Source organism: Eupeodes corollae, chromosome 1, assembly GCF_945859685.1.
Source record: "Eupeodes corollae chromosome 1, idEupCoro1.1, whole genome shotgun sequence".
In the NCBI taxonomy this organism is placed as follows: Eukaryota; Metazoa; Arthropoda; class Insecta; order Diptera; family Syrphidae; genus Eupeodes; species Eupeodes corollae.
The window spans coordinates 41016640-41080403 of record NC_079147.1 but is presented as its reverse complement, the minus strand read 5'-3'; the positions used below and the strand labels follow the sequence as shown (position 1 = coordinate 41080403).

Below are 63764 nucleotides of genomic sequence, written 5' to 3'. Positions count from 1 at the left end.
TAGGTCCCTTCCATTCCTGACAACAGTACTCGCACACAGGAATGGTTGAGAGTTGTAAGTCACTAGGCCCTGGTTCACAACGGACTGTTGCGCCACCCCATTTGATTTTTTTTTAACTTCAATATGTGCATAAATATTTTCTTAAAAAATCCATCAAGTCGTTTTTGTATAACAGTACTAAAAGAAGGTGTGACCATGTTTTGTAAATGCCAAATATCTCACGAACCAGTAATAATGAATGTATGAAGAATTTATCCGTTATGGAGTGACCCACTCAATCCCCCTACCTTAACCCCATCGAAAATTTGTGGAAGGATGTTAAGAACGCAATTCATAAAGCAAAACGCAAGAATTCAAAAGAATTGTGGGAAGAAGTGCGTGATTGGTGGAACGCAATACCAGTCGAGAGGTGTCAGGTTTTAGTGGACTCGTTGCCACGTAGATGCGAAGCAGTCATAAAAAACAATGGTTATGCAACAAAGTACTAGTTGTAAGCTAACATTATTTGTATTATTTCATATAACTTATTACAATTTTTCTTAATTCTTACGTAATAGATCCAGTACTTTGCCATGCACTGCTATTTTTATGAACAGCCATATATTAAAAAAAGTATTTAACTGTGACAAAGCTAACGGTAAAAAATCAATAATACTTATTTTCTGTTTTTATGAATAAAATATTTTAGTTTGTTTTAAGAAATTTAATGAAATATATTATACCGTTGATATTGAAGGCTTTTTTGTTTTATTTGGAGAGCACTGCTATTTTGATGAACACAACTGTATATGCATGTTTATTAAATTCGATAAGTTCTATGGGTTTACGTTAAACAAAATAAAAAGCGCGAAAAAGATATTACGGATTCGATTCCCTAAATTTTTGTAGGAGATAGTCGTAAGGAGACGTGATAAGATTGTGTAAAGAACTACTTTACTCCTTTATTTCCAACATTTGACAGAGCCTTGGCTTGTTGGCTTGGGCTTGTTGATTTTTTGCTTGATAAAACCTCAAATCGATCAACAGAACCAAACCGAGCCACCTCAGTTTCCCCACACATGGTCGATTTAGGCTCGGCTTGGATCAATTTGGCTCTTTGATCGAACGTGTATGTCCAGCTTTACGTGTGACTTTATAGCAAATTAAAGAAACTCAAAAGGAGGAGTCTATTACGTTTTTTTCTATCTAAAGGCCCAACTATAATAGGCATAAGCTAGCATATGCGCGCATAAGTAATCGGGCGAATACAAAGAATCTCAATACTAGTGAACATAATGGAGTCTAGCTCCGTTTCGTTCAATTTTTCTCAGTTTCGTTAACTTAAGCACACTTAAGCAAGAGCGATCCCAGTCGCTCGCCGCATAAGTAAAATCTGACATATAGATACGTGAGCAAAATTGCATTATGGCTATGCAGTAATTTCGCAAACTTAAGTGAATTTTCGGTGGGTTTTTGACATAAGCTTATGTTTGCTTATGCCTATTATAGTTGGGCCTTAAGCAAACATAAGCTTATGTCAAAAACCCAACGAAAAATCACTTAAGTTTGCCAAATTACTGCATAGCTATAATGTAATTTTGCTTATCAGCCATAATGCAATTTTGCCAGAATGGCGATGGGATGGACCGGACAAACGCAAACTAAAAGACTGTGACAAATATTACGGCGACTGCTACTCAGGCAAAAAGTCTTTAGTTTCAACACTGTGAGCGAGCGCATCACGACAATCCGCATCAAGGCTAAATTCGCCAACATAAGCCTAATATGCACACAAGCCAAAACAAAGGAGAAGATGAAGACACCAAATACATATTCTTCGAGCTCTTGGACAAGACTTATGAGCAGTGCCCTGGTTATGACATTAAAATTGTCTTAGGAAATTTTAATGCCAAGCTAGGAAGAGAAGACATCTTTGGTGGCATAATCGGGAGATACAGCCTTCATGGCACCACCTCCGACAACGGATTCAGGCTGGTCGATTTCGCAGCAGGGCGAGACGTTCTGGTAGCTAGTACGCAGTTCACACATCTTAATATCCACAAGGGGACATGGAAATCTCCTGATCAATCAACCGTCAACCAAATTGACCACATTGCGATCGGCGCACGACACTTCTCCAGTATACAGGATATCCGAACATTCCGAGAGGCCAACATTGACTCGGACCACTGCCTCGTTGAAGCCAAGGTACGGCTAAGGATATCCCGATCCAAGCCAAAACAAGGAAGTACTGTGAGAAGATTCGACGTTCGACGACTACAATCACAAGAGACTGCCATGTCCTTTTCCGATCGAGTCTCTAATAACCTCTTAAAGAGTCCTATGCTGCCTGCATTAATCATTGAAAACCAGTGGCAACATTGCCTTCCAGCCTCAGAGATGTCACCTCTGAGGTACTAGGTTTCACACGGCCACCACAGCGAAACCCCTGGTTTGACTACGAATGCCGGCAAGAGCTAGCAGCGAAACAAGACGGCGCTGCATAAAAGGACTAGAGCTGCTCGCAAGCTCTACGAGCAGAAGAGGAGAGAGGAACACCGGCTTCTTAGATGGCAAAAAGAGAGTATGAGAAGCGCGCTATCGAGGAGATAGAGGGATGTCACATCAGGAATGAGGTACATCGTTGTAGAACAGTCGCTGCTTTGAATATGGAAATATCACTTCTCCAAATTATATACCAGCGATGACGAACGGAATCCCGCTGAGAGAGAGATAGAACCACTCATCCTCGGCGACGCAGATCAACAATTCCGCCTACCCGACCTTGACGAAGTGAAGATAGCTATATCTAAACTTAAGTCAAACAAAGCTGCTGGAGCTGACGGCATCGCTGCCGAACTATTCAAAGCAGCAGGCAATTACTTGGTAGGGAGCATGCACCAACTTATCTGCTAAATATGTTCGAAAGAGAGCATACCCAATGAGTGGAATCCCAGCATATTGTGCCTGATACATAAGAAAGGAGACCCTCTACATTGCGCCAACTACAGTGGCATCAGTCTCCTTAACATTACATATATAAGATCACCTCTGCCGTATTATGTGAACGGCTGAAGTCGTTCATCAACAACCTGATTGGTCCTTATCAGTGTGGCTTCAGACCAGAAAAGTCCACTATCGACCAAATATTCACACTACGGCAGATCTTGCAAAAAACCCAAGACCTTCAAATCGATACCCACCATCTCTTTATAGATTTTAAAGCTCCGTATGACAACATCTATGGGGAAGAGCTCTACAGAGCTGTCTAGTTTTGGCAATTCTGTCAAACTTATCTGTTTGTGCAGAATGCCGATATAGAATACACGCTGCTCTATCAAGGTCGGAAAAGATCTTACCGATGCATTTGATCTCAAAAAAGGTTTTAGACAAGGCGATGCACTGTCAGGCGACTTCTTCAACATCGTTCCGGAAAGAATTGTTCAAAACTCAACTGTCAACACTAGACGCACAATCCTCCAAAGGACCATCCAATTACTCGGATATGCAGATGATATTGACATAATTGGAAGATCAAAGCGTGATGTCAGTGGAGCGTTTTTGAGCATTGCGACGGAAGCGAAGAAGATGGGTTTAGTGGTCAATGAGGGCAAGACCAAGTATATGCTGTCATCAAAAAAGGACAGTGAACAACGACGACTTGGACAAAACGTCACCATGCACAGCTATAACTTTGAGGTAGTTAAGGACTTTGTCTACCTAGGCACCGCTATCAACACAGACAACGACACCAGCGCTGAAATCAAACGAAGAATAACTCTTGCAAATCGCTGCTTCTTTGGACTTAGAAGGCAATTGAGAAGTAAAGTCCTCTCTCGAGCATCTAAAATCACCATCTATAAGACACTCATCATCCCGGTTCTCATTTTGGCGCTGAGGCCTGGACCCTGTCAAAGAAAGATGAGATGCTTCGATAGAAAAATTCTTCGGGTGATATGGACCCATACGCATAGATGGAGAATGGAGGAGAAGATATAACGACGAACTGTACGGGCTGTACAGCGACACTGACTTAGTTAGCAGAATTAAAGTCCAACGGCTCAGGTGGCTAGGTCATGTAGAGCGGATGGACATCAACGCTCCAGCCCGGAAGGTCTTCGAATCCAATCCCGAGGGACGGCGCAGTAGAAGAAGACCGCGACTCAGGTGGCGCACTCAGGTGGAAGAGGACCCCAACCAACTTGGCGTGCGAAACTGGAGACAGCTAGCTAGGGACCGAGCTGGCTGGAGACGCATGTTGGTTGAGGCCCAGGTCCGCCCCGGACTGCAGCGCCACCTTAAGTAAGTAAGTTAATAAACCACTTTGACTGACTTGTCTTGTATATAAAGCCTAGCCTAGGGTATTTCTAAGACGTTTGTTTTTTAATCCCACAAAACTTTTTTGGGAGTATGTCTTTTCGACAGCTGTCACTTGAATTATTCTCAGTTTTGTTTGTCATTTTATAATGAATAAACTTACTCCAAAATAAATACTCTTGTGCTAATTTATTACCAAAATAATGGCTCAGTTCTAGCAACGCTTACATTTTTTGAAGGAAACATTTGATGAGCGCACTATATGTCTATATCACATCATGGGATTGTGTCTTAGCTACCAAGACCGTACACTTTGACGTCGTTGGCCTATTTTCGTGGGTTTTTGTGAAGTCGCTGGTCTATTTTAATAAGGCATTGGAATCGAGAATATTCCGAATGTTTTTGCTGACATGTGGACCCTAACTTGTATCACATAGAACTTTTTAAACATAATGGCAAGCTCTTATCTTTATAATAAAGCTAAATTCTTATCCATAGAATTGAATAATATGCGTCTCATTTCTTTTTGAAAACCATCACACTTTAAAAACGCCCCATACTATCGGATAGACTTTAAGGGGGCGACATCTAGTTAACTCGCGCAAACTTTTTTGACTTAATTTTGTTTATAAAACTTTGAATGCTTCAAAAAAATTAAAAGTTGTATCATTGGCATGCTAGATATGGGGAAAGATAGATTTAAAAATAATAAACGAATTTCAAAACCTTTCTTTCTTGTCATCAACAAGCTTTTTCAAAAGTTCAAGTAAGCCATGAAAAATCTACCTTCACAATTCGATAACTTACTTAAATAGTGCACAATTTTATTCAAAGTTTTTTGTAAAAGTTTTCATTGTCATACTGGAAAGGAATAAGGATTTTTTTTCTTAACATTACAAAACACAACTTATCATGGACTTATAAAGGTTTAAGGATTTTTTTAGATGATAATGTTATGGTTGTCACTTCCTCCAAGTGAAAAATAGTAAAACAATGCTAATTAAATCTCTTACGCTTGTTCCACACTATACGACTTTGACCGTACGGCAAAAAAACCGGACGGTGACATTTTGTTAGAGGTGCGAAGAAGAGCTTATTTACGGATGGTCTCTAGCAAAATGTCGCCTGAACCTGCCCACTGAGCCTGTTCGCTCATACTAATTAGTTTATACTGGATGGAAAAAAATAATATTCTGACTGACAGTAATTTTTACTTCATAACACAGAAATTCATAGAGATTAAATAAAATGGCTGGTGCAACAGTACGTTTGAGAACTAGGGCCTAGTGACTGACAACTCTAAACCATTCATGTGTGCAAGTACTGTTGCCAGGGATGGAAGGGACCTACAGTTTTAAGCCGAATCCGAACGGCAAATTTGGGAAAGCACTTTTCATGACAAGAATTACTCTTGGAGAATTTGTCAATTCCCCGCAAGAGGCAGTACCCATAAAAACAAAGTTTAGATGGCATAGGCAGGGATCGAACCCAAGACCTCTCGCATGACAGTCCAGCGCAGTAACCATCATGCCACGGGGACTACTACTATAGAGATTAAGTAAATAAAAAAGTCATTACTTTTAAATCTCATTCGTATAACATCACCGGTAGCCTAAATTTCAGATAAGGAAATCCTTCTAAATGGCTTTCCCATGGTTTCCAGTGTCATTTAGCACAATATCAAATCTTTCATTCCCAACAAAACAAAACAGAACATATAACTTTATTGTTTATTTTAATTATATGTGAATCATATTCCCGTATTATGTCTCTTGCGAAATTCCTCAAAAAATCCATCGAACAAACTCAAAGCCTCAATCGAGTTTGTATGTTAAAACCTAAGCTACCCGAACTCCAAACAATTCATCTAAACAAAGGCAAGAATGAAATTGGTCGAAGTAAGGAAACCGGTATTCGTGATGTACGTTGCTCCAAACGACAGTTGCTCCTCGACGTCGATTTGGACAAATGCCAGGTGACACTTGAAGTCCTCGGGGTAAATCCATGCGCACTCAATGGTTTTATGGCCGACCAAGGTACCAAAGTAGTCGCATTGCACGGTGATGTGCTCGAAATAGTCTACGGTCGACATCCTTTTGAAATTGTCTTCAAACCACCACCGCCAACATTGTCGAGTGAGGAGAAACCAATGGCAATCGATGATGACGAATCTGTCCCATCATCGGATGATTCGAAGGATCCTTGGCAAAGTATCGACAATGGAAAACTTGTGATTTACACACCCAAAGGGGTAAAAAGCTCGAAAAAAGTCGCCGGCTACGATATGGATGGAACCATTATCACCACAAAATCAGGCAATGTCTTCCCTAAGAACATTGACGACTGGCAAATTATATACCCAGAAGTTCCTTCAAAGTTGAAGAAGCTGTCGGAAGATGGCTACAAAATATGTTTCTTCACAAATCAAGGAGGAATCGCCAAAGGGAAAACCAAACTCGAAGACTTCAAGCAGAAGATCAAAGGAATTTGTGGCAAACTGAACCTCCCCATTCAAGTGTTCATAGCCGTTGGTGATGGCTTTTATAGGAAACCTGTGACAGGCATGTGGAAGCATTTGTGTGAAAAGGAAAATGACGGCATCCAAATCGACCTCAAGGAGAGTATTTATGTTGGCGACGCTGCTGGACGAGGTACTGAGGGAAAAAAGAAACCTGACCATTCGTGCTGTGATCGATTATTTGCCTTGAATATCGGACTACCCTTCTTCACGCCAGAAGAGCACTTCCTTGGCAAAAAACCCTTGCCGTTCAGTTTGCCCCAATTTAATCCTACAAAACTGCCATCAACTTTGCTACACCTGGAGCCAGCGAGTACAAAGATCCCATCAGATTCTCCATCAGAATTGATTGTTATGGTCGGTCTGCCGGGGTCTGGGAAAAGTGAGTTCAGCAGGAGCACATTGGAACCCTTGGGATACACCGTCCTAAATGCAGACACTTTAGGCAGTTCTGCAGCATGTATTTCGCGCTGTCAAAAGGCCCTCCAGGCCACGCAGAGATGTGTCATAGACAACACCAATGTCGACGTGGAAACTAGGAAGAAATACGTAGAAATCGCAAAGAAGTTCAATGTTCCTTGTCGCTGTTTTGTTATGAATTCCAGTCTCAGTCAGATTCAACACAATATCGCTTTTCGTCAACTCACAGACTCCAAGCACACGAAAATCAATCAAATGGTCATGAACACCATGAAGAAGAAGTTCAAAGAGCCCTCGCTGGATGAGGGCTTCACGGAGATAGCCAAAGTCAATTTAAAGTATGCGTTCAGGTCTTCAGAGGAAGAGAAATTGTACAAAATGTATTTAGTCGAGAAATAAAATGGTTTTGTTTGTTTTTAAAACGGGTTTTTAATGTTTATATTTCAAGAGTTTCCTATCCAATCTATTCTTTATTTATTCTAATCTAAAGTGAAGATTCTTTTAGCGATGTCAGCAATGAGCCAATCGACTGCAGTGAGGAGTTTCTCCCCGGTCACAGCGCTGACTCCCAGCACAAGCCAATGATGGGTTGTGATGTTTTCCAACTCCAGAATCTACAAGCCATTAGATCATTAAATAAGTTAAGGAAAAAACAATGGTCATCATTATAACATCTTACTTCTTTTATTTCCTGTGACGATAGTGCTCCTGGGAGATCCTGTTTGTTGGCCAAGACGAGTAGAGTAGCACCTGCAAGTCTTTCCTCCTGCAACAGAACTTCTAGCTCTGATTTGCAAGTTTGGAGACGCATTCGATCGGCACTATCGACAACCCACACTAATCCATCGGTACATTCGAAGTAGTTCCTCCAATAAGACCGCAGGGACTTCTGACCACCCACATCCCACATATTCAAGGTGTAACCATTGTGTTCTAAGCTCTTGATGTTGAAACCCAGAGTTGGGGAAATGGTATCGATTGGTTCGCCATTGAAACGCTTGAGAATTGTTGTTTTTCCAGCATTATCCAATCCACTTGAGTTTGGAGGAACACAAATTATGAGAGAGGATCCTTTTAAAGGATTTTGATTTTTTATACTTACAGCAAAAGGATGCGCATTTCTTTTTCCTTTTGACGCATTTTTTTGAGAACAGTTAGGAAACCCATTTTGATTATTTGTGACTTTTGGATAAATTAATTAAAATGTGGAAAAACAAATCATATGCCGGGCGAAAATTGACGAACTGACATGCTTTGTTTACGATTTTGTTGTTTTTTGATGGAGGAGTGACCGTGACGTCATCTAGTGCACCGTTGTTTTTTAATTCTGTCATTTTTATTGCAGCTCGAATAGATCTGTTTCATTTTAAATTTATTTCTGAATAACATTGGACCCATGTTCTGTAACTCTGACGATAACTTTTCGCATCGTTAAAAAATTAAACGATTCGTTCCCCACTTATCGCCACTGGAAAAAATTAGTTTTGTAGTTTTGAAATGACAGTGGTTTGTGTGTACCATTTACAAGAATTTCGTATGAAATTAGAGAGAAATTCTTGTAAGTGATACATACAAACTACTGTCATTTCAAAACTACGTGCTCCATTGGGATGATTGAAACTGCTCTGAGTTATTATTTGTGTCTTCTAACTAGTTCCGGAAAGCGTTTTTAATTTAAAAAACTATTTCAAAAAAACTCCATCTAAAAAACGTTTCAACATTTATTTTTGAAATTTAAAAAATAAAAAAATACTTTTACATGGGAATTTTTTGAAATCATTCCTTAAATTCAAAATGATTGTAAAAAACACTTAAGTGACATAAGTTGAAACTTAGCACCATTTCAATAATATTTGAAATAAAGGTGGTTTGTATGTAACACAAGAATTTAGCTCGAAATTCGTTTAAGTGTTACATGCAAACCACCGTCATTATTGGCTTGTATTTAGGAAATTAAATTTAAGTAAAAAAACAAACGAAATTTTTTAATGATACATTTTTAAAATTATTTATATCTCCATACAAGTAGGAGATAGATAACATTCTTAAACTAGTAAGATTCTTAGAATTTCATTATCTATCCACTATGCATTGTGTTGACTTTTTGTCCGAAATGGAAATCGAATGAGTTTTTGTCCTCCGAAGGATGCACGTGATTACATTTGTATTTTGTATATCAGTGTTTTTTAATTCAGCTTCCTCAGCTTTAGTAACTTCCATTGAATTCGGTTGATTTAACTTTTCTTCTTGGGTCACACACATTTGATAGAAGTGCCTTAAGTGATGCTCTTATTTCTTTGCGGATGGGTGATGGTACACCGAGAACAAATTCATCAATTTGAATAATTTATCTGCCACACCGAGATATTGTGTCTTGTATGAGAATTCCTGTGAAAAAAAAAAAACAAAATAATATATGAATAAGGGCAAGGGTATTGAAGGGTTATTTGTTTAATAAATATGCACAGTTGACAAAAAATGACGGCTACTTATTTTTTTTCTCAACTTAGTATATTGTCTTTTTAACCTTTCCACCAGCTATCGCATTGTAGTATAATATTGGTAGAGATTTAGTAAAATTGGGAGAAAAACCACTCTTATCATACAAACAAAAATTAGAGTTATAAAATCACAATAATAAAACTAAAACAAATGGAACTTCAAAAATAACAGTTGCAAAGTAAACCACAATCGAATTTATTGTCTTTTTTTCAAAAGCATTATAAAAACATAAATAAAATAAAAAGCATAAATTAATTTAAAGGAACAATTCACAAATCACATTCACTGAGAAAATAAATAAAGTAAGGTAAACTAAATAAGAAAAATTATAGGAAAAAAGGAAACACAAATAAACACATAATATATACAATACTAAACACTTTTAAAAACATTAAGAATATCCTCATTCTGAGTGAAAATAGTATTGAGTTTAGCCGCAAAATGCTCATTTTGAGCTCTAATTTCTTCGTTTTGGCGTTTCAAATCTTCATTTTGTTGAATAAGTTTTTCATTTTGTTTGAAAATTTTATCATTGGATTCTTCGAGCTTTTCGAATCTGAGCTCAAATGCTTCTTGCATCATTTTAGCCTCCTCTAATGCGCTTTTGTAGCCCGAATTTTCTGGCTTTCTTACCTTTTTTGGTTGGCTTTCAGGACACTCATCGGATTCCATTTCAATGATAGGCTAAAATTATCAACAAAAATAAAAAAACAATTTCATTTCATTTCAATATTTTTTCTTTATAAATAAGGGGGATATGTTTTATTTACGGTGTTTAAAGCTACCCCGGATTCGGGAGTCAACCCATCTCCATCCACAGCATGTGTTGAGATTATTGCGAGTATTTTTTCCTCAAATTCGTTTAAATCTCGGGGTGCGTTCCCGATGCTGCCACCTCCCGTTCTGTTAAAAAATGCTTTCCGGGAGTTGCATTGCTTCCGCACCCCGGACTTTAAGTCAGTCCAACACTGAAAAGAAATAAATGTTTAAATTACATGCAATACATGAGCCTAATGTTTTGGATACCTTTTTCCACTGGTCAATTGATTTTGTTATGGGTCCCATAGCGTTTAAATTTAGCGCCAATATTTCCCACATATTCAATGCGCTTTGGTGGGAGTTTGGGCAATTGAATTGCCCCCTGGCAAACTCTTTGTGGTCCTCCATAAATTGCACCAAGCATTCTTTTTGGGCCCTTGTAACCCGGGAACATCTCTGAAAATACAGTTTATTTATTTATTTATTATTATTCTATCAATAATAAGCAATTTATGTACATTTATTTATGTACCTTAATACTTTGTACTTACCTTTGCGACTTCGCTCATTTTTAAGTTTTATGTTGTTTTTCCTTCCTTATCGCCGCTTTTAATAAAGTGATATATTTTGAAGTTTAATGTGAAAAAGTTATCGACTTTTAGAGATACAGAAACCCATTTTATCGCATTTTTCCAGTATTTCTATTCCGTTTGTTCCAGTCGATAAAGTTATCGCCTGTCAAAGTTACAGAAACCCGATTATGCGATAAAATGAGTTTTGTTTCAATTCTCACCGTTTCTCGACAAGTTTTATCGCTTCGCAAATTACAGAACATGGGTCCTGGTAATTGAGTAGGCATTAAAGTCTGATCGCACTAGTCAATTCCAAGTTGCTTATTAAAGAAAATTTGTGTTGTTCCCGATATGAGTTCATTCTTTTTTGGTCATTATTTAATTTTAATGTTTAAAAACCTCAGTAGCACTAAAGTTTAGTACATATGACTGAAAGATTTTCCAATAATGGCCGAACTGTCAAAAGTCTAATAAAAGCTTCCAATTAATATGCACTGCTAATTTTTTTATCCAGTGAAAATTGTCCGTTTATACAGTTTGTAGATATTTTACCCAAATATCAGACACTTTTTTGGTAGAAAATCGATTGAAAAATGCTAAAAACTTTTTGTCTTTCAATTTAAAATTGTCTGTTTATACGATTGAAAGACTTAATACAAAAAAAAAATTCAAAATGATTGTAAAAAACACTTAAGTGACATAAGTTGAAACTTAGCACCATTTCAATAATATTTGAAATAAAGGTGGTTTGTATGTAACACAAGAATTTAGCTCGAAATTCGTTTAAGTGTTACATGCAAACCACCGTCATTATTGGCTTGTATTTAGGAAATTAAATTTAAGTAAAAAAACAAACGAAATTTTTTAATGATACATTTTTAAAATTATTTATATCTCCATACAAGTAGGAGATAGATAACATTCTTAAACTAGTAAGATTCTTAGAATTTCATTATCTATCCACTATGCATTGTGTTGACTTTTTGTCCGAAATGGAAATCGAATGAGTTTTTGTCCTCCGAAGGATGCACGTGATTACATTTGTATTTTGTATATCAGTGTTTTTTAATTCAGCTTCCTCAGCTTTAGTAACTTCCATTGAATTCGGTTGATTTAACTTTTCTTCTTGGGTCACACACATTTGATAGAAGTGCCTTAAGTGATGCTCTTATTTCTTTGCGGATGGGTGATGGTACACCGAGAACAAATTCATCAATTTGAATAATTTATCTGCCACACCGAGATATTGTGTCTTGTATGAGAATTCCTGTGAAAAAAAAAAAACAAAATAATATATGAATAAGGGCAAGGGTATTGAAGGGTTATTTGTTTAATAAATATGCACAGTTGACAAAAAATGACGGCTACTTATTTTTTTTCTCAACTTAGTATATTGTCTTTTTAACCTTTCCACCAGCTATCGCATTGTAGTATAATATTGGTAGAGATTTAGTAAAATTGGGAGAAAAACCACTCTTATCATACAAACAAAAATTAGAGTTATAAAATCACAATAATAAAACTAAAACAAATGGAACTTCAAAAATAACAGTTGCAAAGTAAACCACAATCGAATTTATTGTCTTTTTTTCAAAAGCATTATAAAAACATAAATAAAATAAAAAGCATAAATTAATTTAAAGGAACAATTCACAAATCACATTCACTGAGAAAATAAATAAAGTAAGGTAAACTAAATAAGAAAAATTATAGGAAAAAAGGAAACACAAATAAACACATAATATATACAATACTAAACACTTTTAAAAACATTAAGAATATCCTCATTCTGAGTGAAAATAGTATTGAGTTTAGCCGCAAAATGCTCATTTTGAGCTCTAATTTCTTCGTTTTGGCGTTTCAAATCTTCATTTTGTTGAATAAGTTTTTCATTTTGTTTGAAAATTTTATCATTGGATTCTTCGAGCTTTTCGAATCTGAGCTCAAATGCTTCTTGCATCATTTTAGCCTCCTCTAATGCGCTTTTGTAGCCCGAATTTTCTGGCTTTCTTACCTTTTTTGGTTGGCTTTCAGGACACTCATCGGATTCCATTTCAATGATAGGCTAAAATTATCAACAAAAATAAAAAAACAATTTCATTTCATTTCAATATTTTTTCTTTATAAATAAGGGGGATATGTTTTATTTACGGTGTTTAAAGCTACCCCGGATTCGGGAGTCAACCCATCTCCATCCACAGCATGTGTTGAGATTATTGCGAGTATTTTTTCCTCAAATTCGTTTAAATCTCGGGGTGCGTTCCCGATGCTGCCACCTCCCGTTCTGTTAAAAAATGCTTTCCGGGAGTTGCATTGCTTCCGCACCCCGGACTTCAAGTCAGTCCAACACTGAAAAGAAATAAATGTTTAAATTACATGCAATACATGAGCCTAATGTTTTGGATACCTTTTTCCACTGGTCAATTGATTTTGTTATGGGTCCCATAGCGTTTAAATTTAGCGCCAATATTTCCCACATATTCAATGCTTTGGTGGGAGTTTGGGCAATTGAATTGCCCCCTGGCAAACTCTTTGTGGTCCTCCATAAATTGCACCAAGCATTCTTTTTGGGCCCTTGTAACCCGGGAACATCTCTGAAAATACAGTTTATTTATTTATTTATTATTATTCTATCAATAATAAGCAATTTATGTACATTTATTTATGTACCTTAATACTTTGTACTTACCTTTGCGACTTCGCTCATTTTTAAGTTTTATGTTGTTTTTCCTTCCTTATCGCCGCTTTTAATAAAGTGATATATTTTGAAGTTTAATGTGAAAAAGTTATCGACTTTTAGAGATACAGAAACCCATTTTATCGCATTTTTCCAGTATTTCTATTCCGTTTGTTCCAGTCGATAAAGTTATCGCCTGTCAAAGTTACAGAAACCCGATTATGCGATAAAATGAGTTTTGTTTCAATTCTCACCGTTTCTCGACAAGTTTTATCGCTTCGCAAATTACAGAACATGGGTCCTGGTAATTGAGTAGGCATTAAAGTCTGATCGCACTAGTCAATTCCAAGTTGCTTATTAAAGAAAATTTGTGTTGTTCCCGATATGAGTTCATTCTTTTTTGGTCATTATTTAATTTTAATGTTTAAAAACCTCAGTAGCACTAAAGTTTAGTACATATGACTGAAAGATTTTCCAATAATGGCCGAACTGTCAAAAGTCTAATAAAAGCTTCCAATTAATATGCACTGCTAATTTTTTTATCCAGTGAAAATTGTCCGTTTATACAGTTTGTAGATATTTTACCCAAATATCAGACACTTTTTTGGTAGAAAATCGATTGAAAAATGCTAAAAACTTTTTGTCTTTCAATTTAAAATTGTCTGTTTATACGATTGAAAGACTTAATACAAAAAAAAAATGATAGATTCATTTTAACACAATTTTCTTGAAAGATAATGAGAGTCTATGTAAAAAATTAATTAAGAAGTAGCATAAAAGCATTTAAGATATTATAAAATCTAAAGATCTAGAAGATTAACACATTGTCGCTCTCCCCTGCCCAGATTGTTTCGGTCGCATATTCCCAAGGTTATAATTGGAAATTGTTTTGACCATTTGACATTACATTCGTTGACGGCCATTTCAACTGCGTTTCCAACACCTTGATAAATCATATCCATAGATAGTTTATACTCCACACCAGCACCACCTGCATCCCAGAGAAAGAACCTGGTCTTAATATTCTGCATAAATTAAAACAATTTTATATTCGTCCAATACTTCCACCTTTATTTGTATGACATCATTTTTGATATTTTGACAGACTTTTTTTTCTGTTTTCGTAGTTTTCAAATTCTTTCGAAATCGTCCAATTATTTGAAAATACGAAAAAGTGGTGTTTAGACGATTTTAAACGATTACAGGAAGTTGAATGGCTGGCAATTTTTTCTTTCACTTTTGAAAGATAAATTCATTGTTACATGGTTGAAAGATTATTTGTTAACATTTTGGGTGAAATTTGTTACGATGTTAATAAATAAAATTTAAAATTCCTCCTATACAGGTTTTATGAGCACTCGTACTAATAACTTACTACACCCCTCACCCCCCAACCTCTACAGCACCCAATGTCTACATTTTTAAGATTTGGTTATAATTGATTCTTAGAAATATATACCTTTTTTTACAGCTTTTGAGCTGTCAGACAAAGCAAATGTTCAGATAATTGAACTAGAGTTTCCTTTTGGAGCCACATTACGTTCTTTTCCTTACGGTTGTCAAACGAAACGTGAGGTCGAAGCTCCATTGTGATAGCATGCATTGAATTCATATGGATGAACTCGTAAACGTCAGGCGAAGCCAAAGGGGTTGAATTCTTCCACGTAAAAAACGTAGATCATTGTGGATGCCATAATTTGCCAGGTCCTCCAGAGCAATTTCTCTATGGATCTGTATACTTGTGAGAGGCCCATACAACAATAAAACAAGTTCGCTCTAATGACGTTCAAGACAGGTCTAAGACGGGTTATATTGAATAAGGTTATATTGAATAAGCATGCACAGGTAGTATTTGCGATAGACAATATCGTCCTACTGAATTGGTCAAATCTTTCATATTTCCTGAATCTCGTCTTCGCTTTCATTAGCACTCCAAGTACATACCTTATGTAACTTTCATTTGCAGTTCCATACTCCTTCGAAATGGCTAAACCAATTTCAATGAAATTTTGCATATATATTTGGTTGATATGAGAATAGGTTTTTATCTATTTTTTATATTCCTAAGTGCTATTGTTTAATTGCATCAACATTGTACACTGTGCAACGATCTTACCTTAATATTCTGTGACGATATGTACAATCATTGCCAACTTACCACTTAGTCATTCGGTATGCATTCACCAAATCGAAATGCATCTGATTTAATAGACACTGAATTGAATTGTGGCGTTAAACGTACGATCATCGCGTGCTTAAAATCATCGCCACTGTGGCATAATATTGAAAAAGTACAAAAGTAAATATGCGTGTTTAAATGCTTCAATATCCATCAGCTGAAACATTGTAAAAACAACTGAAACTGGATTTATAAAATTACCGGTCGATTTCTGCACGATTATTTATTTACAAGATGCTCTTATTGACCAGATATTTCCCGGTATACACAGAAAATACACTAAACGTGAGTGACCGTCATAAAGCATAGTATACATACTTGTGAACCATCTCGTGAACCCATACAAATTTCAGTTTTTGGTTCACCCGTGAACTTGCTCGTGAAGCTGAGTGGAGAACAAAGTGGAGAGTTTTCGTTCACGGGCAATTCACGTGCAAAATGTACGGGAACTGTTGGTGAAGCTTCACAACGTGTACTCACAAGTGTGTACCAGTGAGCAATGTCAAAAGTTCACTTTCTCCACTGGCGAACGTTCACTTCACGAGGAAGTATGTACTAGGCTTAAAGATAAATTTTAGCAGCAAAAAATGTGGATGTCAACGAATTAAAACTCAAGATACAACATTTGTTACCAGGAGCATTGGTGTCAAACAAATCTATTGATACAGTTTGTGATGCAAGCGAAGCTTTAAATTATCCAAATGAGTTCTTTGACTAATTGGATATACAAGGCATGCCACCGCAAATTTACAACTGTCCGGTGATTTTGCTTCGTAATTTGAATCCCCCATGGTTGTGCAACGGCACGTGATTAGTAATTAAAAAATTAATGAAAAATGTTATCGAAGCCATAATTGTAAATGGCAAATTTCGAGGTAAAAATATGTTATTACCGTGAATCTTTATTATACTCACAGATGTGCCAATTCAATTCAAACACCTTAAATTTCCAATTAGATTGGCATTTGCAATGATTATCAATAAGTCTCAAGGTCAAACGATACCTGCCAGCATCCTAGATTTGTGCTTTGTGCACTTCATGTTTGTCACACCGAAAATTATACGTGGCATTCTCTCGAGTCCAAACAATTTTATTAATATAATTGCTTCTTATATTATTATTTCATTTTCTCAACATGGGTTTGTAGCAGGGAAATCAACCGCAACAAACTTAGCATTAATAAGCAATAACATTATTACAAATATGGAAAAAGGGTGGCAAACAGATGTTATTTTTACAGATTTTGCAAAGGCAGTTGACAGAGTTAACCATAAAATCTCAATAAACAAACTAACTTCTCTATGTATTTACTCTTCCCCACTAAAGTGGCTTGAATCATATATAGCTAGTAGAATTCAAATAGTAAAAATTGATAGCTCACTCTCGAAATATATCTCGGTCCCATCTGGTGTTCCACAAGGAAACCATTTGGGTCCATTATTATTCTTGTTGTTTGTAAATGATATACCTGATATTTTTCATAATTCAAATTGCCTTCTTTTCGCGGATGATCTTAAACTTTACCGTAAGATTTCTTGTCAAACTGACTGTGCTTTTCTTTTAGAAGATCTGTTAAGGCTCGACAACTGGTGCAAGCTGTTAAATGCTTCTAAATGTCAAATCTTGTCGCGTTTCCGAAATTCGAAATTCGAATCCCATAGTGTTTGATTATACTATCAACCATGCAAATTAAGAGCGTGTAAAAAGAAACACAGAGGAATTCTTAAATTCATAAACCTTAAAATTTCTGTACAATTCACTGGTAAGGTCAGTTCTTGTATACTGTAGCATTATTTGGAACCCTTATTACAATAATTTAATAGACAGAATTGAAAAAGTTCAGAAACTTTTTACAAGGTATGCATTTTATAAGCTGAACTGGAGGATTGTAAGGCCTTCTTATTATTCTCGATGTTTATTATTTGGTATGCAATCTTTTTATGATAGTAGGGGTTATTTTCAGTAATGTTTATATGAGACATCGTAACATTTCCTATCATTTGTCCTCCTTTACGAAGACTAGTTAATTGTGTAAATGCACCCTCTAGAAATACACGCTACCGGTTTCCTTTTTTGAGCAGTTTCATCGTACAAATTATGGCAGGAATGAACCCATTACGCGTTACACAAGAGAAGTGAATTTAATTTGCAATAGGATTGATTTTAATCTTGATGTTTTAAGAGAATCATTTAAAAAATATGTTCTAAATGATATTTAAACTATAACCTCCTAAAAAATTTTAAAACTAATCGTCATTTTTTATCATTAACTTGTATTTATTAATGGTAAATTATAAATGAAAAATGTAACTTATAGTAATATTTATTTATTTATATTAGTATTTTTCCAACAACAATTGTACTATATTTTGTATTAGCATCTAGTCTACAAGATTGTAATCTGATTGAGGAAATAAAACTAAAAAATTCTTATCTCTTAGAAACAATCTTCAAATGTTAAATTTAAAATCATAAAGCCTAGTACATACTTCCTCGTGAAGTGAACGTTCGCCAGTGGAGAAAGTGAACTTTTGACGTACATTTGACGTTTCAAAAACACTCTAATGAAGACATAAATCCTTCGTACGTATCACCCTCCAAAACCCATTTGTTTAAATTGTTGTATTTGTAATTTTGACATTATGTCCATCCTCGTCTTTGATGAAGCCGGAGAGCTTGATTTTGTCCCCATCTGATGTCGGCTTTCGTCTCTTATTTGATGTTTTACACATTTTTTTGTTGCTGTTTTTGAGAGGCCAACATCGTCAACTTCAACAGCTGAATCTTCAAATAGGTATTCTATTTCATATGACACCATTTTAACTTTTTTTTTTAGAACAACGCGCAAGCAGCCACAAACTTTAAAATGCGGAAACCAAATGTCAAAGCTTCACCAACAGTTCCCGTACATTTTGCATGTGAATTGCCCGTGAACGAAAACTCTCCACTTTGTTCTCCACTCAGCTTCACGAGCAAGTTCACGGGTGAACCAAAAACTGAAATTTGTATGGGTTCACGAGATGGTTCACAAGTATGTACTAGGCTTAAGTCTTTACTTACAATTGCATGTAACCCCTTGGTTTTTATAATCAGCCTTAAACAAATGAATTCCATTATTTCTGCTCTTTAGAGAATTCAAGGTATTACTTTCGGATGTATTCGTAGTGATTTTTGACATTTTTATCATTATAACAATGTGAACGCTAACATTTGATTCCATCTACTGATAGCTCATCAGATTCGGTAATTGATATATTTACTTTTCCTTTAAATCTCTCCAATATTTTAGAAATATCACATTTTCCCGACTCTTATGAAAAAGATTCCAAACGAACCTAGTAAATTAGAAGAAAACAAACAGTTCCTCCATCATACTTGACACATGACAGTAGGCAGAAAACAGCTGTTTACCTTTAAGTTTATAAACTAAAAAAACTACCAATCACTCAATAGTGCGGTTAAAAACAAAATCAAAATTATTTTAAATTTAAAAACAATTTAAAATATGTCGGGTCTTGGTTTTGAAGAGTTTGTTATGCGTGCCAAGCGCTATGTTGAAAATTTCATACGAACCCCGAACAAAAAAACCCTGGAAGCTGCCGAAAATGAACTCCAAAAATATGACGGAATTCAAATGCAAATGTTTCAAGTTCGTCTTTTGATGCCTTTAATGTTGAAATTAGATAAATTAAATGGGTAAGAAAATACAACAAACTCTCCATATAATTTCTATTTACAATTTGAGTATAATCACTTAGGGAAAACATCGAATTACAAGCCGGTATCATCAGACTCATGAAAACCGTCATATCGCGAACCTATTTGAAAGATGTTAAAGCCATCAAAACTATGTTATTGATTCTCATCAAACAAGTGAGGGAATGTGACAAGTCTTCTATAAAATCAAACCTTTCTGAAGAAATTAAATTAGCTACAATCGAATGCATTACTGAGATATTCCAACGTTCAACTTCGGATGTTTTGGAGCAATATTACACCAAAGAATCAGCTTTATTCATGGGTCAGATACTCTTAACGTCTGTAGAATTTGTGGCCTTCGAAAAATATCGAAAATTAGTGTAAGTTCTAAAGGTTTGAGTTTTTTGGTTTTATAAATATATTGACTAAAAGTAAGGATTAAAATTTTTCAGAATTTCTTCAATTCACTGCCTTATGGCTGTGTTCTTTGTCCATGACAGAGCCGATTCTTGTGATATAGTTCTGCGGAACCAAGTTGCCGATACCTTGTTTGTCTTTGTCCCAAAAGTAATAACGCAGCTCTTTAAAACTGCGTTATCAGATGAGAAACTGGGAGAAACATTGATTTCAGTAAGACAAGAAATGGTCTGTTCTCATAAAGAACCCATCAAATACCTTTTCTATCTTTCCAGACTGCCATCAAAGCCCTCGGACGTATTCTCCTCATAATGTTTGACAAGGGCGACAGTGGATCATTGCCCAAATACGATAAGAAATCCTTCATTGACCTTGTAACCAAATCCCTAGATTCCCAAACTATCGACGATAACAAAGATCGCTTCATAAAAAGTCCCAAATATTCAAAGCCAGACCTCGAAGAACAACTCAATCGACTGCAGTCAGAGGGCAGGACCGCTCCATGGTTCGATGAGACAGCCTCAAAGTTGAAAAATCTACTCCCAAAGTTGTCAATTCTTAGGGCGAACCAATCGAGAAGAATTCGTTTCGAATACGCGAAGCTGTGTTGCCAATTATTGGAGAAATGTTCCTCACGGTTGGGTGACAACAACATCGAGCTATTGGAATCCATCATGGCCATGTCTCAAGATGAGGATGTGGCAATCCAGAAACTGTGCTCGAACTGCATAAACTCACTTCAACGTTCCGAATGTAGCTTGATTTTCGATGACTTGGTTGATGTTTTGTTCGATAAGCATCTCACAAAGCTGCCGCGTGTCATCAATCGCTGCGAAGAAGAAGAACAATATTCAGAATTCTTGTTCTTTAAGGGATTTTTTCAGAGCATTTGCGATCGTAGATTGAAGCTACTGTTTACATTTTCCAAGAATCTCGAGGAATTTTGTCTCTGCTTGATTTCTGCCTTTGAATTGCGAATGCATCCAAGTTTGCTCGCCGAGGAGTATGCTCTTCGAGATATTTGCGAAGATGAACATGTCTTGCATACAAACACTTGGCGAAAGTTTAAGAATGTTGATTCAATGAGAGTTTTTAAGTTGTTGTGTGATATTTGCCAGAATTTGGCACGTCCTGAGATCTGTAACGTTGTCTATGACTATTTAATGGAATTGCTTCATTCGAGCTGCGAAATTGTCAATGAAATTATTCTCATAACGGGGATCTTACTGAGCAGTAAATCAGGCAGCAAGAGAGATGAAATTGTCAAGACGTTTTTGAATGAACTTCTAGACGAAAGTCATTGGCATTTGGCACTGCATCCGGATGAAATGCAAAGACTTAAGGTCAAAAAGGTAAAATTGAGAAGGTTTGAGATGTTGTATGTATTTTTGCAACTGAATTCGTTTTGCTTTTGTTTTTAAAATTGCAGAAATCAGATTGGTATGTTGACCGCACGCCTGGTTTGTATGAATCTGCAATTGAGATAAGAGTACAAGACTGTAATTCAGATGATTCCGATGATGAAGGTTAGGAATGAAATACAACACTTAACCTTCTTAAACACGTTTACTTTAATTGAATATTTCAGATAGTAGACTTAATACAGTCAATGTTGCGGATGCACAACTAAATGTACTTCATACTTGCATTGTCTTGGATGCTCTTGGGAATGTAGCTGTGGCGATGGGAGAACGGTTTAAACCTTTTGTTTTTCAGGCACTCCATAAAGTGCTACTCAAAGCAGGTTAGTTCCATTTTAAAAAAAAATACAAAATTTGTTACAGACCGATGGCCAATGGCACCCCTTGGATTTTAGTCAAATTAAATAGTATAGGAATTCCAGAGATGGAATGAACGGTGCCTACAGTTCCAGTTAGGTTGAACACCTTAGAGGGCTACTATGACATATTTGAAGCTGAGGCCTGTAAGAAGCGGTTCTTGCTCCAAGGGCAAGTAGGAGTTTCATTGAAGGACCTAGTCTTTCAGGTTGAATGTTATGCGCGTCAGAGCGACTTCCTGACCACGTAAAGAAAAACTCGTTCTGAAGCATCAATAAGCCTTGGATACGAAGGAATTAACTGTTGACAACCCATGCAAACGATTTAAGGACAAGGAACTTTGGTTATACATATTGAATTGTAGGTCTCTTAATAGACCACGTGTAGCCAAAAAATTAGAGGAGGCCCTAGACTCCGCCATCCAGGAAATGGAATGGAATGGGCCGGGCAAAAAGAGGATGAAAAACAGCGATATTTACTATTGTGACTGCTACCGAGAAAACCAACAGCGCTTATTTGGATGCGGCTTTGTCATTGGAGCCAGACATAGGCAAAAAGTCTTGTGCTATAGCTGCATCAACGAGCGCCTTATGACCATCCGCATTAAGACTACAATTGCAACGGAAGAGAAGGATGACAGAGATATGTTCTTCGAGCTCTTAGACAAAACATTATTATCAATGTTCTAGCTACTTTATTAAAATTATCCTGGGCGTCATGGTAGCCATTACTCATTTTCCACACCTTAACATCTACAAAGGAACTTGGAGTTCTCCTGATCTATCTACAGTTAACCAAATTGACCATAATACGATCGACGCTAGACACGCTTTCAGCATCATGGATATCCGAACTTTCAGAGGAGCTAAAATCGACTCGGACCACTACCTCGTTGGAGCCAAGGTAGTGACATTGAGGCGATGGTAAAAAGGTGCATCACCTGTCAAGAATCTCGACCAGAGAAGTCTAAGTCAACTATACATCCTTGGGAAGAAACTTCAAAGCCATGGTCACGCCTACATGTAGACTTCGCAGGTCCCTTTCAAGGTAAGATCTTTTTTATTCTAGTAGATTCTTATTCGAAGTGGCTAGAAGTCAAATTAGTATCTACTACAAGCACAAGCTGTGCAATCGACAGTCTTCGTTCTATATTCGCGACACATGGATTACCAGATTCAATTGTATCTGACAATGGAACAGCCTTCACCTCTGAGGTTTTCAGTCAGTTTTGTAGGAGTAATCTTATTTCACACATCCTTTCTGCTCCTTTTCACCCATCGACCAATGGACAGGCAGAAAGGATGGTTCGTACTACTAAGGATTATCTCAAACGGAATAACAACGGATGTGTTAAGCTTCGCCTGGCAAGGTTCCTGCTACTTAGTCATACTACACCATCAACAGTTACTGGCAAATCTCCGGCAGAAATCTTGTTCAAGCGTCGACCGATGACATACTTTGATAAAATCCACCCTGATAGTCAACCGCTTCGTTCATCCAAAAAAGATAACGTTACAGAAATAAGCAAGCAAACGGGTCCAGTATCATATTTAGTTAGAACTGATGATGGTAAAACGGTTCGCAGACATTCAGACCAACTTCGACATAGGAGTCCAGAGACTCATAAAGAACCGGATCCGAAACAAGAACAACAACAATCAAAACCACCAGAAGCTGCATCACAAACAGAGCAAGCCTTACCTGAGCCTAGACGTTCCGAGAGGCTTCGTAATTTGGAAGTTACATCTAAGAGGGGAGGAGTGTGATGTTTGAACGCAGCCATTCTGTCAAGTCAACTTTGACAGCTCACATTGACATGTAATGTCTTGCAGTTATTCAATCGTAAGCCGCCATTAAAGAAAGACTCATACTTTTATATTTTAACTTAACTATTAATTAAATGAATTATTGAATTAAGATGTGTCTTTAATTTTAAAAGGTACCAGAACACTTCAGTAGCACTTCGGGTTTCCAAACAGGGAGGTGCTGAGAGAAGCTACAACGTCGAACGGCTACAATCGCGAGAGATCGCCAATCTTCTCTTGAAGTTCTCTGCCGCCAACACAATGTATAGAAAACCAGTGGCAACATTGCCAAGATGCAATCAGAGAAGCCGCCTCTGATGTGCTAGGTTTCAAGAAACCACCAACAAGGAAACCCTGTTTTGATGAGGAATGTCGGCAGGCAAATGCAGCCAAACAACAGGCACCCAAAGTGGCGCTGCATAAAAGGACGAGAGCTGCTCATGAGCTCTATAAGCAGAAGAGGTGAGTGGAACACCGACTTCTCAGAAGTAAAAAGAGAGGGCATGAGAAGCGTGCGGTCGAAAATATTGAGAGGTTTAAAAGCTGTAATGAAGTTCGAAAGTTTTATGAACAGGTGAAATGAAATTCACAGGTACATAAATCTAGAACCAAAGGCTACAAAGACGAAAGTGGAAACATCACAGTGGAACCGCAGTCAATGCTGAGGATATGGAAGGACCACTTCTGCAGACTGTACAACTGCGATAACGAACCGAATTCCGCTGTCAGGCAGGATGATCTATTCACCATAGACGACGAAAGGCAACAATCCCGTCTTCCAGACTAAGCCAAAATAAAGATTGCCATATCTAAGCTGACGTTTAACAAAGCCGTTGGAGCAGATGGCTTGAATGCCGAGCTATTTAAAGCAGCTGGAGATAAGTTGGTTAGGAGCATGCACTAACTTATCTTTAAGATATGGTCCGAAGAAAACCAACTATGGGGGCATCCGTCGACTTAACATCGCTTACAAAATATTTTCTGCCGTAATATGTGAACGTCTAAAGCCCATCGTCAACAACGTGATAGGTCCTTATCAATGTGGTTTTAGACCAGGAAAGTCAACAAGAACATCAAATCGACACCCATCATCTCTCCATCGATTTCAAGGCTGCATATGACGGCATCTACAAAGACGAGCTGTATATAGTCATGTCTATTTTTGGCATCCTTGCCAAGCTCGTCGGCTTGTGTACTGACAATATGATGGGCGGTCATGCGATTTCTTTAACAACATCCTTAAATGAATAAAACGGAGCTCCCACTAGAGGCACTATCTTTTATATATGTATATATTGTCCGGCTGCAAGTACAGCAGCCCTTTTACTCCTCCTGGAGCATAGGGCAGCAACAACATTCTTTCACCTATCACCATTCACCGCAACTGACCTCAGCTGTGGCACACCTTGAGACTGATCCTCCTTCAAAACTGATGACCTCCAAGTTGTCTTTGGTCTTCCAACGCCTCTATTACCCTGGGGATTCCATTGGGAGGATTGTTTTGCTATATTGTCGTCAGGTTCCCTCAGTGTATGGCCTATCCAACGCCATTTCCGTTGCATGATGTCTGCGTCCAATTTTTTCTGTCCGGTCCTATTCCACAGCCCAACGTTAGTTTGCGGCCACCGGATCTTCAGAATAGAGCGCAGACAACGGTTAACGAAAGCTTGAAGTCTGCTCGAGATGTTGGCAGAGCTTTTCCATTTGGATTCAAAGAGTTTCAATTTGGTGCATAGCGATATTTTGCTAGAGTTCCACACAAGAGAAAGGATTCCAAATGCACTACGGGTTTTGTTTATTCTACTGTTAACATCCAGGTCCGTTTCGCCATCGAGAGCTATAAAACTTCCCAGATAATTAAACTGTTTGACTTTCTCTATGGTCCCCTGCCTTAGAATAACTTGTATGCTTTGGCCCGTAGTCAATACTTTGGTCTAATTTGTGTTAATCCTTAAGCCAGCCACCTTTCCATTCAATTGCAGCGAATGACACATCTGATTTAAGCCTGCCGTGTTGTTTGCCATGAGACATATATCGTCAGAATAATCTATGTGGCTAAGCTTGTCAAACAGACTCCATTGGATACCGTGTCTTTCTTTTATACCCACCGCGGAAATCATCATATTGTCAATCGCCAACAAAAACAGAATTGGTGACAGGACATCTCTTTGTCTCACTTCCTGCCGCACATCGAAGGAGTCGGAAAGCTGTCCATTGTGCAATACAAAACACCCTGTGTAGTTGTACGATTCTTTAATAACAGCGACAATTTTCTCAGGGATTTCTCGCGCAATAAGCGATCTCCAGATGCATTCACTATCTTTCAAAAGTAGGTCCAATTACTAACATATGCTAATGACATTGACATAATCGGAAGAACTCATTGTGATGTCAATGGAGCTTTTGTGAGTATTCAGACAGAGGAAAGAAAAATTAAGAAAATAGCCTCAATTACGACCGTCGTCGCCGCGGTCAAAACGTCACAATCCGCAGATGTAACTTTGAGATAGTTAAGAACTTTTTCTACTTAGGATCCGCTTTTAACGAAAAAAACAACACCAGCCCTCAGATCAAACAAAAATTAACTGTTTTGTTGGGTTAAAAAAGCAATTGAGTAGCAAAGCCCTCTCTCGAGAGACGAAAGTGCCGTTATATAAAACGCTCATCGTCCTACAATTTGGTACAGAAGCATGGACTATCTCAAAAGCGAATGAAAGAACCTTGGGACATTTCGAGACAAAATGTCTTCTCTTGATCTGCGGATCTGTATGCATAGAAGGTGAGGGGAGGAGAAGATGGAATGACGAGCTGAACGGGCTGTACAGCGACGGAGACTTAGCCAGAGCGACGGTCACAGGACAGCGTATTAGAGAAAAGCTGCTGACCAAGTGCAGCGCACAAGTGGAAAGTGACCTCACCACTACAACTCCTCACTGCAACTGGAAGAAGTCTGTTTGGTGAGGCCCTAGTTCACACAGGACTATAGTGTGTGTGTGGACTACACTTTGGACTTTTACGAGCATAATAATATTGCCTCACAAAATTTCTTAAAAAAATAATGCTTCAAGATGCTTGCTTCTTAAATAAATAAGTTTTTTTCTTTAATAAATAGAATATCATTTTATTTTCAGGCAGCAGTAATTACAACGTGTATGTGTGTGGAAGCTACGCGCTTTCGGCAGTGCGTAAAGCTTTGGGTTACAATGAGGTGTACGAACTACTTGAAGAATACACGGACTACATTTCCTATCATATGAGAACTTTATTGAAAAGAGTAATTATCTCGAATATTGTTGTTTTTTGAGAAAGACCTATAATTTATTTTATTGCAGCCCTCAGAAACCCAATCAGCATGTGATATCCTTTCAGTTGTCTTCCGATATAGTTCTCTCAATACTGTTGCCTACATTGAATCAATTTTCTCAGTTATTCAAGATGAATGTGCCAAAGCACATCAAAAAGACAATGTCATATCCTATCTCAAGGTATTTCATGTCTTCTTTGAAAATGTTCCCAAATGGACAGTTCATGTTGAGGGTGTTGGAAAGACCCCAGATGAAGAATTTAGCGAAATGCAAATAGAAGAAGAATCGGATCTCTTTACAAAATGGATGAATATTATTAATAAACCCAAACTCGAGATGATGAATATTAATGACGTTGTACCAAACGAAACAATGGAACAAGACGAAGAAGCCAATCATCAGTTGGATGAAGAAGAAAATAGAGAAGACGAAGAAATGAAACCCGAACTACCTCGTTACATTAAGCTCACAAATGAAATAATTGGACAAATTATAAAATTTGTTTCTTCACAAAACAAAATGCAACAAATTGTTGCGCTTGAGTGTCTTATAAGTGGATTGCCACTACTGAAGGACTACGAAAATGAACTACTTCCTTTAGTCCATCGAATATGGCAACCATTTGTTGAACGTGTCAAGGATAAAGATCCAATAATACTCAATCGGTGTTTCACCTTACTCGAGGTGTTGGCAATTCTTGCCAAAGATTTCCTTCTGCGAAGGACATTAAAGTGAGTTATAAGAAAAATTTATAAAGTAACAAAAAATTTATTTTTATTTTTATTTTTTTATATCGCAGGGAAGTCCTTCCATTTCTTGTGGGATTTCTAACGAGTTCAGTGGCAAGAAGCAAAACTGAACAAAGTTTAGCGTAAGGAAATTCTATTCTTATAAAATAAAATATATTTATTTCTCTCTCTCTCATTCTTGCAGGCAAACACAAGAATTTAAACTTCAATCAAAATTATTGAAGGAATTCCCTACATTGATTGTTAATATGGACATTGGAGGAAAACATTTCAATAGTATTTCACAAGCTGTTGCTTTGTACCTGTCTAAGAAACAACCATTAACTTTACAAACTCTAGCTATTGATTATTTCAAAGAATTGATAACATACAATGGACCTTTTGTGTATATAGTTGTTTTAAGAAGAGAAAATATGTTAGAATATAAGGAAAATGTTCATAGAGTCTTGGATTCATTCAAGGTCAGATAAAAGTTTAAAAAGAAAATTTAATTGATTTGTTTTGTTCATAATTATGTAGTGATTAAGTTTTAGATTTGCATTTTTATAAAATCAGCAGGGAAAGTAATCTCTTAAAGATTTAAACATGGAGCTGTTTGAGAAGGGAACATAGTTGTAGAAAAGAACATGGGTGGAACAGTTCTGAAAACAATAAACAACACAATCCATGAAAATCTTTGAACTATGGATTTTAAAAGTAGCATCCTGAATGTAGGACGAGCGTTTGTTACAGAGGAAGCAGTTAGAAAATGGTTTTGCAATTTGCATTAATATTTGTAAGAGATAAATGCTGTAGAGATCTTGGAAGAAACGTCATTTAAGAATTTAAAAATCTGTAAAAGGTTAATGCAGGAAATGACAAGGAGACAATGGGCAAGTTCAGACGACAAAAGGGACTTAAAAGTTTGGCAAGTTTCTTGTATCTGATTAGCCAGCTGCCAAAAAAATACCTTCCAATTAAGGCAATTTTAATGAAAAGTTGACTGAAAAGTAAGTCAAGAAAAATCTCCCTAACTATTAAGTCAAGTCTGCTTCTATCAAAATGACACTTGATGATGTTTTTTTCATTCAAATGAAAGCCGATTATTTATTTATTTTCTGCCTAACTTCATTTAATGCATTCTAAGAGTTCCTTTTCAATTTGAAAAAAGTAAGAAATATTGCTTTACAACACAAAATACAAATCGTTATGAAAATGAAGCTTGCCTGAGGAGTGCTTTGTAGAAAATAATGATTTTGGCATTTTTTATACTATCAACTTAAAGAAGAGATTTGTGAAGTAAAGTTCTGTATTTGAAATCCATGACACTTTGAAAACTAACAAGTTGCCTTGGTTAAACGTTACGTTCAAAGAATGAAGTTGACTGAAAATGAAGTCCCTTATGTTGTCTGAACCTGCCCAATAACTGTCGACTACACTTTTGTTCAGCGATGATTGTCACCTTTGGTAGTATTCCCTTATGTGCTTCCTCCAACAGCTTTGGTAAAATATTTGCCAGACAAGTGGATAGTGGGAAGATGGGAGACTGATTGGATGCGATCGAAAACCTTTTTCAAATACGTGGCCAGAAGTTTCGCTGGTTATCTTACAGAATATAATATCAAACGTCCAGTCTTGCTTCTGGTCGATAGTCATAAATCCTATCATATCATGGAACACAGCGATTTCTGTGGTCCAGTTTTTAAAAATACATCACATATTACTCAGCCACCCGATGCCGGAGCATTTAAGTGACTGAAGAGTTAATTAAATGAAAAAAGTCGGATCTGCTAAGGGCAGTGCTGGATAGCTCTTACTTCAAATGGGGTGGCGCAACAGTGTGTGCGAGTACTGTTGTCAGGAATGGAAGGGGCCTACAATTTAAGGCCGGATCCAAACGGCTAGTATGAGAAAGCACTTTTTCATGAAGCATTACTCTTGAAGGATTTGTCAATTCCTCGCAAGAGGCAGTAGCCGCGAAAATTATTTTTTTAAAATTAAGGTGGCACAGGCAGGGATTGAACCCTAGACCCTTTGCATGACAGTCCAACGCACTAACCATCATGCCACGAGTACTAAGTAAGTAAGTAGCTCTTACTTACTTACTTACTTAAGGCGGCGCTACAGTCCGGGGTGGATCTGGGCCTTAATCAACATGCGTCTCCAGCCAGCTCGGTCCCTAAATAGCTGTCTACAGTTTCGCACGCCAAGTTGGTTGAGGTCTTCACCTACATGACCCAGCCATCTAAGCCGTTGGAATTTAATTCTGCTAACTAGGTCAGTGTCGCTGTACAGCCCGTACAGTTCGTCGTTATATCTTCTCCTCCATTCTCCATCTATGCGTACGGGACCGAAAATCACCCGATGAATTTTTCTCTCGAAGCATTCCAAGACGATCTCATTTTGCTTTGACAGGGTCCAGGCATCAGCGCCATAAATGAGAATCGGGATGATGAGTGTCTTATAGATGGTGATTTTAGATGCTCGAGAGACAACTTTACTACTCCAAAGAAGCAGAGATGTGCAAGAGTTATTCTTCGCTTGATTTCAGCGCTGGTGTCGTTGTTTGTTTTAATAGCGGTACCTAAGTAGACAAAGTCCTTAACTACCTCAAAGTTATAGCTGTCCATGGTGACGTTTTGTCCAAGACGTCGTTGTTCAGTGTCCTTTTTTGATGACAGCATATACTTGGTCTTGCTCTCATTGACCACTAAACCCATCTTCTTCGCTTCCGTCGCAAAACTCAAAAGCGCTCCACTGACATTACGCTTTGATCTTCCAATTATGTCAATATCATCTGCATATCCGAGTAATTAGATGGACGTTTAGAAGATTGTGCCTCTAGTGTTGACAATTCTTTCCAGTACGATAATGGTCGCATTCACAAAGCTAGTGGCTACGTAGTCAAGGGATTCTGATTGGTTAAATCTAACTACAAAAGTAGTTGAAATTTCCCCTCCGACGTAGTGTAAAAATTTCGGCTACAAAGTTAGTGGAGAATGATTTTGACGTTTCACAATCAGCTGCTCGGTAAAAACCTACGAATTCAAAATAAAATAAATCGGTTGGTATTTAAATACAAATATAAATCATTCAAATTGTGTCTTAAATTTGATTTTATTGAATTTAAAAACACAAAAGATAAGTTAAAGTTATCAAATCAAAAATGTTTCTTATTTTATATGTTTACATTTGTCAACAATATGACAGTTCCAGATTGACTAGCTTTGTAGTGTAGTTTTGCATTCACAAAGCTAGTTGATTTTTGACTACGTAGCCACTAGCTTTGTGAATGCGCCCAATAAAGAAGTCGCATGACAGTGCATCGCCTTATCTAAAACGTTTTTTGACATAAAGTGCATCGGTGAGATCTTTTCCGACCTTGATAGAGCAGCGTGCATTTTCCATCATCATTCTGCACAAACGGATAAGTTTGACAGGGATACCAAAACTAGACATTGCTCTGTAGAGCTCTTCCCTGCTCATGTTGTCATGCGCGGCTTTAAAATCGATTAAGAAATGGTGGCTATCGATTTGAAGTTCCAGGGTTTTTCCAAGATCTGCCGTTGTGTGAATATTTGGTCGATAGTGGACTTTTCTGGTCTGAAGCCATTCGATAAGAACCGATCAGGTTGTTGATGAACGGCTTCAGACGTTCACATAATACGGCAGAGAGGATCTTATATGTTATGTTAAGAAGACTGATGCCTCTGTAGTTGGCGCAATTTAGAGGGTCTCCTTTCTTATGTATCAGGCACACTATGCTGAAATTCCGCTCATTAAGTATGCTCTTTTTCGACCATATTTTGCAGATGAGTTGGTGCATGCTCCCTACCAAGTCATCGCCTGCTGCTTTAAATAGTGATGCCGTCTGCAGCTTTGTTTGACTTCAGTTTAGATATAGCTATCTTCGATTCGTCTAGGTCGGGTAGGCTGAATTGTTGATCGGCGTCGATTTCCTCTTTTTTACCTTTTTGTAAAATTTACGAACCTCATTCCTGTTGTGACACCCCTCTATCAGGGATGAGAATGCTAAGCACGAAAAGTGAAACATTTTGCCCAAAAAACGAAGTAGATTTGTAAAATATGTAGCAGATAATGAAAAAAACACAAAATACACCACCTAGTCTTACTTAGACGTAAAATTGTATGTATTTGAAGGTTAAATGCTTCTTGAAATTCACAAAATTCAGTTTGTCGTTTAGAACTGTGAGCAAAATAAATTGAAATTCAATTTCCTTTATTGCCGCTGATGCACATAAATGCAGTGAATGACAGGCACAATGAATCAATTCAACACATCTTAAATGAAATTTTGTGCGTTAGACAAATTTTTAAAACGAAGCAGAAATAAGTTGCTACGTAGCAGATACATACAAATAAATTAATGAAGTAGATCTGCTACATATGAAGTAAATACTCATCTCTGCCCTCTATCTCCTCGATTGCGCTCACGCTCTCTTTTATTCCATTTAAGAAGCCGGTGTTTCTTTCTAGAACTTCTTAAGAGGTTACTAGAGACTCTATCGGAAAAGGACATGGCAGTCTCTTGCGATTGTAGCCGTATAACGTCGAAACTTCTCACAGTACTTCCTTTTTTTGGCTAAGACCGGGATATCCGTACCTTGGCTACAACGAGGTAGTGGTTCGAGTCAATATTGGCCCCTCGGAAAGTTCGGATATCCTGTATACTGAAGAAGTGTCGTGCGTCGATCGCAATGTGGTCAATCTGGTTGATGGTTGATTGATCTGGAGATTTCCATGTCCTCTTGTGGATATTGAGATGTGTGAACTGCGTACTAGCTACCTGAACGTCTCGCCCGCAGCGAAATCGATCAGCCTGAATCCGTTGTCGGAGGTGGTGTCGTGCAAACTGTGTCTCCTGATTGTGCCACCAAAGATTTCTTTTCTTTCTAGCTTGGCGTTAAAATCCCCTAAGACAATTTTAGTGTCTTAGTTAGGGCACTGTCTTTTCCAAGAGCTCGAAGAATATTGCTTTAGTGTCTCCTACTTTCTCCTCTCTTAGGGCATGAGCGCATATTAGGATTATGTTGGCGAATTTAGCCTTGATGCGGATAGTCGTGATGCGCTCGCTCACACTGTTGAAACTCAAGACTTTTTGCCTGAGTCTAATTCCAACAACAAATTCACACCCAAATAGACGCTGTCTTTGTTCTCGGTAGCAGTCGTAGTATACACTGCAGTCTTTATGTTTGCGTTTGCCTGGTCCATTCCATCAGACATCTTGAATGGCGGTAATATCTGCCTTGCAGCAGTTTAGGGCTTCCGCTAATTGTTCGGCTGCACGTGGTCTGTTAAGGGACCCAACATTCCACGTACAAATCCGAAGTTCTTTGTCCTTATTTCGTTTACTTGGGTTGTCAACAGTGAATCCGTCCGTATCCGAGGATTGTTGGTGCTTCGAAACTAAGGTATTCTACGTGGTCAGGAAGTCACCCCGACGGCACAACCCCCAACCTGGAGGGCCAGATTCTTAGTATAACTCCAAGGACGGGGAGCCGGATAAACTGCTCTTTATAGGCCTGGGCTCCGAATGAGTTGTAGAAGCCCTAGAAGGTGTTCACTAAGTAGTTCAACCTTACTGGAGCAGTAGACGACACCGTTGATTCCATCTCGAGAATTCGTCCGCTGCCGCCTGGATAGGGAGAGGCACCTCTCCTCTCTTGTTTGCTGCCCCCAACAACTTTCCACTGGGATTAGAACACAATCTCGAGTTGAGGTACTAGGCACCTGATGTTCACCGCGGGAAGATGAGAGTAGGAGTTGATAGACAGAGGTGGGTTTTGATAAAAACCTGTGGACGCTTGTGTCCTCTTGAATGCAAATGTCTACCATTAGGACAGCTGGGTAGCTCAGTCAGGAATATTTCCAAACGCTGTCGAGTACCTACACTAAACTTTTTCACTATACACTCTAGACTACAGAAGAGCTAAATGATATTTTTGCAACAGTTACTATCCCAACTCTATCAGCAATCCCCCAGAATATAAGAAATGAGAAAAAGAATTCTATAATTGAACTTCTAAAGGAAGGACAAAGTCATGTTTTGAAAGTGGTATGACTTGACACAAACTTTATTTTTTTATTTTATTTTTTTTTGTTCATTTTCTCATAGCTGGACCATCACGGACATCATGACGTTACTCAAAGTCCCCAATAATGATGGCCGAACTGCTGTATGGCATTAATGTTCAAAAGAAAAACGTTATGATTTCTCTGGAGTAAGTCATGCTAGAAAGCACCTTTATTATTCTGAAACAATTTCCAAATCCAGCAAACCTGCTCTGGAAAGCAACAAAAAACGCCAAGCAAATGCCAAACAACAGAGGAGTTGGAGCTAAGGAAGTGTTGTCGAAAAGAGAAGGGTTTGGAAGCGAATAAAAAAAAATACCATATTCTTATTGCAATAAAGATGACTTAAAGAACTTTGTTTTATTTTTGTTTTATACCGACTAACGGTTTCAATTCGAATTTTTTAAATTAGTTTGTTTTTAATTGCAAGTTCACTAAAAATAGCAAGACATTTTTTGATTCAGACATCCAAATAATCAGATAAATTTAATTTTGTAATCGAAAATTTCTAACAACTGAGTTTTGAAGATCAGTCGAACATAGAAAAAAGTTGAATGGCTCACTACTGGCTCCATCTCCCCCATATCTATTTAGAATAATTTGATAAATTAAACCTCGGAAAAATTCTTTTGACAATTCTTGTTTAAAATCTATTAAATTAACTAATAGAGATGGAGATTTCTGCGACTATCAAATTTATCTTTAATTCATTATCGTCTTTAAGCCGATTCAAACCCTGGGTAAAAATATGCATCAGGTTATTTGCAAAGTGTGGATTAATAAAGGAAACGTCCATCAATGAAATTTCAGCATTGTTTCTGGTCCTAAAAAAATATATACCTACAGCCTTTTCAGATTTGTAGTACGAACCCCAAAAAAAAGAGTCGTAGAAAATAAATTGTTATGTGTGGTAGAGTTGAAAATTTCTATTTATAAGACCTTCATAATCCCGGTTCTTTCAAGAGTGGATAAGACCGCTTAAGGCTTCTTTGAACGAAACAAATCTTGGGAGTTAGGACCTAAGTTAATTAAGTATGGATGACTGCAGACAGTTGGCTATGGTATAGAACTATCTGAACTCTGAATAAGCTTATTGATGAGGTTAAGATTAACCTCCAATTGTATCGCCATCGGGCAGGTTCAGGCGACATAAGAGACTTCAAAGTAAGGCAAGCTTCTCGTATCTGGCTAGCTGTCAAAAAATTGCCTTCCAATTAAGGCAACTTGTTGACTGGAAAGTTAGACAAGTAAAATCTCCCTAACTATCAAGCCAAGTCTACTTTTGTCGGAATGGCAGTTGATCATGTTTATTTATTCAACTGAAAGTTGAACTTTATTACTCTGTAATTTATTTATTTTGTGTTCAGTTGAATTAATGTTTTGATTTCCTCATGAAATTTATAAAGAAATAAGTAATATTTCTTTCCAATATAAAATACAAATCGTAATGCACTTGTAGCTTACCTGAGAGTGTTTTGTAGACAATAATGCTTATTTTAGTTTCTGTACGACCAACTTAAGGCAGAGGTTAGTGAAGTAAAGTTCCAAGTTTGAAATATGTGACACTTGAAAAACCAACTGCTGCTTTAGTTAAAATGTACGTTGCAAGAATATAGTTGACTGCAAATGAAGTCCCTTATGTTGACTGACCCTGTTCATTCTAAAAACATTTTTGTAAATTACAATTTATTTTAATAACTCATATGCTCTTGTATCTCATCATATAAATACAAATACAAGTACAATTAAATTGACAGATTGTTTTTCTTCCTTAATTCCTACGCTCGTTGTCATAGCCAGAATCCTTAAAGGTAACGACATAAAGAAAACCACTGGCAGCAATAGGTAACACAAGCGCTAATGTTCAGAAGAAAAGTTATTGAAAGCTTGCAAAACCATTGCGAAAGCTTGTGCATCTAATTTACTTACTGGTCTTGTTTCGAGAAGATAGAAAAGAGCTTTTGTCCAATCTTTACCCAAAAAAGACAAAAGACGATTACACTTATGAATGTGTCTTATTTCAAGGCCATAGAAAAGCTTATTAGTTTATCAGCTTAAGAAACATCTTCAATACAGAAGGCTTCTCAATGATCGACAGTACTGGTTTGAAGCAACATTTTCACTGGTGATCCCGTAGTTTATGTCACTTAACAATAGAGCAAATCTTAACATTGTTTTAGAGAATGTAAGATTATTGCACTTCACATTTCAAAGGTATTTTATAAAGTCTGCTCTCTCATCAAAAAACAGTGCTTTGGGTGTCGAAGAATCCCTTCTTTTTTGGATTGAATTTACCTTTTAGACAAATAAAAATAAGTCGTGTTAGATGGGTTTAAGCCTGGCAAATTTAAACTGCTTCAAGGTGCTGTCATATTTCCGACACTTATTCTCATGTTTATTAATGATTTCCTTTCGAAAAATTCTCATCCACTTGCATACCTGCTTCGTTTAACACAATATTTCTTTCCCTTTCAGTGATATTTGCAGTATTTCAGCTTAAAAAAAGGAGAAATTACATTTTCAAATCAAAATAATTTAATTTCGTAAAAATCATTTCAGGCAAGCTTTAATACTATGAAAAAGGTCAAGGGGTATTTTTCCTACATTTGTTCCCATTAACTAGTTTGTCATGTCCTTTAACTTTTTTCTTTCTTCAAAGAATGGTCTTTTGCACAAAATAATCAACCCTTCAATTTCTAAAGTTGATTAGTTTCCAACTTCTGTACCTTTTCTAACGACTGGAATATTTTTTTTTTGAATTTCTTGAAATGAAGTTCCCTACTGTGTCTTGGTCCAAAAACAAAAATAAAAACAATTTACTAAATTTCTATCATCCACGTTATCGATATCACGATATAAAGTTATACCACGGATGATGGATTTTTCTATGCCAAAACTATATTCGGATAAAAAATGAAAATAAAGTTTTAAAATTAATTTTTCTTTATCAAATTCTGGCAAGTGCCGTGTGAACCTTTGAACACAAGTCGAAGGTCCATTCTGGGTGGTGGAGTTGGGAGTTTTAATATTTTTAATTTTATTTTGTCTACAAGTCTATGTCACGCTATACCTAACTTGTCGCATTGCTCATGTTTCTTTCATAATCTTCATCTCCAGCAGAAAAAAAATAACTTTTCAAATACTTTTTTTTCAGCTTTGTAAGTTTTTTAAAGTTTACATCAATCGCAGATAATATTTTTTGGTTGAAATGAAAGAAAAAAAAAGTAATATCTATAATTTTATAATTAATTAAAAAAGTTTACACACCCGAACAAAAAATAAAAGGGATGTATGTTGATAATGTATGTAGGAAGGGAAGGAGGTAAGTTTCGACATAAATAGAACGTTTATTGTTAGGAAAATTATGATACTTACCTTTATCAAGCCTTATAAACTTTAAATCATTTGCCAGGCTTTTTTATTTAAGATTTTGTTTAGTTTAAAGAACAAAAAAAAAACAAGTATACGCCCTGGATAACAATTTGATCTTCTTATTTTGTTAAATTTTGTTGTTATCAATTTTAAAGAAGATTGGGCAAAAATAAACATGACCTGGTCTAATTTATGCTTAGAAACGGAAACTTTTGAGTTTAGCAATTTACGAATATTTTTTATGTTATAAACATCGGGAGTTCGATAAAATGAGCGACCAAAAACCTAAAAAAAGACGAAATGGCATCATGTTGTGATATCTAATGATTTATTTTGAGCTCAATGAAGCCAACTTTAAGGAATAATCATGTGTATGTGTTTGGGACCACTTGAATCGTTATAGAAGAATTCCCCTAGGTAGGTCTTACGTTTTTTAGCTAGAGTAGGGCATGTACAGAAGAGTTAAAGAACTTTTTTCTCCTCTAGAATACGCTTAGTCATATGGCGTGTTTTGTTATTAGGCAATGTCCAGTTATAACACCACTAAAATGGTGCTTATACGCAATCTGCTTAGAGATATTAAGCACCTTGGATTGGATTCGTGGCCTGACAGGTATTGAAGTTGTTCCATATGATTAAGGTTTTGTTTTTAGTCGTGTTTTAGCAAAAGCTTACACGACTGTGCCATCTCCAAGAAGTTCCAAGTTTGAAATTGATAACATCTAAAAAATTAAAAAAAACCTGCCCAATGTTAAACTTGTTGACATTTTGGACACTTTTAACACCAGAACAACGCTTTTCAATTGTAAAAATTTACTTTAAAAAATAAAACTGTTTGTAAAGTTCATAAAACACTTGATCCATTATATAGTTTATAATAAAGCTTATTTCGGCTCAAATGACAATAAGTAACATTGCCGTTCATGGAGCGAAGACAATTCAAAAGCCATTAAAGAATAATCATTACGCATTACTTTGACTTTTTGATGCGTTTCTTTCCAAGTGATGAAGGAACTGTCGTTAAATTGAAAGGTGAGCGCTATCAAAAAATGCTTACTGGTTTGTCATTTCTAAAGGTAAAGTCATGGAGGAAATTTGATTCCAACACAATAGAACAACTTGTCATACAACGTGCCATTTCTTTATTGCGAAATCACTTTGGTGACAACATTATTTCTTGAGGTGGTCCTAACACCTCTCAATTTCTTAATTGAAGGGTCCAAAATATTTAGGTTTATTTCTTAAAAAGAACATAGACTAATTTAAAAGGGAAATCAAAATTTTAATTAAGACCCCCAAAAATATACATTTTAATTTTTTGCATAAAAAGAATAAATATAAATAATGTACAGAATTTCAACTTGTGTTGTTTAAGCCTTTAAATCAAATGTCCTTCGGTAGATCGCCATTGTTGAAGTGTAAATTTTGTCAAAAATTTTTGGGACTTCATTAGGAATTTTGTGAGATGTTTCATGAAAGTCCGATTACCTTGTGACTTTCTCCCAAATAACGTTTAAGACATAGGTTGTTTTTAAACATCACGCCTATTCAATGAAATTATCAATAATAAAAAAAGAGGCTGGAATGCGACCATACTCATAACTTCGTATCAGTGAAAGTAGATTTTTCTAAAACTGAAAACAAAATTAACAACAATACTTTGTGCAAAATAAGAAAATTTGAAGTCTCATAATAAAGGTTGATATAACAGCTGACGCACGTTTTGTGTTTTGTGTCACTGTCAAACATCTGCAGTTTGGTCTATAATTTAACCATGAATCATCTTACAAATGAACAACCCTTGCGAATTGAATTTTATTATCAAAATACGTGTTCTGATAAGAAAGTATATCGCGCGTTTCTTCTCGCTAGCGAAACAGATCATTTTTGGCTGAATCGGTACGTAAATAAGCAGAATTGTCGCACAATGGTGCGAATCGTAACGCAATTTTGAATAGTGAGATGATAACGCATTTTTTTTTGCCAAAATACAAGGACTTGACTTGCATGATATGTGGTGCCACATGCCACACAGTACGCGCAACAATGGACTTATTGAGAGGAGCGTTCGATAAACATTTTATTTCACGTTCGGAATCGGTCAATTGGCCACCTAGATCGTGCGATCAAACTCCTTTAGGCTATTTTTTGTGGAGCTATTTTAAAGCTCTATACAGACAAGCCCGCTTCCATTGACGCATTGGACGACAACATTGAAGCATTTATTCGTGAGATATCGGTCGAAATGTTGAAAAGATTATGCCAAAATGGACCATTTGAGGCGCAGTCAAGGTCAACATTTGCACGAAATAATCTTTAAACATTAAATTATGTGGACCGTAGTATTGATTCAAATAAATATTTCTTGCATTTTTCTGAATTTCGGAAAATTCCTTATAAATATTAAGTTGTATGTTTTCGTATTTTGTAAAAAAGAGTTGTCAATTTGATTTCTCTAACAGCATACCATACAATTTTGTATGGTATTTTTCTGTAGACTGTTGGATTTTCATAAAAGTTTTACTGAATGTTTAAAACAATATTTTTTGTAAGATGAAATTAGTTTGAAGCTAATATCTTTAATTTTTGCCAAGATATTCGATTCGAAAATTAGTATTTACTTATGTGTTTTTTTTAGGTTATTATTTTTTGTAAAAAAATCGATTCTGAAATTTTTCTCAAATTTGACCAGATGTCAAAGACATTAATTTCATAAAATTATACTGGATTAATTACCATTTTTTAACTAAGTATTTGTTTTCTTATTTACTTATTTTTTGTTCGCCTATCAAGTAACATGACTTTATGAAGTCATAATTAACTTAAAATAATAACTTTTGTAACAATTTTAATAAATGTATCTTAATATCTTACCTACTATTGTTGAAATCATTTGAAAAATCATATAAATCATCAAAAAAAAATAGTATCGAATAAAGTTTTCACACTTTAAATAAGAAATTAAATTTGGGAAATCATTAATAAAAAGAATGAAAAGGAGTGGCCCAAGGTGGCTGCCTTGTAGTACAACTGAAAAGATTTTTGTTTCATTTGATAAAACATCACCAATTTTGACATATTGACTACGTCCAACCAAATAACTTTTACTCCAATCAGGGGGAGCCGAGTGAAACCATAGCAGCTCAAGTTTTTTTTCAAAATAGTCTTTAAGAGCTGTGTCTCTGCTTGATGAATAAATAAATAAAAAAAAAAAATATTGTGTTGCACACGATCAAATCGTTGTACATAACGTCGTATGCAAGCGATTTTCTATACAACCAAGACAATAATTCGTAAATATTGATAAATTGGTTGCCGTCGATCTGCATCTCATAAAACCATGCTGATCTTGGAAAATATGGTTTTGAACTAAATTGTACATTTTATTTATAACAATAGCTTCAAATTCTGTAGGGATTCATTGAAGTTTTATTATAGGACTATAATTTTCCACAGATCAAAGATTTGTGTGGAGGATTGATCAGGTTAGGTTAGGTTAACGTGACTGCGGATTAAAAAAAAATCCACACACTTAGGCCAAGAGAAAGGCCCATTGTGATACCACATGAATCTAGAGAATTACTTCTTACTAGTCGAACCATTTTGAGCTTTTTAAAAAGCGAAGAAGATATTTGATATCCTTTTCAGATAGTTTGCGTCTGAGTGAAAGAGCAGGGCAAGTGCAGAGGAAATAAGAGATTGTTTGCTCTTCTTCTTCGTCCATACAGCTCCTACAGAAGTCATTTGAGGCTGCACCTAGTAAGACAGTGTTCCGCAAGGACACCTATTAGGGAGCTAATATTTATTTATTTATTTCGTCAATCAAGTTACAAACTTTTTATAGACTACATTAATAACAATAGAATATAATATATATAGATACATCTTCGATATTTAAATAATACAAAAAAATAACTGTTACAACAGACTCAATAAATTTTTCTGAATTACATTTCTATTTACATTAAAGTCAATAGCTGAGTCAAATTCATTGAAATTTATACAAGCATTTGTGATTGGATTATGTCTAGCATAACTTGTACTTTGGTAAGGAACATGTAAAAAATCTCCATCTCTTGGGCGGAAGCTACGAGCTGGAGCGTAAATATTAAACATTGATAACAACATTGGACAATCAATATTAGAACTGAGGACATCATAAGCAAAAAGGACAGAATACAATTTTCTTCTCAAAACTAGAGGTTTTAAGTCTATAAGAGTACATCTAGTCTCATAACATGGAACATCTGAATTTTTATAAATTTTACGTAAAGCAAGTTTGTAAATTTTTTCTCAATCTTTTCAATACGATAAATGCTTGGTTGAGTGTAGGGATTCCATATAACGCAACAATATTCTAACAGCGGTCTAACAAGAGATAAGTATAGTGTTTTTAGTGTATAAGGATCATTAAAAAGTTTTGAATTTCGAATTATGAAGCCCAACATGGAGTTAGCTTTGGAAATCTTTCTGATTATCAAGTCTCTGCAAAGTATCAAAACCAAGTTTGTATTCAAAAAACAAGGGATTTAAGATTTTTGAATAAGTAACAACACTACATTTACCGTTGTTAAAAAAGTCCATTTAATTTACACCAAAAAAGTACTTCATTTAGATCATTTTGTGTGTAGAAGATATTGCGGTAGGTCGTTAATAAAAATAATGAAAAGGAGCGGTCCAAGATGGCTACCTTGTGGAACGCCGGAAAAGTTCATTATTTCTTTAGAAAACACATTACCAATTTTAACATATTGTTTTCGCCCAACTAAGTAACTTTGAATCCATTTAAAAAGCACAGAGTGAAATCCGAACAATTCAAGTTTTCTTATTAGAACATTATATTGAACACGATCGAAAAATTGGTATAGATAGTGTCAACTTGTAATCGTTTTTCCATACAGTCAAGGCAGTAGCTTGTAAAAATTGATAAGTTAGTTGCTGTCGATTTGCCACTCATAAATCCGTGTTGGAATTCAGAAAAATAGTTCTTAACTAAAGAATATAATTTATTTTTCACTATTGCTTCAAATACTTTAGCTAAAATTTCCGCTTGGAACACGCTACAATGATTAGGGAGGCGGAAAGAGATGCTTAGATTAAGCTTTTCTGAGTACACACCGCTACCAACTCCCTCATTTGTCTTGGATCCATTTGTATAAAAATGAATACTTTTATAATCCAGGAGTTTTTTTTCTTCCAATTCATCTCTGGATGGAATGGATACCTGGAAGTTTTTCCCAAATAGGGGTTTAGGAATAGTGTAGTCTATGTACTTTGGTATAGAACCAAAGAGGTTCAAAATGATGGGGTGTCCCACATTGTTCTCCATTGAGATGAGGCGTCGAGTCTTATCGCTGTACTCGCTGCCACTTGTTTACTGAAGATGTCGAGGGGTGTCAGATCGAGAAGAGTGTCTAACGCTGCTGAGGGTGTGGTTCTCAATGCCCCGCTTGTGCAGAGACATGCAGTGCGTTGGACTCTGCTGAGTTTGTCGTAGTATGTGGCTTTCTCCAGTGCAGTCCACCATACTGCAACCCCGTACATAAGTATTGGTTTGGTGACCGATGTGTATAGCCAGTAGGTTATGCGAGGTTGAAAACCCCATTTGCTTCCTATAGCTTTCTTGCAAAAGAAAAGAGCTGCTGTAGCTTTTTTAACTCTTTCCTGTATATTGGATTTTCAACTGAATTTTTTGTCCAATATCAGACCAAGGTATTTGGCTTTATTGGTAAAAATTAGTGGTATACCTTTTATTGAAGGAGGTACAATTACTGGGATCTTGTATTTCCGTGTGAAAAGGACGAGGTCTGTTTTTTGAGGATTAATGCTAAGTCCGCAGTGATCAGCCCATCTAGTGAGCATATTGAGTGCATTTTTGGGAGGTCTCTCAGTGTATTAGGATGTTCCCCTGTGACGGCGCGATAGCAACATCATCGGCATACGCAACCACTCTGTAGCCTTCCCTTAAGGGATATTAGTAGTTTGTTAACCACTATGTTCCAGGATTAATCGGAGATGTTAACAAATATTTAAAAATATACCTTGTTGCAAAGAAATGTTGAAAATATAACACAGCGGGCAAGAGCGGATCCACACTTTTGAGTTGTGATGAGTTTTTACTCACCGCTTAAAAATGTTTTTGGTATTTTAACAAAACATGTACAGATTGCAACGGCTAAAGTGGCAACTTCAGTTATCAAATTATTTTAGAACACTGTTGTCCAGCAAGGTATGGTCTACCTATTTAATTTGAATGACTCCCAAAATATAAAAGCCATCCAAGACTCTAAATATGCCATATTTAAAAGCTAATATACAATAATTTAGAGGGTTTTTGGTGCATTTCACGCAGAAATATAATAAATTTTTTTCCAAAAATAAAATATACTTTTCTTGTTTCCAATTTTAATTGTTCGAATAACGCTACGAAAATTCAAGAGAGACGTTCTGATATGGAGACTAATATGCTTGGTCCTTCAATTAGACGATATAGGTGCATTTAAGTACATAATTTCTCTAACAAATAAATTAAAACAAATTAAGGTAAGCAAATAAGTAGGAAGAAACGTTTGTGTGGCACTCACAAATTACACATTTCATAATCTCTTTTCACTTCAAATCTCAAGAGATTCAAGATTATATCAATAAATATGAAACGTTTATTATTTTTTATTTCAATTAGCCATTAGTTTAACAAAAAGTATCACTTTTGCTGTTTTCAGTAAATTACGCACATTAATTCAATAAATATAGAAAAAGTAATATTCATATCAAATTGTATGTCATTGTTTTACAAGCAATAGAAAGGATGTCATCTCTGAACATAACTCCAAATTGATCTCAAAACAATCATATAAAAATTGGACATTGTACAAGGAGTCACAATACAGCGCCCTCTTATATTCGAACAAATTAATAGCATGTTATGTTTGCCATTGCCATTCGTATATCTAAATGGCATTTCTAACAAGTACTTCAAATCTTTTTACTCCCAAATATAGCCAAATGAGAAAATGAAAATGCTAATTTAACAACAAAAATTAGGAACATCGTACATAACTACATAAATGTTCCTACTTCCTAAACACGCAGTAAAACTCCCGCAAAAATACTATGGCGCACAGTTAATTAAGGCTAACACGCGAATAGCGTTAATTTCAAATGGATTTGTCCGCGCGCCACACCGAGTTAGAGTTCCGCATTAAATGGGTATTAAAATGTTTTCAACATTATTCTATACTTGTATTCGAATACAGTATTGAATATTACAAAGCACTGTCAAAAAAGATTGCAATTGGCAGTGGCAGTGGCAGTGCAATGTTGTACAAGAACATCAGCATAAATATCGCTAGCCGCCACCGTACCGTACCGCGCAACGCTTTCGAAGCAAAACCATCAAGCCGAAAATTGGATTTGTAAATTTGGCAAGTTATTTGACCATGTTGTCTAGTCCAGCGTGTGTGCAGCGATTTAATTTGAGATTAGGTTGTCTGACAACATATCGCGCAAAATATCCAAGTGTACCTATCTACAAACATAACATGATATGAACGCGGAAGTAGTTTATGAATAAATTAGATATGCGTAATGAAATTATGCTATACATCGAGTAGGATTAGGAGAATTGTATTTTACATCATGTATTATAGGATTGATGATTATACCATCCCATCATAGACTCGAACTGGGAACAAAATGGCTACAGCATAATATGTTTAGCAGCTATCATACGTTATGATTATTTTTCTATAATACGTCGCGTCCCGGCGTCGATATTACATATTCTCAAAATTAATATTAGAAGCGTTCGATGAATGCAGCAAAACATAATCTGCAAGCTTCGTTCCATAGTAAATGGGCATTTTTGGGGTTAAAGAAGTTCAGCATTTCCATATGGAAACTTTACAAATTAATAATTTAAAACTGAATTTGAAATTTGAATAAAAATAAAAGATTAAATTGTTCTCCATGGCGTATACTTGTTTTTTTTTGTTTAATTAAACAAAATCTAAAACTGAATACAAATTCAGTAAGCAGCTGCTCAACATACCAGACATGCCACATGCAGATGTAGGACGTTAAAATTGAACAAAATTATTTGAAAAATGTTATACATTAAAAAATATAACGACGGGTCCAAATAATTTCAGAAAAAAAAAACAAGTAACTGAATCTAGCCTCTCACTGGGATTCTTACAAAGAATCCCTAAGAATTTACAAGAAGGCACTAAGGAAATCTAAGTGATCTTCCTGGTGATCCTTCTGTGGCACGGTAGAAGAAACTCCTAAGCCTCTAGGTTACGGAAAATTCTTTCAACTAATCCAGCGATGCCAAGCTGCTTGAAAAATGAAGACGGCTCCTGGACAAATCCAAGTAATGAACCTCTGAACTTACTACTGGATACTCACTTTCCTGGTAGCTCTCTTACCAAAACATGCAAGAATTATATACTTTCAAGTCCCAATACAATATATACACAAGGTCTGATCACAAGGGACAAGCTACAATGGACTTTTAACAGCTTTAAACTATTTACAGATGAAATAATACCAGCCGAGCTACAGAAGACTTCTGACATAATTGAACCAATCCTTGAGGAAATTTATACCAGTTGTCTTTACCTGGTCCGTATTCCATCGGCATGGAGAGAAGTTAAAGTTGTTTTTATACCTAAAGCAATTAAATGCTCTCAAGTCAATCCTTAAAATCTACGAACTATAAGTTTATCATCATTCTTTCTTAAGACCTTGGAAAGATTGATTGATATCCATTTAATGGCAAGTATTGATACAAAACTTCTGTCTTCGTCTCAACATGCCTATTGTTTTCCATGGCGTAAATGTAATTCAGTGGAAACAGCGTTACATACCTTAGTACGCACCGCCGAATATTCCCTCCATCATAAAGAGGCAGACGATTCGTTAGTAGAGGAACACCGCAAGGTATTGTTTTTTCCCCTCTTCTCTGGAACCTAGTGATGGTTTCAAAGTGATCACCTATGCGGACGACGTTGCTATAGCAATTTCAGGAAAGTATCTTAACACCTTAAAAGAACTGTTACAAAATGTCTAAGACAGACTAATACTTTGAGCTGATTTTGTGACCACACAAAAACGATTTAGTCTTATTTTTGAGGAGATACAAAATTCCATTTGTCAACTCTCCTTATATTAAAAGAATCCACTTAAAATTCTCAGACGAGGCTAAATACCTAGGTCTTGTCTTAGACAAAAAACTAAATTGGAAACGCAACGTACAGGAAAGAGTCAAAAAAGCTACTGTAGCTCTCTTTTCTTGCAAAAAAGCTATTGGTAATAAATGGGGTTTACAGCCCAGAATCACGCATTGGCTATACACATCGGTAATCAGACTAATTTTAACGTACGGTGTGGCAGTATGGTGGACTGCTTTAGAGAAAGCTATAAACCGTGACAAATTAAATTTCAGTTTGGCTATGTATAAGCGGATCACTTCACAAACGGCACTAAAGAAAACGTGATATCAACATCTGATAACCGTATCTCCTCAGATAGTCAGGCTGCTTTCAGATGTCTGGACTTTGTCTGTACAAGCTCTATAACAGTTCATAACTTTGGATCATCTCTAATGTAGATGGCACAACAGTTTAATATTCACCTTTGCTGGGTGCCGGGCCATAGAGACATTCCAGGTAACTGTAAGGCAGATGAACTCGCTAGGAACTGTACAGTGCAGCCCATTCTCCACGTTTGGAAAATGCTCACATACCAATCGCTACTTGTAAACTGTTCCTAATGCAAGACGCTATGAAGAAGCCAAACACCAGGTGGAGCAAAATCATTACGTGTCATGACACAAAAAACATCTGGCCATCACTAGATTTAAAGCGATCAAAGTGCTTGCTATGTCTAAGCAGAAAACATATTAGCTCGATAATAGGTGTCATAACCTGACACTGTCTAATAGGAAAGTGCGCCACTCGGCTAGACGTATTCTCAAATGAGTTTTGCAGAAGCTGTATGGACGAGAAACAGGAGGAAACAGTTCTTCACATTCTCTGAACATGCCCTGCTCTAGCTCAAAAACGCAAGAATTATCAGGAAAATTATTCTTTAACAATCTAAACGATCTAAATCATATCAGCATAATCAGCTTCTCAAGTTTCGTAAGGGACTCAAATCGATTCCATTGAGCTTAGGAGGAAGCCTCAAGATTCATGTGGTATCACAATTGGCCATTTAACTGCCCTAAGTGTGTCCGTTTCCATCATGGACATGCACTTTAACCTAACCCAACCTAAGTAATTGAATTAAGTTATTTGATTTTATACGTTTTTCAAAAAGTGGTTTCTTCTTCTTTTCAATGCATTTATTTCAATTAGACTTAACTTAACTTACATAGCTAAGTGGTACAGAGATTAAACTCTCATCTTCCTGAGGAACACCTCAAGGGGGTGTACTTTCATCACTCTTTTGGATCCTGGTATTGAATGAAATCCTTTCTAAGCTCACACTGTATAAACATATGTAAGAGTATTCATAACTCCTTGAGTGCACGCACAATATACAAAAAAAACTTAAATACAGTTGAGTCAAATTAGAAGCTTAAGCCGATGATGTAGCTCTACGACCGACATGGAAATTCCTAATCACTATTAGAAAACAATTAAACCAAACCTTATCTAGGATTTTCAACTGGGCGGCTTGGCTATTAACTCCTTTAAAACAGACCTAGTATACTTTTAATAAATAAAAGGAAAATCCAAGATTATTCTAACTCTGGTATAAGGAAACTCCACAAAAATTATCAGATTAAGCATAGAAGTTCTCCTAAATAAAAAGCTGAACTGGGGCCCAAATACACTAGAGCGATCTATACAAAGCTCAGATGGAAACTGGGCACCTATTCCTAAGATCAAGATGTGTCCTGCAATCGTTGTCATACCAGTGCTTACTTACGGTAATGTGAAGTGTTGAAATGTGTAAGAGCCCTCGCAAGGCATATCACCTTACTGATGATATGAGCCAGACCAGTTGCTAAAAACCTGTGCCACGACGAGGAAACCATGGCCTTAATTAGACAAAAAATAATGCCGCACGGCTATGCACCTAGACAAAAAGTCTTTGCGTGAGCATAATAACAGTTCACACCCCTTTTACGTAAGCATAATAACAGATCACAACCTCACTGTGTTCTTGGAGCAGGAAAGTCCACAGAGGATTAAATATTTACATTACGACACACTCTGAAAAAAAAAAACAAGAACACCAAATCGACTCTCAACATTTCAAGACCGTATAAGACAACATCTATTTGACAAATTGTATAGAACCTTGTCAAGTTTTGGTATCCCTGTCAAACTCGTCCTTTTGTTCAAGATGACTATGTCTATGAGTATTCGCGCTGCGCCATAAAGGTTGAAAAGAATTTAACCAACCTTTTGATTTGAAAAAAGGCTTTAGAACTTCTAGAATGCATTATTGATAAAAATGTCAAAAAAGTGCAAACAACGGTTACATTTTCGAGCTTGTTTTGAATTTTAACTGTTCTATTGGGCTTTAACAAACCCATCAAATATTTTGTTGGTTGCTATTAGTTTATTTGTTATTTTATCTAAACAAAAAGTTTTTGAGACAGCTTTCAATCACATGATCACTTAGTTAGAAAACAAAAACAAAAATAGATAATTTTTAATTTTTTTTTATTTAAAGCAAATGCTCAAACTGTTTTCCACCCACTCTTATACAGGTTCTGCACCTCCGAATAAATGAACTGCTAAGTGAACGTGCAAGGACTCTAGATATAATAATAAGTAATATCATTTTGAAATTTGCATTTAACGCGCATTTTTTTTTAAATAGTTGGCCACTCAGGTATTCATGCATTTTTTTATACCAGGTATGATTTAACTTTTTCAAAAATTATTTGTTTTCACATTTTGCATTAAATTCAATGTTATATAATTTTTTTCTCTAAGAAGTCCAACAATTATAATAATTTTCTCCTACTTATGTGTTGGCACAAGTAATGTAAAATATTCCTGCAAAAAAAATGATAGAACTCATTCACTTGTAGTCGTGGTATTCAAAAGTGTAAAGTAAGAAAAAAAATAATGCACTGAACAAAAAAATGCATATAACTTTTCTTGTGGTTGGGATAGAACTTTTTTATCAGTTTTCAGGACGGTCATAAGGTCTACTATGCGGCTTCAAAAATTTAAATGCCATTTTATAAATAAAAAAACCCTTGATTTTTCAAAAAAAAATGTTTGGAAAATTGTTAGAGGTTTTTTTTTTTTTTTAAATTAATTTTGTATGTATACAAATTTTTCAATTTTGTTCTAAAAATATTTTTGGTACGCAGTTGTTTAGAAATTGAAAATATACGCTATACATTTGAATTTTGTAAAAAAATGTTCACCCGTTTCTGAGATATCGAATTTTGAAAAAAAAAATCATTATTTTTTTTAAATCCAAACAATAAAAAATTGCACTTTTGATAATCAAATATTGTTAAAGCAATATAAGAGCTTATTCAAAAAAAAATTATAAAAATCAGTTCATCAGTTCAAAAAACAAGAAAAGAGGCTGGAATGCGACCCACACTGATAACTTCCCATCCCGTCTGTCGAATTGTCTTGCCTTAAAGTTTGTCTATATGTACTAGTATCAATTTTACCAAATTTGCGTACTATTTTTTGTAGATTTTATTTTTTATGAAAAAACGGACTGTTGGATTTTTATATAAAAATCATTGAATATTGAAAACAATATTTTCTGTAAAATAAATAAGTTTGAAGCCAATATCTACAATTTTTGAAAAGATATTTGAGTCGAAAATCAATTTTTACCACCTTTGGTAAATTTTTTTAGGTTTTTAATTTTTTGTTCAAAAACTGTCAATTCGATTTTTCTCAAAATTTTACTGAATGTTGAAAGCAATATTTCTTATAAGATAAAATTAGTTTGAAGCCAATATCTACAATTTTTGAAAAGATATTTGAGTCGAAAATGAATTTTTAATAACTTTTATTAATTTTTTTCGGTTTTTAATTTTTTGTAAAAAAAACTGTCAATTCGATTTTATTCAAAATTTTATCGAATGTTAAAAACAATATTTGTTATAAGATAAAATAAGTTTTAAGCCTAAATTTTAAGTTTTTGAAAAGATATTTGAATCGATATTCAATTTTTACCAACTTTGAGTAATGTTTTTTTTAGATTTTTATTTTTTATAAAAAAAACTGTCAATTCGATTTTTCTGAAAATTTTAACTGGTTTCAAAAACATTGTTCTCCGTTGCTCAAAACTGTTTTGGAGATGAAATTATATTTTAGTCGTTAAATTTTGGAGGTGACAATTTTTTTTTTCAGTTCTTTTGATTTATAAAAAAAACCGTTAGATAGATTTTTTTACAAAAATATATTTCTTTGATATCACGTTACAGTTTATTATATAAAATTTTATTAAAGTCTCTACCGTTTTTGGTTCGTAAGATATTTAGGGTTAACCAAAATTTTCACCTTTTTTTTAAACAGCTATGGTAAAAAAACCACCTACGCAATTTTCTTGAGAGCCCTTTCTGCATCTTTCTGCCTTATTATCTGTATAACAAATTTATTTGGAGTCGATATATCTTCTGGTTCTTGAGCTATGGACAACGAAAAAAACGTAGCGAACGTACGGACGTACATACGTACGGACGTACGACCGTACGTACACACGCACGCACAAACATCTTTCTAAAAATCTTTTATTTCGACTCTATTGACGTTGAACCGTCGAGAAATGTCAAAATTTTCAATTTGACAAATCGGACCCATTGCAATAACTTCCTATGGGAAGTTAATAACGGTTCTAGAGCAGTACCTTTCCTGAGCTATACAAAAATATTTTTTTCTTATTAAAAGAAGCCAAGTTACAAAATAAAATTTTAGAGAAAATTTGAAAAAATCTATCGGTTTGTTTTTGAGAAAATTCGAATTATCGTTTTTTGGCCAACAAAATTGTATGGGGGCCACAGTTAATTTCAATCTTTAAAAAAAATGAAAAAAACGCCTAACGTGAATCTGCTCAAAACCTTAACTTCCAAGTTTGAACTCAATCGACCCAATGGTTTAGGCTGTAGGAGAGTGGACAGACAGACAATGCAGACCGGACGGAACCACGGGACCCACTTTTTTCGAATTCTCTACCATCGTAATATCATGTTTGATTAAAATCTCGAGTTCGAAATTTCAAACGAACGCAAAACTTGCCATTTAGTTCCTATATATGTCGCAAGTAAAAAAAAAGACTTGCTTTGCTGGAAAAGCAAACGTTGGCACAAGAAAATGTTTAAAACAAAATGATTTCTGAGATGAGTAGTATGTAAACAACATTGAATCTTCTGCAAAAGAGTATGGACAATATTGAATACTACAACAAAAAACTTATATTTTTAAAAAATAAAAATAAAAGTGAAATCCCTAAAATTAAAAAAGAAAAGGAAAACATCAAAAACAAAGAGAATGACAGAAACAAAATTAAAACTTAAAAAACTATTTTTGGAAATCGAGCACGCGAAGCAAAATTTAATGAACCATTATCATTCAGTTTGATTATTACTGTGTAATTAGTTATATGACTGAATTATTAGTTTTTGAGTTTGTACGTTAATTTTTTTTTTCAATAATTTATCCTTATTTTGTCTTTTATTGATTAATTATTCGATAGGCATTTATTCATTTCAAATAAAACTTGCAATGGAATGTCTTATGCGGCTGCCTTCAATAAATGTTGGGTTTGCAGTATGAAGGGAAACGTAACGGATTTCAAGAATTTGTTCATTTTCTTCATAAAAGTCCAATTTTCCAATCTATACTTTATACAAATATTATGAAGCATGAAACATTATTTTGCTTGTAGTGGAGTTCTTTCGCTTGCAGTAGACAACGAAATCTACTTTTCAAAACTCCAATAACTCGTTCAATTATATTCCAACCTTGGGCATGCTTCCTGTTAAATCTTGCTAGTAGAGAATGGTCTTCAGCTTCTCTGTATGGTGTAATTAAATATAGTGAAAGTGGATATCCTCCATCACGAAGAATACGAAAGTAAGTTCTTCTATACCGATAATCACTTTCTAATTTTATTTTTAATTGTGAAATATTCCAAACCCTTGCATTATGCGACGTTCCCGGATGTTTTGCATTAATATACCTGATGTTAATTAAGTGATGACAAATCTTTAAAAAAATACCTAAATTTAGTAAAAATAGTAGAATTTAGTTGAGCTACAGAGATCGCTTTGTAAATTGCAGCTAGTTCGGCTATGTAACTGCTCGCATATTCTAGAAGTAGAGCCTGATGAAGAGTGGAGAGTTGGGCATTGTTCTGGAAGTCTACAACAGCATAGGAGCATCAATGATTTTTTTTTGCGAACCGTCGCTCGCTGTAAAGCCTAGTACATACTTCCTCGTGAAATGAACGTTCGCCAGTGGAGAAAGTGAACTTTTAACATTGCTCACTGGTACACACTTGTGAGTACACGTTGTGAACATTTGACTTCAGCTTCACCAACAGTTCCCGTACATTTTGCACGTGAATTGCCCGTGAACGAAAACTCTCCACTTTGTTCTCCACTCAGCTTCACGAGCAAGTTCACGGGTGAACCAAAAACTGAAATTTGTATGGGTTCACGAGATGGTTCACAAGTATGTACTAGGCTTAAAAGTTCTGTCCGCTCCTTTTGCGATAAGTTCTTCATGTAGCATTTTGTATATAGCGTCGGACGTGTTTGCTTTTTTGTGGTTCGCCAGACTGATGATTATTTGTAGAGAGTTTCTTTTAACAGAGTTATATTAAAACGACTTGATTATAACGATAGTAATTGACAGAATAAATATTTTATTGAAAAATATTTTCTTTTTACATAATAGTCAAAACTTGATTATTTAGAGATTTTGATCGCAAGTATAAACTTAACAAGTTTTCCAACACCTCCACTCGAACAAAATTTACCTCAAACGTAAACCCATGTTATTAGAACAGAAATTATGTTTTTCGGTAGAAACTGGCTTAGTAAAATAATCTGCAACCATTGATTCAGTTCCAATTCCAATGAAAGAGATAATGTTCATGTTCTTCTTCTCACGAATAAAGTGATGTCTAACATCAATGTGTTTGGATCTCTTTGGATCCAATGAAAGAGATAATGTTCATGTTCTTCTTCTCACGAATAAAGTGATGTCTAACATCAATGTGTTTGGATCTTGATACTTGCTTGTCGACGCCAGATGAACTGCACTTTTGTTGTCGCAATATATATTCATGACCGAGTTGTTAAAATTATGGTTCAGTTCAGACTCGAGGCCACGAATCCACATTGCTTCTTGAGTTGAGACCGAAAGTGCCATATATTCGGCCCAAGACACGGCATCTTCCTGTGAGATACATACGTATCCTGTGACAGATCTTCTTTCGTCACAATCGCTTGCCCAATCTGAATCAGAATATATTTGAAAATCAGGATTTTGAGAATTTCAGTTTGGCCGATTTTGTCCCTTTCAGATATCTAAAGAGTCTCTTGTCAGCAGTCCAATGTTCTTTGCCAGGACAGTTGTTGAATTTGCTTAATTTGTTGCCTGTAAAGCAAATATCCGTCGAGTGCACTGTGCTGCGAATAATAAGCTTCCAATTGCTTGCTGATAAGGAATCATAGCCATTTCTTTTTCTTCTTCTGAAGATTTAGGTGACATCTCTTTTGACAGTTTTATGTTGATATCTTTCTACAGGATTTGACTCATCCATTTTAAATTTCATCAGCATCTCAGATATATTTATATTTTTCTTGATCTAGATAAATTCCATCTTTGTCACGTGAAATCTGAATTCCTAAACAATTCTTCGCGGTTCCCAAAAACTTCATTTTGAACTCTTTCATCAAATCTAGTTTCAGATTTTCATAAAATACTGTTTCGTTAGTGAAGATTAGGGTATCATCAACATAGATTGCTAGAAACGTCATGGCCGTATCCTTTCTATGGAAGTATATGCAAGGATCAACTTGCGAACGCTTCAATTCAAGTTTTTGTGGGACTCGATCCAATTCGGTGTTCAAAACTAAACTTGATTGCTTAAGTCCTTAAACAGCTTTGTTCAGTTTCATCACTTGACCTTCTCTTCCCATCAAAAACCCCTTCGGTTTCTCAACATAGATATCTTCAGTTAACTCACCTTGCAGAAAAGCAGTAATAGGATCCATCTGTTTAATTCGCAAATCATACTTTATTGACAATGCTATTTAATACCGGATAGAAGAGTATCTCACAACAGGTGAATAGGTTTCTTCATAGTCAATACCTTTTTTCTGTGTAAAACCTTTTACCACCAATGTCTTCGGGTCTTCGGGTTCTTCCAAGATGTTGACAGTCTCAGCATTGTAAACTACTCTTGGTAATTTTGAGATTCTTTCGCTTCGGTGTGAGAGAGCAGATTCTCCAGCTTCTGGTAGGTTTGGATTATCTTCATCTATCTGCTGACTACCAACATCAAATTGCACGCTCAACTTTGAAACAAGATCGTGAGTTTCTGATGACAACGTTGCCACTGATGGATCTTTTTCGTTATCCCCCTCTTCAAATTCTGGATTTGATGAATATGACTCGTAGTCGTTTTCTATGACAAGATTTTCTTGTTTCTCTATTGGATGTACCCACTACAGCTGTATACTTTGGAACTTCATTGGTGTTTTCATTTTGAATTTTGTAGTGAAAGTTATCCTCGTGAAATACAACATCACCACAAAAATGCATTTTTCGGATTTTGAATCCAGCTTTCGTCGTTTTTGTTTGGGAATGTGAGACATCGCTGTGCAACCAAAAATTCGAAAAGAACTAATATCCGGTTTGCGATTGCTCCATAACTCTTCTGGAGTTTTTTTAAGCTTTCTATGCGGTGAACGGTTGACAATATAACTTGCACAGTTAACTGCTTCAGCCCAAAAAAATTTAGGCATTTTAGCATCACAAAACATAGCTCGAGCCTTCTCTATAAGATTTCTGTTCATCCTTTCTGCACAAACCGTTCTGTTCTGGAGCATAGGGAACGGTTGTTTGATGTACAATCCCAGACTTCTTCAACTCTAGTTGCATAGCTTTGTTTATGAATTCTGTACCATTGTCCGTTCGTAAAATTTTAATTCTGGATTATTGTTGGTTTTCGACTTCGGCTTTGAATTCACGAAAACAGTTCAACACAGCATCTTTCGTCTTCATAAAGTAAACAAATACCTTCCGAGTGAAATCATCTATGAAAGTAACAAAATATATACTTCCTCCATTGGACCACACACGTCTGAATGGATTATCTGAAGTACTTTTGATGACCTTGACCCTTCTGATGGAAAACTTGTCCGATGCTGCTTGCCTTCTGCACATGACAAACATGTCGACTGAGAATCTTGATTCAAAGCAATACCCTTAACTAAGCCTTGAGCAAGTAATTTAAAATTTACTTGTCCCAAGTGACCAAACCTTCGATGCCAAACATTGTCCAGGTTACTTCTTGCAAAATTAGCATTCTTATATGGAGCAGTATCTGACTTCATTTGAAGAATTCATGACACGACATCCATCTTTGTCGAAGATGACAACATTGTCATGATCCACAATCTTCTTTATAGATAGTAAGTTGACTTTTAATTCCGGGACATAAAGAGCATCATGAACAACAACATCACGTCTTCCTTTAGAAGTTGAAACAGTCAACGAAATGTCGCCCTTACTAACAGCATTCATTAAAATGTTATTTGCTGTCTTAATTTGACCTTGAAATGGCTTGAGTTGCTTGAAAAAATCAGGATCAGATGTCATGTGATCGGTGGCACCACTATCAAAACACCATTTATGCTGTTTGGACTCTGCATGAAACGCTGCAAACATTGAGCCACCTTTTTCTGACTTCAAATCTTGTCCTTTAAACTTCGATAGGCAATCTGAAGCGTAGTGTCCGACCGCACCACAGTTAAAGCAACGATATTTCCCTTTCTTGTCATACTTAGGCTTCCATTTCTTGTGTGATTTGGGAAAACTTCCTCTCTTTGACAAAAGAGCACTATTGGATGATTTGGAATCATATTTAACGTCTTGCAGCAATTTCATTTTGATGGAATCTGCTGAAATTACTTTTCCACTGCAACCAATGCTCATGATCATCGGCCTATATTCATCAGGAAGACCTTTCAATAATAAGCTATTAACCCATTCATCATTTACTGCAAATCCTATTTCATTCAACTTCTGTGCGGTCGAAACGATTTGGCTTACGTAATCTTCTATAGACGAACATTCTACCAGGACCACTGAGCATAGTTTTTTTTTTAGATTTTTTAAAGATTTTGCAAAGCAGTCCAAACTTCTTTGGAAGTTGTTGCATTCTTAACATGGACATAAAGACTCTTGTCGATAGCCAGAATCATTTTGCAACGAGCAATCTTGTGATTAGAAAGATCTAACTCAACGCCAGGAACATTCTCGATACATTTCCATGAATCTTCAAGTTCTAGTTGGGTTTTCATGGCAAAACTCCATGTTGACCAATTTTCAGAACCAGTTAGCTTCTCCATTTGATGGATTCCCAAATTCTGTTGTACAGACATTTTTCTCCAGTATATGTATATATTCCTTGAATCTTGCTATTGTCCTGGGCCCATAACCTTTTAACAGAGTTATATTAAAACGACTTGATTAAAACGATAGTAAATGACAGAATAAATATTTTATTGAAAAATATTTTCTTTATACATAATAGTCAAAACTTGATTACTTAGAGATTTTGATCGCAAGTATAAACTTACTAGTAACAAGATTTCCAACAGTTTCGTTTCCATGGTGGAGAGTTGTGAGACACTGTTAACAGATCATGTTCTAGAGCGATTCGGGGGAATACGGATAAAGTGACCATGCTAGTTAAAGCAGATACTGGTTACTTTTCCTATTTGTGTTTGAAAAAATTGCTATTTCGACAGTTTCGAACAATGGGTGTGTTGGACTAACAGAGATGTTTAAAGGATACATAACCTCCTTCAACTGTAAGTGCTTCAACGTTTGACGATCTAAGGGCACCTGTTCCAAAGCATTCGTTTATAGCTGCGTCGATTTTCGAAATTTTATTTTTTGAAGTCCACATAAAGAGGGTCCCTTCCACCAGAGCCATAGCAATTCGGAGAGCTGTTTCTATATGTGGTCCTCTTTTATTTGAACAGATCATTTTTAATCCGTTGTTTCTTAATTTTAAGCCGCTTATTGATACTTGTTGACATGTTTATCCCATTTCAAGTTCATTGTAAACGTAACTTCAAGAATCTTTGGTTCTTTTTTTAATAGAATAGGAGTGTTACGTAAGGAGAGTGGAATTCTACAGAAATGAAGTGTCTCAATTTTTGAGGGTGGGTATGATTGCTCCGCTTGTTTAAAAGTATCTTGAACCTGACTTGAGATGCCGGACGCTACGACATAGATATTATCGGCGCAAACTCCAATAAAATCGAGATTGTAAGTGGGCTGTGAAAGCTCAGTTAACAAGGAGTCTATGTATGCATTGTACAACACTACAGAAAGTGGTGAACCTTGAGGTGTGATACTGTCCAATTTCCTTAGAATAGAATCGTATCCATCCACGTTTACTTTAAATGTTCTATTAGCCATAAAGGATATAACAATCTTAAGTCTTTCTTAGGTACACCCCATTTGTAAAGCCACTCGATTACCAGAACCATTGTTACTCTGTCAAAAGATTTTTCAAAGTCCGATGACGCAACAATACTGTGCTTAGTTTTCAACAAATTTTCTGCTTGTTTATGTTCCAATAGACGCAAAACCGTTGATACTCCTCTATTTGGCCCGTAAGCGTGTTGTTCGGTGCTAACTTTTTTCTCTAGTAACCAACTTATTCGTCTCGCTAAGATTTTTTCGAAAATTTTGGAGAGAACGGGGAGATGTGAGATCAGGCGATATTCACCAAAATTATGTTTGTTTCTAGAGCTTTAGGAATCGGCTTGAGTTTTGCTCTTTTCCTGTCATGTGGAAAAGTCCCAGTCGATAAAATGGTCGATAAAATGTCATTGAATAATGCACAGATTCTGTTTGTGAGGCTAGTATTGTTCAGTTCAACCATCTTATAGGTGATTTTGTCTTCACCCGGGCTGCTTCCTTTTGCTGTTTTTAGTGTCATTTCTAGTTGATAAGCTCAATTTTTTTTGTAAGGAGATCGCAAGAGTCTTAGTTTTGGAGGAAGAGTTTGTAGATCGAAGTTTAACTTGTTTACTAGAATATTCTCTTGAAATGTACTGCAAATATATTGGAAATTTTACATGGATCTACTTCGAGTTCTTCATTGACTTCCATGTAGGGGATTTTTCTGTCTAAGTCTGGCATGCGTATAGCTTTGGTGCGACTATTTTTTAATCCTCTCCGGCAATCTTGTTATACTCAAAGGGCTAAGCAACGTTAATAACAAATGTCCATCTCTCCAAACTTTAAGAAACTGCGTGCACTACAACACAAACATCATTTTAGCTTGGATACGTGGATACTGCGGACCTTGTAACAAAACACAATATTCGCTGCCCTGAGATACTTGAGTATCCTAAACTACTCGTACACCAGCTTTTGAAAATAACTTTCACACATTTTCAAAAGCTAGAGCTTTCAGAAAAGTGTCGAAGCGCTTAAACCTTTCTTCAAAAACATCAACCCTGCAACACACGTGTCCAATAAACCCAGTCCTTTAGCAGAGAAGAATGTATAAAAGTATTAAGGGTTAGAATAGGAAAAACACTGTTTACAAGCAAACACTTCTACAGTCGTGAAGCTCCAGAGAAATGCTCAAATTGTGAAACACCTCTTACAATAGGCATATTTTTGTAAAGTGTCCTGTTTCTCAACAAACAGATACTGAAATAGACGATATCCGTAATACCAAGCATGTCAACAAATTATTCACAATAATGATAAAATTCACAGCTCATCAACAAAGTTGATAGCCAAAATACCAATGCATCAAAAATATTGTTATGTATCAAGTATCTAGTTGATAGCTATAATAGGGCTGTTAAATAATGTTCACTCTCTTTAAACTTGAACACTATCAAAGTTGAGTACATATGTACACATACATTTTAAAACATTCTTCAATAAATCTCATCTTCAATCTTTTAAAGCATAATTTTATCTGGAAAATGTTGGTTTCTGTAGCTGTTTAGAAAAAATACGTATATGGTACTCGTAAATATCGAATATTTCTAGTATGAGATAGAAGAGATATTTCAAATCTTTGCAATAACCACATTTCAACAAGTAGTGCAACAAATCCTTACATGTCCTAAGGAGGGTTCTTAAATCCTATATTCGCTATAGTCTTACATATACGATGTACCTAAAGCTTACAATATTTAGTTTCTTCAATGAATGGTAATCGCATCGTATACTCGTACACAGAAGAATCAATGCATGGGGAAAGATGTACTGACTCCGAACTTTACCGCAAAAGGTGACAAATCAACCAGCAGTAAATATCGGTCTGATGGGGATGCAACTTATGTCAGTTTTGTGTAAATGAAATACCACAAATCTCAAGCGATGCACATTCCACATTGCACAATTTGACATAAAGGTATAGTATGAAGAAGTCATACTCAGAACCATTGGTTTATCGAGAACTTTATGTCTCGATGGGAATGGAAACGAAGTTTCCTCTATAACCTAACCTATACACACTTCATCTACTTGGTAGCAAAAACACCGCAGCCAGAATCAGCTTCGGCTTCAGCTTCAGCAGTAGCAAAAGCAAACCTTTATTGTCATCATTTTGTTGTAAGGATATCCTGTGCCCATCTATAAACTTATGTAAAGATGTGGTTTCAAAGAGTTGTTCTATTTGTTTGCCCTTAAAGGAATAGGAAACGAAAGGACAATGTGATAAAGTGGTATATTTGTAACTATTTGTATAGGTATCTAGAGACAAGAGAGTTAAGTCGGTAGTCGTCATCGGTACACCCTTTATGTATCGAATTGGGGTTCAGAGTTGGTTCTTCATATATGCATAAGTCAAAATCATGAAGGAACTTGCGTTACCTACAAGTGTATACATTTATGCTGAATCCGATCTGTGGTTTTTCACTGGAAGCTCTACTACAAATTAGTTTGTGCACTTCAAAAGTCTGATAATTGGTTTGAACTTTTGTTAAAAGTTGGTCAATATATATTTGACGGAAAACGATATATTCATTTGGTGTGTAGAGGAACCTTATTAATAAGAATGTGAACTTCATTATAAACTTAAACTTAGGAGAATATTGATGACAGGCTTTAGGTCAATGAAAAAAGAATTATTTATATTGTCACGACGTTTCGTTCATGTCTTTGAATATCATCATGTGTGGCTATTAATCTATGTATATTTGCAGTAATAAATTGGTTACAATTTGATAACATTGAACAACTATGAAAACTTACACTTGTTACATGAATATTGCAAAATTATATATTGGGGGAATTCTGGTCTAGAGACATAAATTTTAGGTAATTTTTGAAGTGCTGTAGAAAAAAACAAGCAACAATTTCACCATCAATTTTTGTATACATTATTTATTCACATTAGAAGCATACAAAAAAAATAAAAAAGTAAAAAAAAATCAAAATTCCGTTAGTTATCAGCTGATGGAGTGGTGCGTCTCAAAAATTTGGTGCTTGACCATACCCACGATTTTAACTCTCCTAGAAATCCGAAATCAAAAACTATAAAAGATTTTAATCTACAATATTGTCGCAATGTCTGGAACTACGGAAAAGTTACCAACATCTTTTTTTACAAAATGGCGACTACCTAAAAAAAAAAAAAAATGTACCACTCTTTTGAACATTCTTCGATTTGTTAAAAATAGTAAAAATGAAAATTTGGGGATGGCCGTAGTTCCGGACGTAGACAAGTCCCTAAAGAAGATTCTCTTAAAATTTCAAGTAAATCGGTTTGACAGAACCTGAGAAATCGTGGGTATCAGATTCAAAAAGACAGTTCTGAGAAAAACGCGTTTAAAGTACCCCATTATCTTTTGTTCTATTAGTTGCAGCCCAACCGCTTTGGATGGCTGCTCAGCAAAATACTTATTTCTCTGAAAATAATTTGAATTTGGGAAAATCCTTTCGTAGACATATTCTTAAATAGTTAAACTATGAAAATATGAAAAAAAATCGTTTTTTTTATTTCTAGACCAGAATACCCCCTTAAGAGTAAAATCATTTGATTCACAACAATTTTTACAAAAATTAAAAAATAGACCTAACTACGCAAAGATCAGCTAACAAGTAAGAAGTTTTTATTCTTGTACTCTCTAACACTGAGGCTTATCTCTTCCATGTCATGTTTTGCTTCATTGCAGTACTTCTACATTTTGAAAGTCAGGAGAGTGGTTAAGAGTAATAAAGTTCGATGCCAGTGCTATCTTCTGTGAGCCATTACTTTTTAAGTCTTATTTGTGTCCTGCAAGTCTAATTTTTAATTTTTGTTTGGTGTTTCCAATATAAGTTTGGCTGCATTCTTCGTCCGATGTGCCTTTAAAATATATGTTGTAAATAAAATCTGAATGCTCCATTCTGTCTATTTTCGTCTTAAGGTTGGTGAAAAAATGTGAGTTGTTAAATGTACTAAAAATGATTGTTTGACATTTGACCCTGGAACTATGATAGGTTTATTAAAACTCATAACGATATGTCTGTCGAAATATAAATACTGATCTGACCAGAAACCTAGTTTCACTACACTTCTGCTCATTAATCGCCAATTCTTGCACGTATTCCTTCAAATTTTGGACGTTTATTTTTAGTTTCCAGTCATCGCAATATCACTGAATCTTTTTGGAATCACGCTGCAAGATAATTCTGATAACCTCAACCATTCCGGCCGTTTTGTACGCAATTAGATCGGCGGCGTACGCAATTGCCTTATTTAGACTACCTATTAGATCGCTGGTGTAAATGCTGAAGAGAATTGTCGAATTCACCGCTCACTATTGAAGACCAATTTTAATTTGGAATGTTGTGGTAGAACTTACATTGCCATTTAAATTATTCCATTGCATATACGAAGTCTGCCTTGAGCCCGAATTCTTTATCGCGAATTATTTTGATGTCCGCAGCCTACTTAGTCAGAGCCCTTTTGATGATCTCCTTGAAAACTTTGCTGATGCTCGGAAGAAGACTTATCGACCGAAGATTTTACGATTTAGTGTTGTCTTTTCCCTTTTTCGGAAGAAGATGAACCACAGCGGTCTTCCAATGGACTGGATAATATGCATTATTCAGTAAGTGAATTAAGGCTCTGTTTTGCTTTTCGTGTTGAGGCGAATGCTAACATTCATCTTGTACACTTGCTGGAAAGCAGCTCCTACTGCCTCTAACTTTTGCTTCGGATCTTCAATTATATAAAAGTCATCGTCAAAAATAGCTTCTTCTTTATCTATACGTCTCTTTCTTTTCAGTAATTAGGAGTTTCAGACATGGAAGGTCATTATCATTCTTTTTCCTGAATACCTTTACTGGATTAACTGAACGGATCTTCTGGTCCCACTACTTGTTAATTGATAACCTAGAGTTCTGCTTAATCAACAGATTAATAATTTTTCATGACGACTTCAGTGTCCTAACCTCCAAGTCGTGTGGATCTGTCAATCGACTGTATAATTTTGTGAGTCTTGTCAGTAAGCCACTCTTGTATCTATTTACTTCATCTATACTCAAAAACGTTCCACTGACATCACGCTTTGGACTTCCAATTATGTCAATATCATTTGTGTATCCGAGCAATTGGATGGACCTTTGGAAGGTTGTGTCTCTAGTCTTGTCGGTTGAGTTTTGCAGAATTGTTTCCAAAACGAGGTTGAAGAAGTCGCATGACGGTGCATATCCTTTTCTGAAATCTTTTCCGACCCTGATAGAGCAACGTACATTCTAAATCGTATTTTGCACAAACGGATAAGTTTGACAAGGATGCCACAATTAAACATTGCCCTGTAGAGCTCTTCGCTATAGATGCTGTATCGATAAAGCTTTATAATCGATAAAGTGATGGGTTTTTTATCAAGATCTGCCGTAGTGTGAATATTTCGTCGTTGGTAGAATTTCCTGGTCTGAAGCCACATTGTTGACGAACGGCTTCAGTCGTTCACATAATACGGCAAAAAGGATCTTATATGCAATGTTAAGGAGACTGATGCCTCTGTAGTTGGCGCAGTTTAGAGGGTCTCCTTTCTTATGTATTAGGCAAACTAAGCTGATGCTACTCATCGGGCCTGCTTTCTTGCGACAATATTTTGAAAATGAGTTTGTGCATGCTCCCTAGCAAGTCATAGCCTCTTGCTAAAAGACGATTCACCTTATTTTAAACGATGTTTAGATCTTACTATCTATTAAAAATTTGCTAAAGTTAAAATCACGGAGTGGCTACTTAAAATGTAGCAATTTCCTAAATCCACATCTGTACAAGTATTCTAAGAAGACCAGTGGATGGAATGGTCCATTATTCAACAATTGTGAATTCCAATTAAGAGTTTGCCTGTGTCTAAAAAGTGACAGTTCGTGAGTTCAGCTTACTCTAAAGTAAACTATGAAATCCCTGCTATAACGGATG

The 63764-nt window shown here is 35.9% G+C and overlaps 5 protein-coding genes across 8 annotated transcripts; 2 read left to right on the top strand and 3 right to left on the bottom strand.

The window, feature by feature from the left end:
• Positions 1 to 5979: 5979 nt before the first annotated feature.
• LOC129941380 (uncharacterized protein F21D5.5) lies at positions 5980 to 7660 on the top strand. The gene has a single exon (XM_056050005.1). The coding sequence runs from the start codon at positions 6062 to 6064 to the stop codon at positions 7631 to 7633; it is 1572 nt and encodes a 523-aa protein (XP_055905980.1). The 5' UTR covers positions 5980 to 6061; the 3' UTR covers positions 7634 to 7660.
• LOC129941382 (ADP-ribosylation factor-like protein 2) lies at positions 7639 to 8530 on the bottom strand. The gene is made up of 3 exons (XM_056050006.1): positions 8337 to 8530; positions 7914 to 8268; positions 7639 to 7848 (listed from the first exon to the last, which is right to left on the bottom strand). The coding sequence occupies exons 1-3, from the start codon at positions 8399 to 8401 to the stop codon at positions 7714 to 7716; spliced, it is 555 nt and encodes a 184-aa protein (XP_055905981.1). The 5' UTR covers positions 8402 to 8530; the 3' UTR covers positions 7639 to 7713.
• A 525-nt stretch (positions 8531 to 9055) lies between these two features.
• On the bottom strand, positions 9056 to 11307 carry LOC129941932 (uncharacterized). Of its 2 annotated transcripts, XM_056050711.1 has the most exons (5): positions 11047 to 11307; positions 10763 to 10951; positions 10507 to 10704; positions 10370 to 10420; positions 9056 to 9622 (listed from the first exon to the last, which is right to left on the bottom strand). In XM_056050711.1, exons 1-5 carry the CDS (start codon positions 11062 to 11064, stop codon positions 9524 to 9526), a joined length of 555 nt encoding a protein of 184 aa, XP_055906686.1. In that variant the 5' UTR covers positions 11065 to 11307; the 3' UTR covers positions 9056 to 9523. The 2 variants fall into 2 exon arrangements, with proteins under 2 accessions (XP_055906686.1, XP_055906685.1); XM_056050710.1 differs by lacking the exon at positions 9056 to 9622 and having other exon boundaries at positions 10090 to 10420.
• Positions 11308 to 11826: 519 nt separating this feature from the next.
• On the bottom strand, positions 11827 to 14017 carry LOC129942114 (uncharacterized). 3 transcript variants are annotated; one of them, XM_056050925.1, is made up of 5 exons: positions 13757 to 14017; positions 13475 to 13661; positions 13219 to 13416; positions 13082 to 13132; positions 11827 to 12334 (listed from the first exon to the last, which is right to left on the bottom strand). In XM_056050925.1, the coding sequence occupies exons 2-5, from the start codon at positions 13544 to 13546 to the stop codon at positions 12236 to 12238; spliced, it is 420 nt and encodes a 139-aa protein (XP_055906900.1). In that variant the 5' UTR covers positions 13547 to 13661; positions 13757 to 14017; the 3' UTR covers positions 11827 to 12235. The 3 variants fall into 3 exon arrangements, with proteins under 3 accessions (XP_055906900.1, XP_055906897.1, XP_055906899.1); XM_056050922.1 differs by lacking the exon at positions 11827 to 12334 and having other exon boundaries at positions 12802 to 13132; XM_056050924.1 differs by lacking the exons at positions 11827 to 12334; positions 13757 to 14017 and having other exon boundaries at positions 12802 to 13132; positions 13475 to 13738.
• A 5324-nt stretch (positions 14018 to 19341) lies between these two features.
• Positions 19342 to 28168, top strand: LOC129942000 (TELO2-interacting protein 1 homolog). The gene is made up of 10 exons (XM_056050793.1): positions 19342 to 19620; positions 19683 to 20003; positions 20076 to 20253; positions 20316 to 21392; positions 21470 to 21566; positions 21629 to 21784; positions 26755 to 26897; positions 26956 to 27659; positions 27728 to 27799; positions 27862 to 28168. The coding sequence occupies exons 1-10, from the start codon at positions 19430 to 19432 to the stop codon at positions 28145 to 28147; spliced, it is 3225 nt and encodes a 1074-aa protein (XP_055906768.1). The 5' UTR covers positions 19342 to 19429; the 3' UTR covers positions 28148 to 28168.
• The last annotated feature ends 35596 nt before the right edge of the window (positions 28169 to 63764 follow it).

Bases quoted from the DNA above. Each gene is read 5' to 3' on its own strand.
- LOC129941380 (XM_056050005.1), top strand. From the start codon at position 6,062: ATGTCTCTTGCGAAATTCCTCAAAAAATCCATCGAACAAACTCAAAGC.
- LOC129941382 (XM_056050006.1), bottom strand. From the start codon at position 8,401: ATGGGTTTCCTAACTGTTCTCAAAAAAATGCGTCAAAAGGAAAAAGAA. The intron at 8,269-8,336 runs GTAAGTATAAAA...TCCAAACTCAAG, and splicing joins GAAATGCGCATCCTTTTGCT to TGGATTGGATAATGCTGGAA. The intron at 7,849-7,913 runs GTAAGATGTTAT...AATGGCTTGTAG, and splicing joins CGTCACAGGAAATAAAAGAA to ATTCTGGAGTTGGAAAACAT.
- LOC129941932 (XM_056050710.1), bottom strand. The intron at 10,705-10,762 runs GTATCCAAAACA...ATTTCTTTTCAG, and splicing joins CAATTGACCAGTGGAAAAAG to TGTTGGACTGACTTAAAGTC. The intron at 10,421-10,506 runs GTAAATAAAACA...TGATAATTTTAG, and splicing joins CCGGGGTAGCTTTAAACACC to CCTATCATTGAAATGGAATC.
- LOC129942114 (XM_056050922.1), bottom strand. From the start codon at position 13,546: ATGTGGGAAATATTGGCGCTAAATTTAAACGCTATGGGACCCATAACA. The intron at 13,417-13,474 runs GTATCCAAAACA...ATTTCTTTTCAG, and splicing joins CAATTGACCAGTGGAAAAAG to TGTTGGACTGACTTGAAGTC. The intron at 13,133-13,218 runs GTAAATAAAACA...TGATAATTTTAG, and splicing joins CCGGGGTAGCTTTAAACACC to CCTATCATTGAAATGGAATC.
- LOC129942000 (XM_056050793.1), top strand. From the start codon at position 19,430: ATGTCGGGTCTTGGTTTTGAAGAGTTTGTTATGCGTGCCAAGCGCTAT. The intron at 21,785-26,754 runs GTTAGTTCCATT...TTTTATTTTCAG, and splicing joins TAAAGTGCTACTCAAAGCAG to GCAGCAGTAATTACAACGTG. The intron at 27,660-27,727 runs GTGAGTTATAAG...TTTATATCGCAG, and splicing joins CTTCTGCGAAGGACATTAAA to GGAAGTCCTTCCATTTCTTG.